Genomic DNA, 72089 nt, shown 5'->3' on the forward strand with positions numbered 1-72089 from the left:
GGATGTAGATAACAGGGATGTGTCTCACTCAGGCAGCATTACACACATGGACGTACGGTGTGATGATGATGATGATGTTGTACCCGCTGCGGGAGTTTGGTCTGTCACTGTGAAGCGGGCGTAACCCTTACACTACCTGATCGATACAACATCATACCTAATGTTTTAAAGCACGTTATTCCAAACAATTTAGGAATGTTAGGTGATTTATGCCCTTTATGGATTAAAACCAGACTCTGCATCATCTATGTAATTTTCCATGGGAGTTTTGCCATGGATCCCCCTCCGGCACGCCACAGTCCAGGTGTTAGTCCCCTTGAAACAACTTTCCCATCACTATTGTGGCCAGAAAGAGTCCCTGTGGGTTTTAAAATTCGCCTGCCCATTGAAGTCAATGGGGGTTCGCCCGGTTCGCGAACTTTTGCGGGAGTTCGCATACCCAAATGTTTAGGTTCGCGACATCACTATATATGAACCCCTTATCCGCCATTAACCCACATAGCAATAAACCTAATAATGTATATTAACCCCTAATCAGACTTTAACTCACATCGCAACAAACCTAATAAAACTAAAAAACAATAATACGCCAAACCCACACAACGCAATAATCCTAATAAATCTATTTACTCTTATTTCGCCAAACCCTCACAAGGCAAATAACTAATTAAATTACTAAGCCCCCTAACCTAACACCCCCTAAATTAACCCCAATTACCTAAGTTAAAAAATACTAGGTTACAATTAAAACAAAAAAGCTAACATTAGTTAAAAATTAAAAAAACTAAATTTACGTTAATCTAAGATTACAAAAAATAAAAGTTTAACATTACCTAAAATAATAAACCAAATTATCAAAAATAAAACAATTAAACCTAATCTCTATGAAAATAAAAAAGCCCCCCAAAATAACCCCCCCCTAATCTAATGCTAAACTACCAATAGTCCTTAAAAGGGCTTTTTGTAGGGCATTACCCTAAGTTAAACAGCTCTTTCCCTTAAAAAAATATTAAGTCCCCCCTCTAATAGTAAAACCTCCACCCACCAAACCTCCCAAAATAAAAAAACCTAACACTAAAAAATCCTAAACTACCCATTGCCCTTAAAGGGGTATTAGTATGGGCATCACCCTTAAAAGGGCATTCAGCTCTTTTAAGATTGCCCAGAAATCCCTAATCTAAAAAAACAACCCCCCAAAAATAAAAAAAAAGCCTAAGTCTAACCCCCCAAATAGCTACTCACCATTCCTGATGTTCGGCGGAAAAGGTCCTGTTCCAGGCAGTGAATTCTTCTTTCAAGCGGCAGACATCTTCTTCCAAGCAGGGACCTCTTCCATCTTCATCCAGGACCAAGCCGACGCGGAGCAGAGATGAGTGCGGAGCAGGACCGGCGACCGCGGAGCCATGGAGCGTGGAATAGTAAATTCAAGGTACACGTTGATTCTTCAAATTCAAATCAGCCAATAGGATGAGAGCTACTGAAATCCTATTGACTGATTTGAACAACCAATAGGATTTCAGTAGCACTTATACTATTGGCTGATTTGGGTTTTTTTGTTTTTTTTTAGGTTAGGGATTTCTGTAAAAGAGCTGAATGCCCTATTAAGGGCAATGCCCATACAGATGCCCCTTTAAGGGGAATGGGTAGTTTAGGATATTTAGTGTTAGTTTTTTTTATTTTGGGGGTTTGGTGGGTGGGGGGGTTTACTGTTAGAGGGGGGGGGGCTTAGTATTTTTTTAAGGAAAAGAGCTGTTTAACTTAGGGCAATGTCCTACAAAAGGCCCTTTTAAGGGCTATTGGTAGTTTAGCATTAGATTAGGGGGTGTTTTTATTTTGGGGGGCTTTCTTATTTTCATAGGGGTTAGGTTTAATTTTTTTATTTTCAATCATTTGGTTTATTATTTTATGTAATCTTAGACTTTTTTTATAATCTTAGATTAATTTAAAAAATGTATTTTTTATTTTTAAGTAATGTTAAGCTTCTTTATTTTAATTGTAACTTAGTATTTTTTAATTTAGGTAATTGGGGTTAATTTAGGGGGTGTTAGGTTAGGGGGCTTAGTAATTAAATTAGTTATTTGCATTGTGGGGGTTTGGCAGATTAGGGGTTAATAGATTTATTAGGATTATTGCGTTGTGTGGGTTTGGCAGATTAAGGGTTAATAGTTTTATTAGGTTTGTTGCGATGTGGGTTAATGGTGGATTAGGGGTTAATATACTTTATTAGGTTTATTGCGATGTGGGTGAATGGCGGATTAGGGGTTAATAGTTTAATTAGGCATACTGCGTTGTGGGGGGTTGTCGGTTTAGGGGTTAATACTTTTGTTATTAGTTACTTGCAATGTGGGTTTGATGGCGGATATAGGAGTTTTACATGTCAGGTTTATTTTTGGGAGGCGGGTTAGACTTTTACATTTTTTTTATTTTCGTAGGTGCCGTAAGTCAATGGCGACTCCAGAAATTTGTATTCATGCTAATTTCTCGACATCGATTGTTTATCTGATTTACGGCACTTTATGAACTGCCGGCAGGGTTTATTTAATACCCCGATGTGCGAGGTGAAATTACGTGCGGCGCAGGTTGCAGCAGTTGCACTGAGCCTGCACCGTATATGTAATCTCGCCACTGGTTTTCTATATAGGGATAGCATAAATGTTGGAAGGTAAGCAAAGACTACCTTGCTGTCTTCCAACTGCTAAAAGCCACCATTACTCTCTTACTAAAGAGGATTATATAGACACAGCATAGCCCCAATCCTTGCTTGCAGGGAAAAGTACCCATTAAAGGATTAAAAACTTGATTTTCTTCAGACACTATCTTTACACATCACCTACAATGTTACACAGGCAAAGAATGACTGGGGATAGTGGTTAAGTGGGAGGATACTTTAAGCTTTGCTGGGGAGTTCTTTGCCTCCACCTGGTGGACAGGAGTTGAATTCCCACTAGTATTGAATGGACTCGTGGACTCTCCATGCCTTTGAAAAGAAAAAGCCCTAATTTAAAAAAAAAAAACACCCCCCAAAAAAACAAAAAACTAATACTAACCCTATAAAATGTACTCACCATTCCTGAATTCCGGACATCCATCTTCTTCCAGACGGAGCAAAGTCTTCATCCAGGCGGCGAAGATCTTCTTCCAGTGTCATTCCTGCTCTGCTCCGCCTCCACGCTACTGGAATGAAGATGGAAGATGGTGCCACCCTGGAAGAAGATCTTCTCCGCCTGGATGAAGACTTTGCTCCACCTGGAAGAAGATGAATGTCTGGACTTCAGGAATGATGAGTACATTCAATGGGCTTAGTGTTACTTTTTTGTTTTGTTTTTTGGGTGTTTTTTTTTTTTAGATTATTGCTTTTTTATTTTTTAATGGGCAGCAAAAAAGCTGATTGCCCTTTTAAGGGCAATGCCCATACAAATGCCCCTTCAGGGGCAATGGGTAGATTAGATTTTTTTAGAGTTAGGTCTTTTTTTTTTTTTGTGCTTTTTAATGTAAAAGACCTTTTAAGGGCTATTGATAGTTTAGTTTTAGATTAGGAGGTGTTTTTATTTTGGGGTGTCTTTTTTGTTTTTATAGGGGGTATTAGATTAGGTTTAAATTTTTTATTTTGTATCATTTCATTTTTTTTTCTGTAATCTTAGATATTTTTTTTTGTAATATTAGATTTTTTATCTTAATTTAATCTTAGTTTTTTTATTTTATTTAAAGGGACACTGAACCCAAATTTTTTCTTTTGTCATTCTGATAGAGCATGCAATTTTAAGCAACTTTCTAATTTACTACTATTATCAAATTTTACTCATTCTCTTGGTATCTTTATTTGAAAAGCAAGAATGTAAGTTTAGATGCCGGGCCATTTTTGGTGAGCAACCTGGGTTGTTCTTACTGATTGGTGTATAAATTCACTCACCAATAAACAAGTGCTGTCCAGGGTCTGAACCAAAACTTGTCTGGCTCCTTAGCTTAGATGCCTTCTTTTTCAAATAAAGATAGCAAGTAAATTAGAAAGTTGCTTAAAATCGCATGCTCTATCTGATTCACAAAATAATTTTTTTTTGGGTTCAGTGTCCCTTTAAACTTAGTTTTTTTATGTAAAGATAGGATTTTTTCTTTTTGGTAATTTTTTATTAATTTTTAAAGGTAGACTTTTTTATTTTAGGTAATTGTAGTTAACTGGGGTTAATTTAGGGGGTGTTAGGTTAGGGGGCTTAGTGATTAGATTAATATTTTGCGTTGTGGGGGGATGAAGGTTTAGTAGTTAATAGGTAAATTAGGTTGTGGTGGTTTAGAGTATTAGGGGTTAATAGAGTTAATAGGTAAATTGCATTGTGGGAGGTTGGCGGATTACGGGTTAATAGTGTTGATAGGTAGATTGCGTTGTGGGGGTTTGGCGGATTAGGGGTTAATAGTGTTAATAGGTAGATAGTGTTGTGAGGGTTTGGCGTATTAGGGGTTAATAGTGTTAATAGGTAGATTGCTTTGTGAGCATTTGGCGGATTAGGAGTTAATAGTGTTAATAGGTCGATTGTGTTGTAGGGGTTGAGGCATTAGGGGTTAATAGTGTTAATAGGTAGATTGCTTTGCGGTGGTTGGCAGTTTAGGGGTTAATAGTGTTAATAGGTAGATTGCATTGTGGGGTTTGGAGGATTAGGGGTTAATAGTGTAATTAGATACTTTGTGATTTGGGGGTTGGCAGATCAGGGGTTAATAGAAGAAAAGAGAAATTGATGTCACTACTTAGTTTAGTTTATTCTCAATCGAGGGATATTGCCATTCGAGATTATTATTAGGCCTTAAATGTAAAATATATCTGGCTACTAGATGCTGTGTATCTGATGCAACATTTACAAAAACAACTAAGAAAAGTTGGAAAAAAGATACATTGTAGAACTCAAATCCCTCAAAAATACTGTGGTTGTGAACATCTCTACAATTTAAAATTAATCTTTATTAACAATAATTAAAAATGTGTGAACTTAAAAACAAATTGCTGGATATGAACTGGTCACTGGGGTAGAATCGCTTATATAAAGAGATGAAAAAATTAAACTCCATACAAGGCTGGGTTACGTCCTAAAATATTTAGTATCTAATCCTCCCACTGGATGGTTAAAGAGACACTGAACCCAAATTTTTTCTTTCATAATTCAGATAGAGCATGACATTTTAAGCAACTTTTTAATTTACTCCTATTATCAAATTTTCTTCATTCTCTTGGAATTTTTATTTGAAATGCAAGAATGTAAGTTTAGATGCCGGCCCATTTTTGGTGAACAACCTGGGTTGTTCTTGCTGATTGGTGGATACATTCATCCACCTATAAAAACGTGCTGTCCGGAGTCTGAACCAAAAAAACGTAGATGACTCCTTTTTCAATTAAAGATAGGAAGAAAATGAAGCAAAATCCATGATAGGAGTAAAATAGAAAGTTGCTTAAAATTGCATGCTCTATGCTAAAGAAAAAATTTGGGTTCAGTGTCCCTTTAATTTGTCACTATAATTGCTGTGTGGTATTGAAGTTGGACCGGATGTATATTGGCGGTAGTACTAATGTGCTTGGGTGCAAACATAGACCAACAGATGGAACATAAACCTGATAGGAGTAATTCAAAGAGCCAATCCTAGAATATATTAATATGGGAAGAAAATGTTCCCACAAATCTATTAGCCCCTGTGGTGGGCCAAAATTATAGGCTCAATGACATAAGCGCTAAAAGTAAATGTATAGTCAGAGTGTACTAATGCTCCAAATGTTATTAGTATAACTATTTAGGGGTTTCCAAAAAACAGGTTGTCAAATTCTATTGGTAAATATTATGTCACAGACAATTATGTAGCTAACATTACCTATGGCTAATAAAGCCCACAGTGGGGTTAGTTCTAGTAGATATCTAAGGTTACTACTGTAGCACTTCAGTGTGCGAATATGAAACAGCATCTAGGAACTTCAGACTAATAAAGGTAATGCGTGGAGATGTGCGTGCGGTACTTATATATGGATAGTGAGTTTTCCCACTAATCTTCTAGTTCCAAACATATATAGCATAGGATTACCTAGAGACTTCAAGTCCCAATTTGCTGTTATAATAAATATAACTGGTGTAGCATCTTAGTGCCTTATTAGCAATTAATTAGTGTTGGTATTAATGAACAAAATTATCTAAACACCAATCGAACAATGTCTGTTCAGAGATACATATAAGCAACAATGACTGTTACTATGTAATTATTGATTAAAGTAGACGATCGCTCGTAACTTTGGCTGTCCTCTTGACAGCTTGCTTAGCTATTACCATACATGTGGAGCGGATATATCGGAAGTGCAAACCCTTCCTCATATAAGTATACATATACTATATTATTAACAGCTCAGATTTACTGGTGCTATACCGTTACTATAGTGGCTCAATTATGTAATAATTCAGTTACCAGTTAATACTGTTATCCAGACATTTAAAAAAAAAGGGTCCCATAAGCCCTCTCCCCCTAACATGTTTCGCCGGCAACCCAGCTTTCTCAAAAGGATCAGGGGTTAATACATTTATTAGTTATTGTGTTGGGGGTGGCAGTTGAGACGTACATATTGCGCATGCGTTAGGTGTTTGTTAAGACTTCCAGGGAGTTACTGAGCTTATATACTCAGCACAAGGCTTGCTGCACCTGCCTATGAATGGTGAGGTGACAATGGAGTAAACTTTCTCCATTTTCGCTGCGTAAGCCCTTGCGCTGAATTTATGATACTGACTTGCGACGCCGGTTCTATGTTAGTTTATGGGAGTAAAAACAGCAGCTGACAGCTATAATATACACGCCGCATTTGTATGCAGCGCCCTTTATGAATCGCTACATCCGTCTAAAAATAGCCAAGGCCAGCTTTTGTGGGTGATGCCGCATATGTAATCTTGCCCATAGTTTTCATCGATAAATAAATAAAAAAATAAAAAAACGCCTAGATTTAGAGTCTGGCGTTAGCCGTCAAAAGCAGCGTTAAGGGGTCCCGTTGGTATTTAGAGTCAGGCAGGAAAGGGTCTAACGCTCACTTTCAAGCCGCGACTTTTCCATACCGCAGATCCCCTTACGCCAATTGCGTATCCTATCTTTTCAATGGGATCTTCCTAACACTGTTATTTAGAGTCTTGGCTGAAGTGAGCGGTAGAGCCTTTACCGACAAGACTCCTACCGCCAAAAAAAGTCAGTAGTTAAGAGCTTTAGGGGCTAACGCCGGTTTATAAAGCTCTTAACTACAGTGCTCTAAAGTACACTAACACCCATAAACTACCTATGTACCCCTAAACCGAGGTCCCCCCACATCGCCGCCACTATAATAAATATTTTTAAACCCTAATCTGCCGACCGCACATCGCCGCCACCTACATTATCCCTATGAACCCCTTATCTGCTGCCGCTACCTTACCTACACTTATTAACCCCTACTCTGCCGACCGGACCTCGCCGCTACTATAATAAATGTATTAACCCCTAAACCGCCGCACTCCCGCCTCGCAAACACTATAATAAATAGTATTAACCCCTAATCTGCCCTCCCTAACATCGCCGCCACCTAACTTCAAGTATTAACCCCTAATCTGCCGACCGGACCTCGCCGCTACTCTAATAAATTTATTAACCCCTAAAGCTAAGTCTAATCCTAACCCTAACACCCCCTAAATTAAATATAATTTGAATCTAACAAAATAAATTAAATCTTATTAACTAAAGTATTCATATTTAAAACTAAATACTTACCTGTAAAATAAACCCTAATATAGCTACAATATAAAGAATAATTATATTGTAGCTATTTTAGGATTTATATTTATTTTACAGGCAACTTTATATTTATTTTAACTAGGTACAATAGCTATTAAATAGTTATTAACTATTTAATAGCTACCTAGTTAAAATAATTACAAAATTACCTGTAAAATAAATCCTAACCTAAGTTACAATTAAACCTAACACTACACTATCAATAAATTAATTAAATAAATTACCTACAATTACATACAATTAAATAAACTAAACTAAATTACAAAAAACCCTCCACTAAATTACAAAAAATAAAAAAAAGATTACAAGAATATTAGGCTAATTACACCTACTCTAAGCCCCCTAATAAAATAAAAAAGCCCCCCAAAATAATAAAGGTCCCTACCCTATTCTAAATTAAAAAGTAACCAGCTCTTTTACCAGCCCTTAAAAGGGCTTTTTGTGGGGCATGCCCCAAAGTAATCAGCTCTTTTGCCTGTAAAAAAAATACAACCCCCCCAACATTAAAACCCACCACCCACATACCCCTACTCTAACCCAAACCCCCCTTAAATAAACCTAACACTACCCCCCTGAAGATCTCCCTACCTTGAGTCGTCTTCACCCAGCCGGGCCGAAGTCTTCATCCGATGGGGCAGAAGAGGACATCCAGACCGGCAGAAGTCTTCATCCTATCCGGGCAGAAGAGGACATCCGGACCGGCAGACATCTTCATCCAAGTGGCATCTTCTATCTTCATCCATCCGTAGCGGAGCGGAGCCATCTTCTTCCAGCCGACGCGGACCCATCCTCTTTAACCGACGCCTACTCGCCGAATGAAGGTTCCTTTAAATGACGTCATCTAAGATGGCGTCCCTCGAATTCTGATTGGCTGATAGGATTCTATCAGCCAATCGGAATTAAAGTGAAGGTAAAGTTTTGCGCAATTGAAAGCAGTAGTATGTTAATTAGTTGATATATACCAAGATCGCTAAGTTTTTAACACATATTTGTATACATATAAATATAAAATAAATACTTTTTCTCCACGTGTTTGGCCGCTTATAGCTCCTCCCTCCATCTAGTTCTTGGTTTCTTTCTGTATTACGTATAGAGCGTTCCCACCCGCTCTATACGTATTGTAAATGCGCATTCGCGATTATCTGAATGCTTGCGCATGCGCACATCACGCCGTAACCACTAATTGCGCCTGCGTGACTAAAAACTATTACGATCTAAAGTGCATGCGTCAATCCCCGTTGCAACATAGTATTGAATGAATATCTATTCATTCATTACTATCTTGTAAGCGAACTGTAAAGGCAAACTGTAAACACACTGCGTTCGGGCGAGTTGCTTGATTGACAGCGATTTGTGCATGCGCTAAGCTGGAACGAGCACGGCTTACAAGATACAGGAAGTGTAACTAACGCATGCGCACTAGTAATACTAATGAAGTGACGTCAAATGACGGCCGCCTAACAGCCAGACATATGATTGGGTACTAGAAAAACGTGACCTGGCTACGAAAAAAAAACAAAAAAAAAAAAACGGGCAGATTGCAGAACGAGTAGTTTCAAGATTAAAAACGTGGATAAATCGGTAAATATTGAGCTATAACAAAATTGATGAATTAAACTACCCTTATTTTTTGTGCTATTTACATTTGCAAACATTGTTACATGCTAACTTTACCTTCACTTTAAGGTAGGAAAAATATGATTGGCTGATTAAATCAGCCAATCAGATTCAAGTTCAATCCGATTGGCTGATCCAATCAGCCAATCAGATTGAGCTTGCATTCTATTGGCTGTTCCTATCAGCCAATAGAATGCAAGCTCAATCTGATTGGCTGATTGGATCAGCCAATCGGATTGAACTTGAATCTGATTGCCTGATTTAATTAGGCGTCGGTTGAAGAGGATGGATCTGCGTCGGCTGGAAGAAGATGGCTCCGCTCCGGATGGATGAAGATAGAAGATGCCGCTTGGATGAAGATGTCTGCCGGTCTGGATGTCCTCTTCTGCCCCATCGGATGAAGACTTCGGCCCGGCTGGGTGAAGACGACTCAAGGTAGGGAGATCTTCAGAGGGGTAGTGTTAGGTTTATTTAAGGGGGGTTTGGGTTAGAGTAGGGGTATGTGGGTGGTGGGTTTTAATGTTGGGGGGGTTTGCATTTTTTTTACAGGCAAAAGAGCTGATTACTTTGGGGCATGCCCCGCAAAAAGCCCTTTTAAGGGCTGGTAAAAGAGCTGGTTACTTTTTAATTTAGAATAGGGTAGGGACCTTTATTATTTTGGGGGGCTTTTTTAATTTTATTAGGGGGCTTAGAGTAGGTGTAATTAGCCTAATATTCTTGTAATCTTTTTTTATTTTTTTGTAATTTAGTGTTTGTTTGTTTTGTAATTTAGTTTAGTTTATTTAATTGTATGTAATTGTAGGTAATTTATTTAATTAATTTATTGATAGTGTAGTGTTAGGTTTAATTGTAACTTAGGTTAGGATTTATTTTACAGGTAATTTTGTAATTATTTTAACTAGGTAGCTATTAAATAGTTAATAACTATTTAATAGCTATTGTACCTAGTTAAAATAAATACAAAATTGCCTGTAAAATAAATATATAATCCTAAAATAGCTACAATATAATTATTTGTTATATTGTAGCTATATTAGGGTTTATTTTACAGGTAAGTATTTAGTTTTAAATAGGAATACTTTAGTTAATAAGATTTAATTTATTTTGTTAGATTTTAATTATTTTTAACTTAGGGGGGTGTTAGGGTTAGGGTTAGACTTAGCTTTAGGGGTTAATACATTTATTAGAGTAGCGGCGAGGTCCGGTCGGCAGATTAGGGGTTAATACTTGAAGTTAGGTGGCGGCGACGTTTGGGGGGGGCAGATTAGGGGTTAATACTATTTATTATAGGGTTTGCGAGGCGGGAGTGCGGCGGTTTAGGGGTTAATAACTTTATTAGAGTAGCGGTGAGGTCCGGTCAGCAGATTAGGGGTTAATAAGTGTAGGTAAGGTAGCGGCGATGTTGGGGGGGCAGATTAGATGTTAATAAATATAATATAGGTGTCAGCGATGTTAGGGGCAGCAGATTAGGGGTACATAGGTATAATGTAGGTTGCGGCGGTGTCCAGAGCGGCAGGTTAGGGGTTAATAGTATAATGCAGGTGTCAGCGATAGCGGGGGCGGAAGATTAATAAGAGGTTAATAAGTGTAAGGTTAGGGGTGTTTAGACTCAGGGTTTATGTTAGGGTGTTAGGTGCAGACTTAGAAAGTGTTTCCCCATTGGAAACAATGGGGCTGCGTTGGGAGCTTAACACTGCTTTTTTGCAGGGTTTTTTTCAGCCCAAACTGCCCCATTGTTTCCTATGGGGGAATCGTGCACGAGCACGTTTTGCCAGCTTACCGCTACCGTAAGCAACGCTGGTATTGAGGGTTGAAATTCGGCTCAACGCACCCTTTTTTGAGCCTAACGCAGCCCTTCAGACAACTCTAAATACCAGCGTTGTTTGGAAGCAGCGGTAGGAAAAAAAGCTGCGTTAGCTACGCAGGTCTTTACCGACAAAACTCTAAATCTAGCCGAAAGACTTTAATTCTGTTTAAATGGAGTGATAGCAAAATGATGCTAAAAATTAAAAATGGATCATTCAGATAACAACTTCCCAATTTACTTCTATTATTAAATTTGCTTTGTTCTGTTGGTATCCTTTGTTCAAGAGTAAAACTAGGTAGGCTGATGGGAGCTTATAGGAGCGTGAATGTTTTTTTAGCTTTGTATGGCAGCAGTATTTGAATTAATGTATAACATTGCAGTAAACAATACTGCAAACAATGCTGTTGGAAAACTAAATAAACATGCACACTCCTAAACTCACCTAGGATTACTTTTTAACAAAGGATACCAAGAGAACTTGAAAAAAATTGATACATGGGCCTCTATTTATCAACCTGTCAACTTACCTGCATTCAACGGCACCAATACGCTCGCCTAAGATCGCCGCCGCAGACCTGAATACGTTCTCCAAAATTATCAAAAAAGCTGTTAAAAAGCCGCGCACCAAGTACGGAGCGATGAGCAGCGGACTGTTGTTAACTAACAGTCATCGATCTTGCTGATCTTCTGCTTTTTTTCAGCTTTTTTGGTACCCTGTCACTAAACACCCACACTATACTATACTGTTTACCCCTATACCGCCGCTACCGGACCCCGCCGCACCTAAATAACGTTATTAAACCCTAAACTGCCGCTCCCGGAGCCCACCGCAACTCTAATAAATGTATTAACCCCTAAACCGCCGCTCCCGGAGCCAACCGCCACCTACATTATACATATTAACCCCTAATCTTCCGCCCCCTATACCGCCGCCACCTACATAAAGTTATTAATCCCTATCCTGCCGCTCCCGGACTCCGCCGCAAATAAATAAAGTGTTTAACCCCTAAACCGCCATTCCCAGAGCCCACCGCCACCTACATTATACATATTAACCCCTAATCTTCCAACCCGTATACTACCGCCACCTACATAAAGTTATTAACCCCTATCCTACTAAATTACAAATATCCCTTAAAAGGGCTTTTTGCGGGACATTGCCAATAGAATGCAAGCTCAATCCTATTGGCTGATTGGATCAGCCAATAGGATTGAACCTCAATCCTATTGGCTGATTGCATCAGCCAATAGGATTTTTCCTATCTTAATTCCGATTGGCTGATAGAATTCTATCAGCCAATCGGAATTCAAGGGACGCCATCCTGGATGACGTCATTTAAAGGACCATTCATTCAGTCGTCGGATGTCGTTGGAAGAGGATGCTCCGCATCGGATGTCTTGAAGATGGACCCGCTCCACGCCGGATGGATGAAGATAGAAGATACCACCTGGATGAAGACTTCTGCCCGTCTGGAGGACCTCTTCTGGCCGGCTTGGATGAAGACTTCTGCCTGTCTGGAGGACCACTTCACCCGGCTTCGTGAAGGACTTCGGCCCTTTTTTATTTTATTAGGGGGATTAGAGTAGGTGTAATTAGTTTTAAAATCTTGTAATTATTATATTATTTTCTGTAATTTAGTGGGGGGGGGGTTTGTACTTTAGATAATTTTATTTAATTTTATTTAATTTTATTTAATTGTATTTAATTGTATTTAGTTTAGGTAATTAATTTAATGATAGTGTAGTGTTAGGTGTAATTGTAACTTAGGTTAGGTTTTATTTTACAGGTAACTTTGTATTTATTTTAGCTAGGTAGTTATTAAATAGTTAATAACTATTTAATAACTATTCTACCTAGTTAAAATAAATACAAACTTGCCTGTAAAATAAAAATAAATCCTAAAATAGCTGCAATGTAACTTTTAGTTATATTGTAGCTATCTTAGGGTTTATTTTATAGGTAAGTATTTAGTTTTAAATAGGTATAATTTATTTAATGCTAGGAATATTTATTTAGATTAATTTAAATTATATTTAAGTTAGGGAGTGTTAGGGTTAGGGTTAGACTTAGGTTTAGGGGTTAATAAATTTAATATAGTGGCGGCGACGTTGGGGGCGGCAGATTAGGGGTTAATAAATATAATGTAGGTGGCGGCGGTGTAGCGGGGCAGATTAGGGCGGCGGTTTAGGGGATAAACACTTTATTTAGTTGCGGCGGGGTCCGGGAGCGGCGGTTTAGGGGTTAATAAGTTTATTAGAGTGGCGGTGTGCTCCAGGAGCGACGGTTTAGGGGTTAATAAGTATAATGTAGGTGGCGGCGGTGTAGGGGGGGCAGATTAGGGGTGTTTAGACTCGGGGTTCATGTTAGGGTGTTAGGTGTAGACGTTCCCATAGAAATCAATGGGATATCGGGCAGCAGCGAACTTGAGCTTTCGCTGCTTTCCGACTCCCATTGATTCCTATGACATCCGCCGCCTCTAGGGCGGCGGATTGAAAACCAGGTACGCTGGGCCGGAAAAGTGCAGAGCGTACCTGCTAGTTATTTGATAACTAGCAAAAGTAATCAGATTGTGCCGAACTTGCGTCCGACGGATCGTATGTTACGTCACTAAATTCTACTTTTGCCGGTCTGTAGGGTTTGATAACTAAGGCGAATCAAGCTTGCCACAAATACGCTGCAGAATTCCAGCGTATTTGCGGTTGACAGCTTGATAAATAGAGGCCTAGAACTTAATTGGAAAGTTGTGTAAAATATCATACTCTATCTTTTCCATTTCAGTTTAATTTGGGGTTTTCTGTCCCTTTTTAAGGAACTTACGTAAACACATGCATGAATGCACTCTCTCACACTTTCCTACATCTATACAAATTAAACAATGGCATCTATTTATCAAGCCGTCAACTTACTTGCATTCAACGGCACCAATACGCTCGCCTAAGATCGCCTAACATCGCTGCCTCAGACCTGAATAAATTCTCTAAAGTTACCAAAAAAGCTGTCAAAAAGCTGCGCACCAAGTACGGGGCGATGAGCAGCGGACTGTTATTAACTAACAGTCATCTATCTCGCTGCTATTCTGCTTTTTCCTAGCTTTATTGGTATACTGTCACTAAACACCCACACTATACTATACTGTTTACCCCCTATACCACCGCTCCCGGAGCCCACCGCAACTCTAATAAATGTATTAACCCCTAAACCACCACTCACGGACCCCGCTACAACTAAATAAAGTGTTTAACCTCTAAACCGCTAATCCCGGAGCCCACGCCACCTACATTATACTTATTAACCCCTAATCTGCCGCCACCTACACCGCCGCCACCTACATTATACTTATTAACCCCTAATCTGCGCCCCTACACCGCCGCAACCTACATTATACTTATTAACCCCTAATCTGCCGCCCCTTACACCGCTGCCACCTACATTATACTTATTAACCCCTAATCTGCCGCCCCCTACACTGCCGCCACCTACATTATACTTATTAACCCCTAATCTGCTGCCCCGACACCGCCTCCACCTACATAAAGTTATTAACCCCTAATCTGCCCCCCCTACACCACTGCCACCTACATTATACTCATTAACCCCTAATCTGCCCCCCTACACCGCCGCCACTATATTAAATTTATTAACTTATTAAATTTATTAACTGAGCTTGCATTCTATTGGCTGTTCCAATAATAACTTTATGTAGGTGGCAGCGGTGTCGGGGCGGCAGATTAGGGGTTAATAAGTATAATGTAGGTGGCGGCAGATTAGAGGTGTTTAGACTTGGGGTACATGTTAGGGTGTTAGGTGTAAACATTACCATAGGAAGCAATGGGATATCGGACAGCTGCGAACATAAGCATTCGCTGCTTTCAGACTCCCTTTGATTCCTATGGTATCCGCCACCTCTGGGGCGGCGGATTGAAAAGAATAGTGGCGAGTGTTAGTAATTTGTTAACTAGCAAAAGTAGTCAGATAGTGCTAAATTTGCATTCAGAACATCTGTAATGACGTAAGCATCGATCTGTGTCGGACTTTGCCCGGCGGATCGTATGTTACGTCACAAAATTATACTTTTGCCGGTCTGTAGGGTTTGATAACTAAGGGGAATCAGGCTCGCCACAAATATGCTGCAGAATTCCAGCTTATTTGCGGTTGACAGCTTGATAAGTAGATGCCAATGTGTATATTTCCATGCTTTCAAACCGATGATTTGCTGGTAGGGAAGAAAATCTGCAGACTAGAAAACTCAACACCTCATGAAAAATAAGCAAAAGTATCTATATTTGCATGGAAAACAAATAAATAATAGTATATATGCTTGTAAAGCACATGAAAGTTTTTAATTTGTCATTTATTCAATTTTTTTAGAAAAAAAAAATTAAGGTACGATAAAGAAAAAAGTATGTACTACTTTTAATGCCTGAGGCATGAGAACATCTCTTTTATGCTGACAGTTTTTTCTTGTCTTACAGAAGCATTCTATCAGAGCATGAACAGGCTTTTTCCCATAAGATCAATATTGTAAACTTAAAAAAAGCATTCTCATTAATGATACAGTTCTCAGGGCTAGAAACTCTGCAATGTATTTTAAGTTAAAGGGACATTAAATACTATGGGCTAGATTACAAGTGCAAGCAAAAATAATAGCTCTAATATGTTTTAAAATCTCTTGAGTGAATTCAATAACAATATTTTGCCAAAAACATAAGTAGCTCAAAACACTTTTATAAAAACCCAATGCAATTCTGCGGACAACAGCCTGTTTCTAAGGGCATTCAAAATCATATTTACGGCAGCATGTACGAAGCAGCAAGAGTTGCTCTGAGCCCCTGCAGGGCAGGTTTGCATATGCGAGCCTGCTTCCCGAAATGTAAAAAGCAGCGGTCATTAGACCACTGCTTGTTACACTCTACGCCACCTCTGAGGTGGAGGAGAGAAATCACCAAAAGTTTGCTTGTTCTCGGTGATTGATAGTCCCTTCATTCACACGAGGGGCGGGCATTACTCACTTCAATGAGTATGTGATGATACATACGGGCCAGCGCACGAACAGATCTGCTGCCCATATGTAGCGAAGGCAGGTGGGTGGACAGCTTCGCAAGTTGAGAAGAAGGCTGTTATTTGCAGAAACGCGTTGGGCTTTTATAAGTGATTTGAGCTACTTATGATTTCTAAATCTTTATTAAAGTGGATTTGAGCACTTTGATGTATGCTGAGCCTTACTGTTAAATAAAGGGCTAATTACCAGATACACATATCACATGCACAATAACGTGTTCTCCATATACGAAAATTTCAAATTCCAATGTTCTTTACATAGAATATGTTCTATTTATTCATAAATACATATATATATATAAGTCCCAGTTGAGCCCAGCATTCAACAACTACCAGGGTGCATTTCAATGTAGTAATAGAAAGTCCAAGTAGGAAAGCACTCACCGGATATGCACGCAAACAAGTGTTACTTACCAGTCTTAAGTAACTCCTAATACACCGTGTCTACAGCTCTGACTGTTTGTGAACAGTACTGGGGCGTCCAACCCATGCTATTGCACATGTGCGAGTGGAGTTACAGATGCCCACGCAGGCCAACGGAAAAAAGCAAAGTGACAATAAAAATATAATTGTAATATGCAAGCAGGGCTGAAGCATCGTTCAGTACTTCTAATCTATGGCATTATTTAGAAACATTCTACTGCTGCTAATATTGTTATCTAATCTACACGTTGGATTTTTTGATTATCACTATGTTTGATTTTCAACATCTTTATACTCTGAAATTTAAGTTTACAACTATATGTGCTCTCTACAACAATACTGAAAACACAATTACGCATTATACATATATCTACATCATGATCTATCTGTATATTAAGCGCCAATGGTTACCTTTTACAATCTTGACCCTAAACCTATAGCCTTACAAAAAAACATTGCAGTTCTAACTTGGTATTTAGACCTTTTGGGGCTAGTGTGTCTAGGTGGTAAATCCTTTACTTTCCCCCTATCTCCCCCTCTACTTAGGGGTGGGATGTGATCAATTATTATATATCTCAAGTCAGACACTGTATGTTTTTGTTTGACAAAATGTCTAGCCACCGGCTGCTCCGACTACCCAGGCTGTAAGGCTACTCTAATCGCAGACAGATGGTTAGCCATCCTGGTACGTAGGTTGTCTTAGGTCTTACCATTATAGAACAGTCCACAGGGACAATGAAGCATATATATAATATATTTTGATGTACAAGTGACCCTGTGTCTGATCTCATACTTTTTTGTTCTCCATGGGTGTACAAAAATTTGCTTAGGACCAGTCCTCCGCAGGTAGTACATTGCTGCAATGATAACATCCATTCCTGTTAGATCCAAGCTAGGTTCTGGATATGTAGCTTGGTCTGTAGTCTGGTCTCAACAGCATCTTCTATACACAATCATTGGTGCTTCTGATTTGCTTTGATGAAATATCAATCAGTATAAAAAATTATCAACCAGAGCAATTGTTTAACCAGCTTTTAAAACTAAAGAAATGGGGAGTAGACTTCAAATTGCTGTTACCTATCAGAATACTATAGGAAGATGTATATTCCTAAGGGGTTCCGCATCTGAAACATACCATCTATTGGACTCAACAATGCCATTTTTAAAAAAAAATGGTGTGGCATCCTAAATAAGTGCTCCCTTGACCTGGTACTACTTGTAATTGAAGAAGTAGGCCAGGTACTGTAACAGTTAGAGGGGGAGATTAAAACTTTTGAACAACTACGTTTGAACAATGTCGAGGAAGGTGATTGGCTCACAAAATTTAAACAACAGGTAGATGTAGATGAAAATGAACTAATTGCCATCAAAGAAAGAAAATGGGATGCAGTAGTCAATGACTATAAAGAGCAGTGAGTCTATAAATGGCAATCTAGTTACAATATGGAAAAACGCACCCCTTTTCAGACCAAGACACAACTGTGTGTTCAAACCCAGAAATTTGACCACGGTGGATAGCTCAGAACAACAGCTCAGATAACATGTCAACTAACACACAGGCCACAATTTCTACAGGTTACACCAGCATACCAAGTACTGTTATGCCCACACAATCAAAAAACAGGGGAGGAGGTGGAGAAGGCAGATATGGAGAGGGAGGGAACAGGAACAAGTGGAATACCTCCACAGGCCTGGAGGAGGAACTAGGTGACAGTATCATCATGAATCTAAGCGACCACAAACTTACACCAACTAAACAAAGTGTGCTAGAAAAGGAGTTCACTTTTGTACCGACCACAAGAGTGGATGAATTCTCTCTACAAGTGGATCAATATAAGTTCCAGAGATTTCTTTTGTAACCCAACTGATGAGATTGAGGGATTTAGACGCAAGGCTACTTTTGAACCCAAGAGTCACAAGCAAGGCACACATAAGTATATGAGAATGGTGGGCAAAGATTTCAAGGAATGTATTCATAATAAAACTACAGTATGCAGACAGAATCTAACTAAATTGTGGAGAATAGGGGGTTCTGCACAACAAGTATACACGTTTAGCACTCTGAAGTCATAAAGGTTGAGTAACCCTTAGGTGATACTACAAGTCACAGAAATAATGTGTCAATACTATGGTAAATAATGGGTAAGATAGATGAGAGAAAACTAAAATAAAAAATAACTTTTATTTATACAAAGGTTAAAAAATTCCTCACACAAACACAACACACAATTAAAACTATGAATAGAGGGGATAGACTCAGCGTGCCCTACTAATAATGGACGCTATGAATGTAGCGTAATACTTATCGTAGTCATATAATAATGGAAATAAATTAAATTAAGTATAATAGCTGGCCTATGGGTAGTGGCCAGAGTAAATTCTTGTTTTTTTCCAAAAGTATATATAGACTGCTTAGTAGTATTGTCTCTTTAGTGGTGAAAGAGTGTTGGTGGGTAGTGCATAAGCAATTGGGTTGCCAGACAATTAGATGGATAAGGCACTGTAGAGTGTAAAGACTAACAGTAACACAACAATAACTGCTCTGTAAGGAATCTTACATAGAGGGCGGTATGTCCAGTGAATATAGATATATTCCCAACATCCCCTTATTCTGAAACGTGCTGCACTTCTTTTACTAGTGATAATTTGTTATGCTTTACAATTTATATTTATACGTTACTATATATGCGGCAGTTATGTGACACATATAAGTTCACTGGTGACACCATTTATTCACTATAAATTATGATAGCCTTCCCTATTGATCACTTAGATCCAACACCCCCTTTTTTCCCCTCATAGAGAGGAAATCTGTTACGTGTCACTAGGTCAACACTATTTTTAGTGAATGATCAAATATTTTATACACAATTTATTTTTAAGCATTTCACATCAGCAGCTAATATGGATTTAGCCTACACTGTATATATATCACATTCATTAAGCACGTAGTATAATATACTTTCTACATATACTAGTCAAATATTAATACATATGGTCACATTACCAGTACACTCCAATACAACTTACACTTTCGTTTTGCTTTCATAACATATTCACAGTAGGTGTATACATATAGCAAAGTTATTAGTTTTGTTATTTTCCTCATCATCAGGAGTATATCCGATATATGTCACATTCTTAAATGTCCCTAATTACGATCTTCACTTGTCGATCTACTAATAACATAACTGTCAATTTCAACTTGTAATCGCTATACATTAATATCACTGTGGTAATTTTCTATTGCAACATTACGTTGTTTAGGACCCAGCATTACATCCAGTAGCACTCAGTGACGTCACTCAGGGGGCGGCACTTTAAGACACTCATGCTATTTAAACCCAGTCTCGCACGCCGCGCGCGCACCCTTTGACAAAGCCGATAAGCGGCGAAACATGTTAGGGCAATGGTGAGGAGTCCAGTGAGCGTGACCCTTGTAGTTACTCTTAGTGCATATTTGCACTGTTGGTTCAGTGGTTAACTTATCTTCAGAACTTGCCTTATGATCTGATTTTGGCACTAGCTTGTTACAAACATTATGTTGACAGACCCAGTCCTAGTGTTATCGATAAACTAACAGCCAGCTTTAAACCTGATAATACAACACAGACTCGGTTTGTAGGCTGTTGCCATCAATACACTTTGTATAGACCCGGTTACCAAACCGCTACTTAATTTCACATTGATGACAGCTAGCATGCTGTTCTCTGACCGATCACTATGATACCAGATTATTATTTGGGGGTACACTAATGGTACCTAACAACTAAACATTTAAACACAAACAATCAAGTGTGCTAGTGCAGCTTATTACTTTAACATCTATACTGATGCTATAGTGCAACCTTTTGACCAAACTAACTGTAACAATATATATTTTGTATCATAAGGCTTGCAACGGATTCTTTTATATTCATAATTCCTAGCATCAATATAGCTTATATTTAAGCTGGGCAACTATCACCAAGGTTTACTTTACACAAGTTCCATTAGGTCAACCCATACACATAAAGTGTGCGATAATTACCATTAGATATGCTACAATTCTCACGTGTTGCAATAAGAGTTTATTATTTGTGTATTTAATACCCTCCTTATATTTAGGGGCACATAACATTGATCTACTAACCAACGTTATTCAGGTGCTCAAAATCAAATATCTAATCACTTGCTATTCTAATTTAGTGAAACTACTTTTCACTAAGATCTGTGATCAGAGAACTGTTTTTCAACTAATGTTTAACAAAGAACAACTCCACAGTATCAACACAAGTAACAACCAGCATACCAATGAATACCATCTTGATTCAATTCTAAGTTATCAATACTGCGAAATAATTCACCCAGTGGGTACACTTTAGTTATACACAGCATGTATCTTATATTGCTATAGTATTAATACATCCAATTAAAGCTATACCCCACTAAAAAGACAATCATTGTTGATTTGTTTCTCTGCCGAACTCTTACCATAATAGCATTTGATAACACACTATAATCATCATACTATTGGTGAATGATCTTCATATGCATTAACTTAGTGCATTAACTAGCTTAGTACATAAAGAGACAGTCTAGTCAAAATTAAACTTTCATGATTCAGATAGGGCATGCAATTTTAAACAACTTTCCAATTTACTTCTATTATCTATTTTGCTCAATTCTTTAGATATTATTTGTTTTATTTGTTGAAGAAATAGCAATGCACATGTGTGAGCCAATCACACATGGCCTCTATGTGCAGCAACCAATCAGCAGCTACTGAGCATATCTAGATATGCTTTTCAGCAAGTGATATCAAGAGAATGAAGCAAATTAGATAATATAAGTAAATTAGAAAGTTGTTTAAAATGACATGCTCTTTCTAAATCACAAAAGAAAAAAATTGGGTTTCATGTCCCTTTAATAGTGCTTGATTCTGACTCTATTATATTCAAGCATAATTAAAGGGACACTGAACCCAATTTTTTTTTCATGGTTCAGATAGAGCATGTAATTGTAAGCAACTTTCTAATTTACTTTTATTATCAATTTTTCTTCATTCTCTTGCAATCTTTATTTGAAAAGAAGGCATCTCAGATAAGGAGCCAGCAAATTGTGGGTTCAGAACCATGGACAGCACTTGTTTAAAGGTGCTGTCCAATCAGCAAGGACAACCCAGGTTGTTCACCTAAAATGGGCCGGCATCTAAAATTACATTCTTGTTTTTCAAATAAACATAAACATACCAAGAAAATGAAGACAGTTTGATCATAGGAGTAAATTAGAAAGTTGCTTAAAATTGCATGCTCTATCTGAATCACAAAAGATTTTTTTTGGCTACAGTGTCCCTTTAAATACCAGCCAGTTCTTTTTATCTATATTCACTGGACATACTGCCCTCTATGTAAGATTCCTTACAGAGCAGTTATTGTTGTGTTACTGTTAGTCTTTACACTCTACAGTGCCTTATCCATCTAATTGTCTGGCAACCCAATTGCTTATGCACTACCCACCAACACTCTTTCACCACTAAAGAGACAATACTACTAAGCAGTCTATATATACTTTTGGAAAAAAACAAGAATTTACTCTGGCCACTACCCATAGGCCAGCTATTATACTTAATTTAATTTATTTCCATTATTATATGACTACGATAAGTATTACGCTACATTCATAGCGTCCATTATTAGTAGGGGGAACGCTGAGTCTATCCCCTCTATTCGTAGTTTTAATTGTGTGTTGTGTTTGTGTGAGGAATTTTTTAACCTTTGTAGAAATAAAAGTTATTTTTTATTTTAGTTTTCTCTCATCTATCTTACCCATTATTTACCATAGTATTGACACATTATTTCTGTGACTTGTAGTATCACCTAAGGGTTACTCAACCTTTATGACTTCAGAGTGCTAAACGTGTATACTTGTTGTGCAGAACCCCCTATTCTCCACAATTTTCTAACATTTCAGTCTCTAATATACACAGCACCTACCCCGGAACTTTGGTTATTAATACCCAAGTATCCTGTTACTGGACAGAAGTCTATATTTATTTAAATGGAATTTAATATGTGGAGTGTAGGTGGCGCTAGAAGTACACTAGGTATACCAAGCAATGGGTTAATAAACTGATTTTCTAAGTCTGTATTTTACTAATGTCCTTAAATGCATTGGGTGGTGATAAAAAAGATTCTAAAACTGAGTGGATATTAACTCAAATTTATTCAATAATGTGAACATAGAAATCAACAAGATCAATCATGCATGTGGCCCACACTAATCAATCACAACACCTTTCAAATCACAATTAGAATATCAACATTAAAAAATCACACTTTGTCATTAAAATGTAAAAATATAGCAGCAATAATCTTTAAATAAATAAATCCCAGTGAGGCAGTAGTAAGGCAATACAAATGCAATAAGAATGCAATAAAAATGCAATAAAAAAGAATGCAATAAAAAATGCCGTAAAAATTGTTGAGGCAATTGTATTTTTGTTCTATGTGCCTTATAAAGGTGCGAGTCTCGTGCTTTTTAAAAGGTATATTGATGATATTATCATCCTATGGAAAGGAAGTGAAGAAGATCTTAAGAATGTTTTTGGAATAATGAATAACAACGATAAAGGATTATCCTTTACCTATCAAATAAGTAAGGATACTATAACATTTCTAGACTTGGATATTAGGGTAGAAAATAATAAACTGATAACAAAGACCCACTTCAAACCAACCGATTCTAACAACTATATCCATGCATCCAGCTGCCACTTTTCTAAGTGGAAAAATAATATTCCAGTAGGACAATGCCTGAGAATCAGGAAAAATTGCACTGAAATAGATGACTTTGAGGACCAAATTAAATTATTAGAGAAGAAATTTGTAGATAGAGGCTACAAAGAGGAGACTATAAATAATGCTGTTACAAGAGCCAGAAAAACAGAAAGGGAGACACTACTTACATACAAAACTAAAGTTAATTCAAACAGAGACGAATATGACGTACCATTCATAACAGAATTTAGTGATGACCACAATAGGATAAGGAAAATATTAAAGAAACACTGGCATATTGTAAAAAGTGACCCTATAGTAGGGGACAAACTACCACCGTTCCCTAGAATGGTTTTTAAAAAAACAAAAAATCTGAAATCTATGCTAGCCCCAAGCGAGTTTAAAAAAGGAAAAATGTTTCAGAAAGGTAAAGAAAAGGACTTATGGGGCAAAGAATTAAATGGGTTTTTCCCTTGCATTTCATGTAAATCGTGTAAGCATAGTACAAAGAAGAAAAACATCAATATTCCAGGATTAAATATTCAATATAAAATTAAAGATGTCCTAAGATGTAGCAGTAGAGGTGTTATATATATGCTACAATGCTCATGTGGTTTGATTTATATAGGAGAAACATCAAGAATGCTACGTGATAGAATCCGTGAGCACCTCTGGCAAATTGAAAAAGGTATATTAGAGACGCACTTATATCAGCACTTTAGAGAGGTACATAAAAACAGCACAAAAGACCTAAAATTTTGGGGCTTATGTAAAATAAAAGGTAATTGGAGAGGGGGAAATCTGGACACTTTGCTCCTGAAAAAGGAGGCAGAGATGATTTATAATTTTAATACCCTGCACCCAAACGGCTTAAATTCCGAACTGGATTTAAATCCATTTTTATCATAAAATAGCACCCACTTTTAAATTCACATGTTTCTGTTAATTTTTCACCATCCCAAAAATGATTATTATTTTAATTATTATATATACAAAATTTTTTAAAAATTATCATATTCAAAAATATTATATTTATTTTCTGTAATTAATTAACACTTGACCTTTTAAAACTGCACTGTAAATCTAGGATTGTAGATATAATTATACTATATTTTAAAAAGATTACATTTTAAAAGATTATAACAAGATCATTGTACGCCTCGATAGCATAGCGGTAGAATTCTAGCTTAGCAACCAGAGTCCCCGAGTTCGATTCCCCATAGACTAGATCGGTATCTAGTAATAATTAAAATTTAGCTGGAGCTTAACTGTGAAAAATTAATCTAAGGACTTTAATTTTAATTTTTATTTAATGGTAGCGAATCAAATATTTGTTGTAGAATTATAGAATGAGGTTTATAAACACACATTTTAGCCACTCCCAGACAGTAATAAAGCTAGAAGCCCGAAAATAAGGATTCCACTATTTAGATACACTAAACTGTGCTACCTTAGCTAATAACATATATAGTCAAAAGAAAACAAAGAAATTCAGAAAAGCCTGTGTTATGAATATGTTGGTTCATATATAATTTGGGAGTATGGTCTAGTTGTATGAGCACTGAATGGTATGGAGGTAACGTCTTATCCCTTATCCATGGGGATCTTAGGTTCGATTCCCTAGGAGGGATATATATATATGTATTATTACCCTTTTGAATAATAAATTTTATATTAAATGCAATTTAAATTTATATGTATGGTCCTCTTATATATATTTTTTAATAAGGCAATACAGGGATTTTTTATTAAGGCAATACAGGAGTTCTTTACAAATTACCCAATTGAGAAAAGCGTAATTATAAGGAAGATATCCATAAACGATACGTTTGTCCGTGTGGACATGAGGATCCCACCTTTTAAAGTTTAACTTCCAGAGTGACCGGAGGAAGTGAAAAAACTAACAACAAATCAAATGCAGGTAGGGGAGATATAAGGCAGACCTGACTCTTACACTAGATCTTGAAAAAGCCCCACACCTTAGGGGTGAAACGCGTAGAAAGGTTTGGAAGGTATTCAAAGAGGACACACAGCGCTAACCAACTCTGCGTACAGAGTACTTAAAGAGCAGAGAATCGCTTCAGGCTGTAAGTCCGGATACGAAGGTAACTGAGGTAAGACTTGCGCAAGTGAAGACAGTTACGTGGTGGGACCCGGAGGTCCGTGACGTATCCATAACATCAAATCCACACAGAAGCCGATATACTCGGACAAGGAGAAGCAGGTGAGAGTGTCTGTACTGATATCAGGTCCCCCTGCTAAGTCACATCTAGACCGGGCCACGGCAGTCCGTTGAAGTTTACTTGAAATAAGACTCTACTGTAATAGTTGATCCAGTTTGGGAATCCTTTTTAAAAGAAAGACCTACCTTTAACTGCTGTTCAATACTTTGGGATCCTTACAAAGAAGTGTAAATAAGAATTACCTTTCAATAGGGCATAGTACGAAAGAGACTTGAATTACCAGAGTTTTGCCCTATACACTTAAGAGAAAGTTTATCCCAAATCTGACTATGATAAGGAACATATCTATGGACAAAACCGTCTCATAAGACCAAAACGAATAGGTACCTTTATAAGGCACATAGAACAAAAATACAATTGCCTCAACAATTTTTACGGCATTTTTTATTGCATTCTTTTTTATTGCATTTTTATTGCATTCTTATTGCATTTATATTGCCTTACTACTGCCTCACTGGGATTTATTTATTTAAAGATTATTGCTGCTATATTTTTACATTTTAATGACAAAGTGTGATTTTTTAATGTTGATATTCTAATTGTGATTTGAAAGGTGTTGTGATTGATTAGTGTGGGCCACATGCATGATTGATCTTGTTGATTTCTATGTTCACATTATTGAATAAATTTGAGTTAATATCCACTCAGTTTTAGAATCTTTTTTATCACCACCCAATGCATTTAAGGACATTAGTAAAATACAGACTTAGAAAATCAGTTTATTAACCCATTGCTTGGTATACCTAGTGTACTTCTAGCGCCACCTACACTCCACATATTAAATTCCATTTTGAATCCAGAACTACCTAGGAAGGAGGTAGTATAAGAGGTCGGCAACGTGGGTTGAGTCCAGCGCTCCACTTCACAGTTTTACACAATCACTCCATTTATATTTATTTAAATGTAGTGCCATTGGATTTTCTCCTTCTCTTAGAATCGAACTAAAGATGAACGAAAATCACTATGTGATCTGAGAGATAATCCACAGATAGTGATCAGAGAGGCAGACAAGGGTGGTGCCCTTGTCCTACAGAATTTTGTGGACTATAAGGGGCCCAATTATCAAGCTCCTTCAGGATGCTGGAAACAGTAGTTTTGATGCAGCGGTCTAAAGGCTCCATAACTTGTCCGCCTGCTCTGAGGCCATGGACATCAATTCTATATGATTGGGTTGATTGACAACACCTGCTAGGGGCTGATTGGCCACAAGTCTGTAGGGGGCGGCATTGCACAAGCAGTTCACCAGAAATGCAGCAGGCATGATCCGCTATATCAGATTATGTCCGCTCGCACCTTAATAAATAGGCCCCTAAGAATAAAATCTTGTCACAACTCTCAGATGTTATTACATACAAGAAATTAAGTGATCCTACTAAGGGTTTTAAGAAAGAGATTGACTTGCATGTACACCAACAAATCTCTACCTAATAGTTGACTTTCCAATTGTGCCTGTTCAATATACTCTACCGAATGTGCACAAGCATTGGACTAAACCCCCTGGCAGACCTATTGTGTCTGCCAGAGGGTCTATCCTCCAACCTCTGGCTACATTTGTTGACAGCCTTCTACAACCAATTGTAAGAAATTGTTCATCTTTCCTTCTGGACCCAATTCAGCTGATTTAACTTCTGAGAGACTGGCAAGATTGAGAGGCTAGTGACATCCTGGTGACCCTTGATATCGCAAGCTTGTATAGCATTATACCACTTGGTGAAGGAAAATGTGCCATCAAAGAACATCTGGAAAAATATCCTTATATTGGCAGTAAAAGAGCTAAATGCCCTTTTAAGGTCAATGCCCATAAAAATGCCCTTTTCAGGGCAATGAGGAGCTTAGGTTATTTTAGATAGGGTTTTAATTTGGGGGGGTTGGTTGTGGGGGTGATGGGTTTTACTGTTGGGGGGTGTTTGTATGTTTTTTGTACAGGTAAAAGAGCTGATTTCTTTGGGGCAATGCCCCACAAAAGGCCCTTTTAAGGCCCATTTGTAGTTTAATGTAGGCTTTTGTAATTAGATTTAATAGTATATTTAAATAATTTTTGTAGGGTTAGGTTTTTTTTAATATGTAATTTAATTTATTTAATTGCTAGTTTAATTTAATTGTAGTATAATAGTTATGGTAGGTTAATTAATAGTTTAAAAATAGTTTATTTTAATTCTACAGGTAAGTTTACATTTATTTGAAGATAGGGATGTTGTAATTTTTATTTAAAGTTAGCGGGTTGTTAGGTTTAGGGGTTAATAGCTTAATTTAGTTTATGGCGATGTGTGGGCTGGCAGTTTAGGGGTTAATAGGTTTAGCTAGTGGTAGTGATGTTGGAGGCCAGAGGTTTAGGGGTTAATAAGTTTATTTAGTGGCAACGGGGTCCGGGAGCAGCTGGATAGGGGTTAATGACTTTATTTAGGTTGCGACGGGGTCCGGGAGTGGCTGGATAGGGGTTAATAACTTTATTTAGTGGCGGTGGGGTCCAGGAGCGGCGGGATAGGGGTTAATAAATTTATTTAGTGGCGGCGGGGTTCGGGAGCGGCGGGATAGGGGTTAAACATTTTAGTATAGTGGCGGCATTTAGTGACTGGGTATAAATAAAATTGGTAAAAAGCCGAATAGATGCAAAATCGATGACTGTTATCTAACAACAGTCCGATGCTCATTGCCCTGTACTTGGTGCGTGGCTTTTTGGCGGCTTTTTTTATAAATATAGATATCGTATTTAGGTTCGTGGCCGTGATGTTAGGTGATGTTAGGCAAGCGTATTAGTGCCGTCAAACTCAACAAAGTTGACGGCTTGATAGATATCCCCCAATGTGTAGATTAGATAACCATATTAGCAGCAGTAAAATGTTTCTAAATAATGCTATAGCTTAGAAGTACTGAACGATGCTTCAGCCCTGCTTGTATATTCCAATTATGTTTTTAATCGTCACTATGCTTTTTTTCAGTTGGCCTGCATGCACAGTAGCGCGGGTTGGACGCCACCGCACTGTTAACGAACATGCAGAGCTGTAGACACAGGGTATTAGGAAGTATTTAAGGGTGGTAAGTAACACTTGTTTGCTTTGTGTATCTGAGGATGGGGAGACCCCGAAAACGTTCAAACAAATAAAATAATCGTTTTTTTGCAAATCCGGTGAGTGCTTTCAAACTTGGACTTATATATATATATATATATATACATATATATATACACACACATATATACATGATTATGTGTAGGTATAGATATATACAGATATACAGTATATAGGAATATCTATTTCCAAATACTTAGAACATATACCCCCATGTGCAGAACGTTGGGATGTGACATTTTTTTACAGTAAATACACAGTATAACACTTTATTAAATAAAAATATTGCAGAAATATGCTTTTTCATGTTTTCATCTACTTAACTGCAAAGGGCTCCAATGCATATAGGCATATGTATGTATGTGTTTATGAGTAGATATGTCTGTAGATACATATATACACATATAAATACATATGTACACACATATAAACATATATAAGCATACATATACAGTACATATTTAGACATGTGTATGTAAGTAATGACCCTTTGCAGCCTTTTTTCCCCTAACATGTGAGGCCTCATATCTTTGAGCCCTTATAACTTTTTTGTGCAATATTTTTTTAATAATTTTTATTAGATGGTGTTATCAGTGTAATGTATTTTTTGTGTTTCATGAGATTTTCTTTGTTCACAAAACAGTTGACCAGAGCTCTGAGGATGCGGTAATCATTCTAGCATAAATTGTCATTTCTCTCATGCATTCGCGTTTACTTTCAACTTGTAATACGAGTGGTAAACCCGGCACGTGCAAACACCCTCGATAAACCCTTTTTGCACTTGCATAACTGTTAACGTGCCACTCGTAATCTGTCCCTTTATATTCCAATCTCAAAGGGCCCCATTTAAGAAACTGGACGGGCAAGGTTTGCTTCCATGAACCTCAAAGCTGGCATATAGGTTAGGAAGCAATGGTCTGATGACCGCTGCTTCTTAATCTTTGGCTACAGACTGCACTAAAGCTTAAAAAATGGAGCCCAATGTGTTTAATGCCTTATTAAATGATAATACTTGTATTGTTTCTGCCTTTTTATGTGAAAACATTTGCAAAGAGAGAAAATGAACAAAAAATAATAACATTTTATATGGAAAAAAGTGTTTTGTTTTTATTGATTGTACTCATTGAACTAGGATTTATGCATTAAACAGACATTCTAGTTGAATTTGAAATGCACATGAGCACCACTTTAAATGTATACAGCACCTTCATGCCTCTAACTTACACTTACTGAAATTGTGCTTGTGCAGATGACAATTTGTTCTGCTTTCAGGTAGCAGTTGAAACATCCAAAAATGATGACAGAGAGGCACGGAAACTGCTGGCCTGGTCAATGTGAATCATTAAATAAAGGAGTTTAAGATGTATAGCTTGAGGAAGAGATTGAATATAATGTGATTGAAATATTGAAATAAATTAAACAATTTAACAAAGCTCAAAAGGCAACAATATTTCAAAGGAGGAAAAATGCATTAACAAAATGTTGTACACGGAAGCCAGATTATGAATGACTTAAAAAGTAATGCTTGAAAGTTATGCTTTCTTGGAATTCTTGCATATGAATAAACTAATTTACATTAAAGGGACACTGAACCCCCAATATTTTTTTTTTTTTTCGTGATTCAGATAGAGCATGCAATTTTAAGCAACTTTCTCATTTACTCCTATTATCATTTTTTCTTTATTCTCTTGCTATCTTTATTTGAAAAAGAAAGCATCTAAGGTTTTTTTTTTTGTTCAGGACTCTGGACAGCACTTTTTTATTGGTGGGTGAATTTATCCTCCAATCAGCAAGGACAACCCAGGTTGTTCACCAAAAATGGGCCCGCATCTAAACTTACATTCTTACATTTCAAATAAAGATACCAAGAGAATGAAGAAAATTGAAAATAGGAGTAAATTAGAAAGTTGCTTAAAATTGCATGCTCTATCTGAATCCCGAAAAAAAAAAAATGGGTTCAGTGTCCCTTTAATTTAATGTACAAAATAAAAATACCTTTAAAATAGTGATGTATTTAGAAATTGGGTGCTCAAATTACATTACTCAACATAGCCCATAGAATTATGACTATTTCACCTATATTGCCAGCATTTTATTACTGGGCATTTCTGCAACACAACTGTCTGATTTCCTTCCCTTATCTAAATTGCTTTGTTCTCTTAATATTATTTGTTAAAAAGCACACCTTTGTAGGCTCAGGAGCAGCAATGCACTTAAGGGAGGTAGTTGCTGAATAGTGAGTGCACATTTCGCTCGATGAGCTCAGCTAGCTTCCAGTGCATTGCAGCTTCTTTAACAAATGATAACAAGAGAATGAACCAAATTTGTTTTTGTTTTTGTCGAATTGTATACTCTATCTGTACCATGAAAGAAAAGTTTTGAGTTTCATGTCCCTTTAAAGTGAAGGTAAACTTTTTCGTTTTTGAAAGCAGTATTATGTTACCCATGTACTACATAGTAAGATCGCTAATTTTTCATAACATATTAGTATATATACACATGTATAACCAACTGTTTTTATCAACGTTCTCGGCCGGTCTTAGCTCCTCCCTACATGTATTTCCTGGTTTCTGACTATCACGTATAGAGCGGTCCCACCCGCTCTATACGTACTTGAAAAGCGCGTTCACGATTGAAGGACAAATTGCACATGCGCACATCTCGCCGTACATTCCGATTGCACCACGGTAAAAAAAACAACTTACTATTGCAGCGCTCAAGTGAAGTGTAGCAAAACAGGTTGTAGCCACCGATACTGTTGCAAATTGCTTCGAAATAAAGTGCGTTATGAAGATTTATACTTAGGATGAATTGCGCATGCGCTAATCATGAACGAGCACGGCTTGGAAGGGAGAGGAATATATAGCCAACGCATGCGCAGAACGTCCAGAAATGTAGTGACGTCAAATGACGGCCGCCTAACGGCCAGACCTTTGATTGGCTACTTGAAGAACGTGACCGGACTGATAAAAAAAAAAAAAAAAAAACGGGCTGTTTATATAACGAGTCGAATTGGATAGAAAAACGGCGATAACTAGGTAAATATTTTAAAATACAAAAAATGATGACTTAAAGTACCCTTAATTTGCTTTGGATTTGCATTTAAAATTATCGCACCTTGCAAAGTTTACCTTCACTTTAATATGTAAAGCTGTGTGAGGTACAATAAATGATATCTCGCACATCAAACGAGAACCAGAAGTAATAGGGAAAAACAATAATTACATCCACAATACCATTCTCTTTCCTTTTGATAAAGTAGTCTCATTGAATAAAATGAACAGTGTTTAAAGGGGCTGGCCTTGGCTGTTCTGACATTTCACCTACACCTGGGTCTGGCGCCTACACCTCCATATTCGTGAAGTATTTTATCTCATGGTCATGTCTCACAGCTCCTGACAAGGCAGCCTTGCTTTTATTTTTATTATTATTTTTAGTAATGTTAGTTTTATTTTGTTTTTTTTTCTGTAAAGTTAGTTTTTTTTGTAAATTTTTTTTTGTATTTATTTTTAAGGTAGTTAGTATACTTTAAATTTTATTTAAGTGTATTTTAATTGGGGTTAAGATAGGGGGTGTTAGATTAGGAGGCTTAGTTATTAGTTTAATGCTTTGCGTTGTGTGGGGATGGAGCATTAGGGGTTAGTTGTTAAATTAGATACTTTGCGTTGTGGGGATGGCAGTTTAGGGGTTAATACATTTTATTAATGTTTGCGACGTGAGGGAGTGGTGGTTTAGGGGTTTTGAATGGCGTTTTGATGTGTCGGTTTATTTTTTTTGTTTCGGTTTACATTTTTACGTGTGAATTCAACATTTATAATAAACTATTCTTTATGTTTTAGTTACGCATGCAATATACTGGCGTAAGTTACTGACAATGCCAGAAATGTGCAGTTGCGTACATTTCTAAACCTCACCAGTTTTTCCAACTTATGCCAGTATATCAATCATATAGCGGTGCGTGTTATGTGATTTACCCGATGTGCAAGGTGAACTTTCATACAACGTGGGTTTCAGCAGTTGCACTAAAAAATACACCACATAAGTAATCTCGCCCCTAGATTACAAGTGGCACGCTAACTTTACCACAGCTCAATATTGCAATATTGTGTCCGTGCCAATTTGCAAGCTTATTACAAATTTAAAGTAAACTCATACCATTGAGTGCAATCTAAATTTGTGATTGTCAGGTTAGCATGACTGAAGACTTTACGAAGAGGGTTAGGGCTAAAAATAAATGTGCACCAAGCACAAAATAAATACATTCAAATAAAATGTTACAGTTGTATATGCACTATATAATAAAACATATTCACATAAATATTAATTTAAAAAATATAAAATGGTGTTTAAATGGAAAGGGATATATATATGTTCCTATGTCTATCATATATCATATATATATATATATATATATATATATATATAGATAGATAGATAGATAGATAGATAGATAGATATAGATAGATAGATAGATAGATATATATAGATAGATAGATAGATAGATAGATAGATAGATGATAGATAGATATATTATTTATATATATATATATATATATATATATTTATATATTTTTTACAAAAAATAATTATATATATATATATATATATATATATAGAGAGAGAGAGAGAGAGAGAGAGAGAGAGAGAGAGAGTGTTAAGCTATTTTTCAGCAGCGCTATTCGTTAAAGTCTATAGGGCCAATTTAACAATTGGCCGCTAGCAGGGGGTGCCAATCAACCCGTTAAGGACCAGTTAAGGAGCAGCTGCTTCCGGCGAGCGTGAAGGCTCGCGCGGAAACAGGGGCATCAGGGGCCATTCGGCCCTTGATAAATTGGCCCCTAAAAATTAAAGAAGTCCTGAAATTAGCGAGTATCTGCTTTCACTGTCACGCAAACCATTAATTTTAGTTCAGAACTCATTAGCACTGTGAGATCTCTCACAAGATTCTAGGTAAGCAAATATTTCTATGCTCATCTATGGGCTGTTCTCTGCATTTAAAGGGACATGAAACCCAAAAAATGTATTTCATGATTTGGGTAGAACATACAATTTTAAACAACTTTCAAGTTTACTTTTATTATAAAATTATTTAATTTTGTTATATCATTTGTTGATGGAGCAGCAAAGCACTAGTACTTTCTAACTGAACACATGGGTGAGCTAATGACAATCTGTATATATAAGCAGCCACCAATCAGCAGCTAGAACCTAGGTTCCTTTCTGCTCTGAGCTTACCTAGATAAACCTTTCAGCAAAGGATAACAAGAGAAGGAAGCAAATTAAATAATAGAAGTAAATTGGAAAGTTGCTGTATTGTCCTGTCTAAATCATGAATGTCTAATTATGACTTTACTATCCCTTTACGTTTCACTAAACAATTTACCAATCAAATTGATCAGATCTGTTTAATAGTCAAAACATTTCTCATTGCTACATATAGAAAATGTAGTTCAGTCATGTATAATTTTTTTATAGAAAAAAAACTGTCTATTGGTAACATTTACCTCCTTTAAAGTTAAAATCACCATCTAATAGCTGGAGTTTGTGATTACAACTAATGTGGCAATAATACATGCAAAGCTTGTGATCACTTAGGTACAGAATGTATTTCCACAGCTACAGGGGAAAGCTTTCCTATTGAGTCTTGCATCACTTGTTCTTCCACACTTGTTATCTATTTTATCAACTATTTAGGGCTAGATTACAAGTGGAGTGCTATTTATTGCTGCTGCTCGAGTGCAAACTTAGATAGACAGAAGTTTTTTTGCATGCGTCGGGTGACGAACGTTTTAAGAGTTGAAAGTAAAACGTTTGCACGGCGAGTGAAACCAAATGAGCGCTAACCAAATATAAATATTGTGACCGCGTTAACTTCTTTTTCTCATAGAAGTCAATGGAGAGCGCAGAAAACACCTATTGCTCGCACGCTAACTCAACAGGAGTTATGAATAGTTCACATTCCAATGTTTTTCACATACAGAACAATGTATTTTTTATATATATCTATATAAACCCATACCTGTATATCTATTCCTATAGATATATTGGTATTGATATATTTCATACATTTACATCACCACATAAATATAGAAATATATATTTAATATAATAATAATAATAAAAAATATTTATTCTATGTGAAGAACATAGGAATGTGAAATATGCGTAACGTGCATCAGGTCTAACGCAAAGTCGGCTTAGCAAATATGAAGAATTGTTACCTTCAATACGCGTTCTTAAAATGTTAATTGTAAAATATTCAAAAAAATATTAAATATAATAAATAAAAATGATTATACATACTGTAAACAAATCTAAAGAATCCATAGATGAACCTTGGCCCAACAGAGGTTTTGTAGCTAAATTTTGCATGTTGCTTAGCCAGCTTAAAGGGATAAATAAGTTAAAATTAAACTTGCATGGTTCAGATAGAACATGTAGTTTTAAGACACTTTTAAATTCACTTCCATTTTCCATTTTGAATTATATATATATCTATATTAGGGTTGCACCGATACCATTTTTTTATGACCGAGTACAAGTACCGATACTAGTTTTCAAATACTCGCCGATACCAATTACCGATACTTTTTTTTAATGTCATGTGACATTTTACCAAGCACAATACAGTTATAATAATAATTATTTAATATTCCTTCTTTATAATTATAGAGGACTGTAATTCAAAAGATATTATGAAATAATAAAACAGTTTTATTTGTCACAAAGTTCACTGAACATGTTAATAAATAAAAAATATTACAATAAAATATTACATTTAAAGGGGTGATGCAATTGGGTTGTAGGGCTGTTATATAACATCAATCTGACATTTGTATGGAGGTTCGACTCTAAGTTGAACAGTCTTTCACTTTCCACACTACTGCATGGGGCAGAAAGATATTATTGGGCCATTTTAGTCAGAGCTGGAAATCTGTTTAACTGCCCAGTACTTCAGGGGTTTGTCTGAACGAGATACAGTGATCTCTCCTACAATAATACAAATAACAGCAATTTGTATTGGCAGAACAGTAGTAAACAATTTTTAGTTTAGTCTCCACTCCAGTTTAAAATGAAATGGGAACATGCAGTTTGAAAAAAAAATGCCACAAGATAGCATATGGATAGGAAGTGGAGGTATCGGTTTAAGTATCGGTGCATTTGCACGAGTACAAGTAATCATGCAAATACTTGGTATCGGTACCGATACTGATACTAGTATCGGTATCGGTGCAACCCTAATTTATATATATAAACACACATACATGCACATATTTAGCCATGTGTTTAGCCCTTTGCTGCCATTTTTCTGTCAAAAACCTTATACCAAGGGGTATATTTATCATAGTGTGAGCGTACATGATACAATGTAGCGTATCATGTCTGCTGCACAGGGCATACGCTGTCGGCATTTATCATTGCACCAGCAGTTCGGCCACTAGCAGGGGGTGTCAATCAACCCGATCGTATTCGATCGGGTTGATTTCTGTCAGTGGCCGAAGTTATAGACCGCTGCTTCATAAGTTCTGTTCCGGCGAGCCTGAAGCTCCATACGGAGCTTGATAAATCGGCCCCCATATATATTTGAGCACTTATAACTTTTTAAACACATTGTATAACTGTATATTTAAGTGTATTTATGGTGTGTTTAATGCAATTTTATTTTTACCCAACCTTTTACATGTCCTCTCAATTCACGCTAACCTGACAAGTGTAAATTGTGATTGTGTTCAAGCAAGCATATTAAATTTCAACTAGTAATACGCCCACTATTACTGTTGCACAGAAAAAGCAAACAAAAACACGATATCGCTCACGTGCAACAGTTGGCGTGCCACTCGTAATCTAGCCCATAATTTGTATTGATACATATGCCTTACAAGCAAAGGGATCTATTTATGTACTAGGGAACTTCTGATTACTATTAAAAGAGGTGGTAAAGCTCACTTTCTGCATATCTTATTATTCAGTAAAATAATCAAATGATATATTCAAGACCAAAAAACACAACCCCAAAGCTTCAGTAAAATAGGCATAAACTTCCTCAGATAATGGCTAACATGCCTGCCCCAGAATAGAACCTACACTCAGCACTTAATTAACAACACTTCCAAACCGGACAAAGCCGTATCTCACATTCCCACTGGCACTCTTCTCAAGTATAACAGCTATAGAGATTTAGAGAGAGAACCGCTTATAACCTTCCTGCTTCCAGCCCCTCAAGCTTCAAGCTCCGGATTCTGCTGCACGGATAATCCAAACAGCCACACAGGATACCATAAGAGTTGGCAAATAGTGTTATTTATTCACTCAGTCTTCAGCCGGTCACTTGATATGCAGATTAATCTTCAGCTGGTGCTGCCGGATCTATACCCTGGGCGGATGAACTTTAGAGCCATTGAATATTCAAAGAAGAAAGCAAGTTCCTCCACTCACAAGAAAGCACAAAAACAAGGAGTCTTCTTCTAAATGAGTAAACAAAGTAAATATTTATTAAAACATCACAAACAGAGACATGAAACCGGACTAACGCATTTCGGCTGTATAACACGCAATACTCATAGACTCTAAAGGTATAGTGCTCTAAGGCTGCTTAAATAGCCTAGCCTCTACTGATGCTTCTGCAGAATTTTAAGATTTTTGCTTTTTAATAATCCAGACAAAATTTATATTATGTAAATTGCCTAGATAATTAAACAATTGTTATTGCCCATATGACATCTTACACATATAAGCTTTTAAACAACATATGACTGTTAATGCAAATAAAATAAAATTGGAACTCAAATATTATACAAGACCTAGACAAATAAACTTTAGATAGCAGGTCTCCTTATTGCATCATCATTGATATACAAATTGTAAATCAGAATAAACAAATAGCATTTTATTGCATTTTTTTTAACACCTCTTGCAAGCCTTTTTAGAGGATCTCAAATAAAAGATATATAATATTATATACAAAGCTTCAATATTTAGGAATAGAAATGGCTAATTTGCCAAGCAGAGCAGGAGGCTTATTGAATTTTTAAACTTTAGATATGTCTAACAAAGGGTTATATTCACGAATCACAATATTATCTAAATAATTACTGAGGATGAATGTACCTAAACATAAAACTTTGGGGTTGATCTCAATCTATCATTTGATAATGGTCAGCATGTTAATGGAAGCCCTGCCCCTTGCAATGATACAATCATAATTAGCCATTTTCCTGTTGCCAATTCCTCATGTGAGAAAACATAATTTATGTAACTTACCTGATAAATTAATGTCTTTCATATTGCAAGAGTCCATGAGCTAGTGACGTATGGGATATACAATCCTACCTACCAGTAGGGGCAAAGTTTCCCAAACCTCAAAATGCCTATAAATACACCCCTCACCACACCCACAATTCAGTTTAACGAATAGCCAAGTAGTTGGGTGAAAAAATAAGGAGTAAAAAAGCATACAAAAGAGGAACTGGAAATAAAATTGTGCTTTTTATACAAAAATCATAACCACCATAGAAAAAGGGTGCACCTCATGGACTCTTGCCAATATGAAAGAAATTATTTATCAGATAAGTTCTTACATAAATTATGTTTTCTTTCATGTAATTGGCAAGAGTCCATGAGCTATTGACGCATGGGATAGAAATATCCAAGATGTGGGAGACCACAGAAGAGTCACTAGAAAGGGAGGGATAAAATTAAAACAGCTATTTCCGCTGAAAAAAATAAATCCACAAAAAAATAAGTCTTTCCTAAAAATTTCACATACATTTCAAGAAAAAAAACTTAAATCATAAGCAGAAGAATCAAACTAAAACAGCTGCCTGAAGAACTTTTCTACCAAAGACTGTTTCAGAAGAAGCAAATACATCAACATGGTAAAATTTTGTAAATGTATGCAAAAAAGACAAAGTTGCTGCTTTGCAAATCTGATCAACCGAAACTTAATTCTTAAAAGCCCAAGAAGTGGCGACTGATCTAGTAGAATGAGCTGTAATTCTCTGAGGCAGAGACTGTCCCGTCTCTACATAAGTCTTGTGAATCAAAAGCTGTAACCAAGATGCCAAAGAAATGGCAGAGGCTTTCTGACCTTTCCTAGGACAAGAAAAAACAACAAATAGACTAGAAGTCTTCCTGAAATCTTTAGTAGCTTCAACATAATATTTCAAATCTCTTACAACATCCAAAGAATGGATACTTTCAAGAGTATTCTTGGGATTAGGACACAAGGAAGGAACAACAATTTCCCTACTAATGTTGTTAGAATTCATAACCTTAGGAAGAAATTTAAATGGAGTCCGCAAAACAGCCTAATCCTGATGGAAAATCAGAAAAGGAGACTCACAAGAGAGAGCAGACAATTCAGAAACTCTTCTAGCTGAAGAGATAGCCAAAAGGAACAACACTTTCCAAGAAAGTAGTTTAAAATCCAAAGAATGCATAGGCTCAAAAGGGGAGGAGCCTGCAAAGCCTTCAAAACCAAATTAAGACTCCAAGGAGGAGATATTGATTTAATAACAGGCTTTGGGGCATATTTATCAAGCTCCGTATGGAGCTTGATGCCCCGTGTTTCTGGCAAGCCTGCAGGCTCGCCAGAAACAGCAGTTATGAAGCAGCGGTCACAAAGACCGCTGCTCCATAACCTGTCCGCCTGCTCTGAGCAGGTGGACAGACATCGCCGGAAATCAATCCGATCAAGTACGATCGGGTTGATTGACACCCCCTGCTGGCGGCCCGTTGGCCGTGAGTCTGCAGGGGCCGGCATTGCACCAGCAGCTCTTTTGAGCTGCTGGTGCAATGCTGAATACGGCGAGCATATTGCTCGCCGTATTCAGCGAGGTCTGGCGGGCCTGATCCGCACTGTTGGATCAGGTCTGCGAGACCTTGATAACTATGGGCCTTTATATGAACCAAAGACTAAACAAAACAGTGAATATGAGGAAGTTTAGGAATTTTTATGTGAAATAAAACAGAAAGAGCAGAGATTTGTCCCTTCAAAGTACTTGCAGACAAACCTTTATCCAAACCATACTGAAGAAACTGTAAAATTCTAGGAATTCTAAAAGAATGCCAAAATAATTTCTGAGAAAAACACCATGAAATATAGGTTTTCCAAACCCGATAATAAATCTTTCTTGAAACAGACTTACGAGCCTGTAGCATAGTATTAATCACTGAGTCAGAGAAACCTCTATGACTAAGCACTAAGTGTTCAATTTCCATACCTTCAAATTTAGCAATTTGAGATCCCGATGGAAAAATGGCCCTTGAGACAGAAGGTCTGGCCTTAAAGGAAGTGGCCAACATTGGCAACTGGACATCCGGACAAGGTCCGCATACCAAAACCTGTGAGGCCATGCTGGTGCTATCAGAAACACATGCAATTGTTCCAATATGATCTTGGAGATCACCCTTGGAAGGAGAACTAGAGGTGGAAAAGTGTAAGCAGGTTGGTAAAACCAAGGAACTGCTAACACATTCACCATCCCTGGACCAGCAAAGGTAACTGGGAAGCTTCTTGTTTAGATGGGAAGCCATCAGATATATTTTGGGAGACCCCACATCTGTACAATCTGACAAAATACATCTGGATGGAGAGACCCCCTCCCTTGGATGTAAAGACTGACTACTGAGATAATCCGCTTCCCAATTGTCTACACCTGGAATATATATTGCAGAAATTAGACAGGAGTTGGATTCAGCCCAAGAAAGTATCTGAGATACTTCTTTCATCGCTAAAGGACTGCGAGTCCCCCCTTGATGATTGACATATGCCACAGTTGTGATATTGTCTGTCTGAAAACGAATGAATAATTATCTCTTTAACAGTGGCCAAGCCTGAAGAGCCCTGAAAATAGCATGGAGTTCTAAAATATTGATTGGTAACCTCGCCTCTTGAGAATTCCAAACTCCTTGTGCTGTCAGAGACCCCCAGACAACTCCCCAACATGTGAGACTTGCATCTGTTGAAATCACAGTCCAGGCAGGACAAACAAAAGAGGCCCCTTGAATAATCCGATGATGGACTAACCACCAGGATAGAGAGAGTTGAATGTTGGGATTTAAGTATATTAACTGTGATATCTGAGTATTATCCCTTCACCATTGATTCAGCATGCAAAGCTGCAGAGGTGTCATATGAAAACAAGCAAAGAGGATTGTGTCTGATGCTGTAGTCATGAGACCTAAAACTTCCATGCACATAGCCACTGAAGGGAATGATTGAGACTTAAGGTTTCGACAGGCAGAAACCAATTTCATTTGTCTCTTGTCTGTTAAAGACAAAGTCATGGACACTGAATCTATCTGGAAACCTAAAAAGGTGACCCTTGTCTGAGGAATCAAGGAACTCTTTGGTAATTGATCCTCCAACCATGTCTTTGAAGAAACAACACAAGTTGATTCATGTGAGATTCTGCTAAATGAAAAGATTGAGCCAGTACCAAGATATCGTGCAAATAAGGAAATACTCCAATACCCTGCTCTCTGATTACAGATAGAAGGGCACCAAGAACCTTTGAAAAGATTCTTGGAGCTGTTGCTAGGCCAAATGGAAGAGCAACAAACTGGTAATGCTTGTCTAGAAAAGAGAATCTCAGAAACAAATAGTGGTCTGGATGAATCGGAATATGAAGATAAGCATCCTGTAAGTCTATTGAGGTCATGTAATGACCTTGCTGAACAAAAGGCAGAATAGTCCTTATAGTCACCATCTTGATAGTTGGGACTCTTACAAAAGGATTCAAAAAGTTCAGAGCCAGAACTGGTCTGAAAGAATTTTCCTTCTTCGGGACAATGAATAGATTTGAATAAAAACCCAGACCCTGTTCCAGAATTGGAACTGGTACAATCACTTCTGAACGCTCTAGAACTGAAACACATTTCAGAAAAGCCTGAGCTTTCACAGGATTTGTTGGAATGTGAGAGAGAAAAAATCTTCTCACAGGAGGTCTTATTCTGAAACCTATTCAATACCACTGGGAGACAATATTCTGAATCCAATGATTCTGAATGGAACCTGCCCACACATCTTGAAATAATTTCAATCTGCCCCCCACCAGTAGAACTGGATCAAGGGCCACACCTTCATGCATTCTTGGGGGCTGGCTTTGGTTTCTTGAAAGGCTTGGATTTATTCCAACTTGAGGAAAGCTTCCAATTGGAGCCACAGTCTTTAGGGGAAGGAGTGGTTTTCTGTTCTCTATTCTATCGAAAGGAACAAAACCAATTAGAAACTCTAGATTTTCCTTTGGACTTTTTATCTTGAGACAAAAAAACACCCTTCCCTAGTAATAGTGGAAATAATTGAATCCAACTGGGAACCAAACAAATTATTACCCTGGAATGAAAGAGATAGTAACCTAGATTTAGATACCATGTCAGCATTCCATAATTTGAGCCATAAAGCTCTTCTAGCTAAAATAGCTAAAGATATAGATTTAATACTTATCTTGATGTTATAAAAAATAGCATCACAGATAAAATAATTAGCATTTTGAAGCAAACAAACAATGCTATGCAAATCAGTCTTTTTCCCGTTGTGCTAAGCTATCCAACCAAAAAGTTGATGCAGCCGCAATATCAGCCATAGAAATGGCAGGTGAGAGCATATAGCCAGAATGCAAATTAGCTTTCCGTAGATAAGATTCAATCTTCCTATCTAAAGGATCCTTAAAAGAGGTACTATCTTCCATAGGAATAGTAGTACGTTTAGCAAGAGTAGAAATAGCCCCATTAACCTTAGGAACTTTTTCCTAAAACTCTAATCTAGCCACTGGCAAAGGATACAACTTTTTAAACCTTGAAGAAGGAAAAGAAGAAGTACCAGGCTTAGACCATTCCTTAGCAATCACATCAGAAATGGCATCAGGAACAGGGAAAACCTCAGGAGTAGTCACAGGAAGTTTATAGACAGAATTTAAATGTTTACTGGATTTATTATCAAGAGTACCAGACTCCTCAATATCCAAAGTTATTAACACTTCTTTTAACAAAGAACAAATATACTCAATCTTAAAAAGATAAGATGATTTATCAGTGTCAATGTCTGAAGTAGGATCCTCTGAACCAGAGAGATCCTCATCAGAGGAGGATATATCAGAATGTTGCCGGTCATTAAAAATGTTGTCAATATTATGAGAAGTTTTAAAAGACCTTTTACGTTTATTTGAAAGTGGTATAGAGGCCATAGCCTTCTGTATCGCATTAGCAATATAATTTTTCATATCAACAGGTATATCATGTATTTTAGATGTTGAAACCTTTTCTGCATTCAAAAGCTTATCATGACAACTGTTACATACTACAGCTGGAGATATAATCTCCACTATCTTACAACAGATACACTTAGCTTTGGTAGAACTGTGTTCATGCAGCATGGTTCCTACAGCAGCTTCTGAGACAGGATCAGATTGAGACATCTTGTAAAATGTAAAAAAAAAAAAAATAACATTAAACAGAAATATCTTATTTTCACATATAGCAGTTTTTGGAATGGGGAAAATGCAAGTGCTACATTTGGCAAAAAAACAAATAGCATAGCCCTCTGAGCATAAAGAAGGCAAGAAGCATATAGGAAGTGAGGTAAAATAAAACTAAATTGTTTGGTGCCAAGTATGATGCACAGTGCAAAACGAAGTTGAGAAATTTTTTGACGCCAACAAACATCCGGAAATGACGCAACTCGCGTCATAACACAATTTCTCTTGTTAAGTGTATCCAGTCCACGGATCATCCATTACTTGTGGGATATTCTCCTTCCCAACAGGAAGTTGCAAGAGGATCACCCACAGCAGAGCTGCTATATAGCTCCTCCCCTAACTGCCATATCCAATCATTCTCTTGCAACTCTCAACAAAGATTGACGTAGTAAGAGGAGAGTGGTGTATTATAGTTAGTTTCTTAACTTCAATCAAAAGTTTGTTATTTTTAAATGGTACCGGAGTGTACTGTTTTATCAAAGGCAGCATTAGAAGAAGAATCTGCCTGTGATTTCTATGATCTTAGCAGAAGTAACTAAGATCCATTGCCGTTCTCACATATTCTGAGGAGTGAGGTAACTTCAGAGGGGGAATGGCGTGCAGGTTTTCCTGCAATAAGGTATGTGCAGTTAACATATTTCTAGGGATGGAATTTGCTAGAAAAATGCTGCTGATACCGGATTAATGTAAGTTAAGCCTAAATGCAGTGATTTAATAGCGACTGGTATCAGGCTTATTAACAGAGATACATACTCTTATAAAAGTGTAATATAAAACGTTTGCTGGCATGTTAATTGTTTTTATATATGCTTTGGTGATAAAACTTATTGGGGCCTAGTTTTTTCCACATGGCTGGCTTTATTTTTGACTAGAAACAGTTTCCTGAGGCTTTCCACTGTTATAGTATAAAAGTTACAGTTGGTGCAGTTAAAATTACAAACTGTGACATTCAACTTCCCTCAGCAGTCCCCTGCATGCTATAGGACATCTCTGAAGGGCTCAAAAGGCTTCAAAAGTAGGAGCTGTGGCAGTTGTTATGACTGTTTAAAAAACATATTTTTCGTTTTGTTAATCTGTTTTTTGTATTAAGGGGTTAATCATCCATTTGCAAGTGGGTGCAATGCTCTGCTAACTTGTTACATACACTGTAAAAATTTCGTTAGTGTAACTGCCTTTTTTCACTGTTATTTCAAATTTTGCCAAAATTTGTTTCTCTTAAAGGCACAGTAACGTTTTTTATATTGCTTGTTAACTTTGTTTAAAGTGTTATCCAAGCTTGCTAGTCTCATTGCTAGTCTGTACAAACATGTCTGACACAGAGGAAACTACTTGTTCATTATGTTTAAAAGCCATGGTGGAGCCCCATAGGAGAATGTGTACTTAATGTATTGATTTCACCTTAAACAGTAAAGATCAGTCTTTATCTATAAAAGAATTGTCACCAGAGGGGTCTGTCAAGGGGGAAGTTATGCCGACTAACTCTCCCCACGTGTCGGACTCTTCGCCTCCCGCTCGAGGGACGCACGCTAATATGGTGCCAAGTACATCAGGGATGCCCATAGCGATTACTTTGCAGGACATGGCTGCAATCATGAATAAAACCCTGTCACAGGTATTAGCCAGATTGCCTGAATTGAGAGGCAAGCGCGATAGCTCTGGGGTTAGACGAGATACAGAGCACGTAGATGCTGTAAGAGCCATGTCTGATACTGCGTCACAATATGCAGAACCTGAGGACGGAGAGCTTCAGTCTGTGGGTGACGTCTCTGAATCGGGGAGACCTGATTCAGAGATTTCTCATTTTAAATTTAAGCTTGAGAACCTCCGTGTGTTACTTGGGGAGGTATTAGCTGCTCTGAATGACTGTGACACAATTGCAGTGCCAGAGAAATTGTGTAGGCTGGATAAATACTATGCAGTGCCAGTGAGTACTGATGTTTTTCCAATACCTAAAAGGCTTACAGAAATTATTAGTAAGGAGTGGGATAGACCCGGTGTGCCCTTTTCCCCACCTTCTACATTTAGAAAAATGTTTCCAATAGATGCCACTACACGGGACTTATGGCAGACAGTCCCTAAGGTGGAGGGAGCAGTTTCTACTTTAGCAAAGTGTACCACTATCCCGGTTGAGGACAGTTGTGCTTTTTCAGATCCAATGGATAAAAAATTAGAGGGTTACCTTAAGAAAATGTTTATTCAACAAGGTTTTATTTTACAGCCCCTTGCATGCATTGCGCCTGTCACTGCTGCGGCGGCGTTCTGGTTTGAGGCCCTGGAAGAGGCCATCCATACAGCTCCATTGACTGAAATTATTGACAAGCTTAGAACACTTAAGCTAGCTAACTCATTTGTTTCTGATGCCATTGTTCATTTGACTAAACTAACGGCTAAGAATTCCGGATTCGCCATCCAGGCGCGTAGGGCGCTATGGCTTAAATCCTGGTCAGCTGATGTGACTTAACATTCCTTTCAAGGGGCAGACCTTATTCGGGCCTGGTTTGAAAGAAATTATTGCTGACATTACTGGAGGTAAGGGTCATACCCTTCCTCAGGACAGGGCCAAATCAAGGGCCAAACAGTCTAATTTTCGTGCCTTTCGAAATTTCAAGGCAGGTGCAGGATCAGCTCCCTCTACTTCAAAACAAGAGGGAACTTTTCCTCAATCTAAGCAGGCCTGGAAACCTACCCAGTCCTGGAACAAGGGCAAGCAGGCCAGAAAGCCTGCTGCTGCCTGCAAGACAGCATGGAGGAGCGGCCCCTTATCCGACAACGGATCTAGTAGGGGGCAGACTCTCTCTCTTCACCCAGGCATGGGCAAGAGATGTTCAGGATCCCTGGGCGTTGGAGATCATATCTCAGGGATATCTTCTGGACTTCAAAGCTTCTCCCCCACAAGGGAGATTTCACCTTTCAAGATTATCTGCAAACCAGATAAAGAAAGAGGCATTCCTAAGCTGCGTGCAAGACCTCCTTGTAATGGGAGTGATCCATCCAGTTCCGCGGACGGAACAAGGACAGGGGTTTTATTCAAATCTGTTTGTGGTTCCCAAAAAAGAGGGAACCTTCAGACCAATTTTGGATCTAAAGATCCTAAACAAATTCCTCAGAGTTCCATCATTCAAGATGGAAACTATTCGAACCATTTTACCCATGATCCAAGAGGGTCAGTACATGAGCACAGTGGACTTAAAGGATGCCTACCTTCACATTCCGATCCACAAGAATCATCATCGGTTCCTGAGGTTTGCCTTTCTAGACAGGCATTACAAGTTTGTAGCTCTTCCATTCGGGTTGGCTACAGCCCCAAGAATTTTTACAAGGGTTCTGGGCTCACTTCTGGCGGTTCTAAGACCGCAAGGCATAGCGGTGGCTCCTTACTTAGATGACATCCTGATACAGGCGTCAAGCTTTCAAATTGCCAAGTCTCATACAGAGATAGTTCTGGCATTTCTGAGGTCGCATGGGTGGAAAGTGAACGAAGAATAGAGTTCTCTATCTCCTCTCACAAGGGTTTCCTTCCTAGGGACTCTGATAGATTCTATAGAAATGAAAATTTACCTGACGGAGTCCAGGTTATCAAAACTTCTAAATGCTTGCCGTGTTCTTCACTCCATTCCGCGCCCCACGGTGGCTCAGTGCATGGAAGTAATGGTAGCAGCGATGGACATAGTGCCATTTGCACGCCTGCATCTCAGACCGCTGCAATTATGCATTCTCAGTCAGTGGAATGGGGATTACCCAGATTTGTCCCCTCTACTAAATCTGGATCAGGAAACCAGAGATTCTCTTCTCTGGTGGTTATCTCGGGTCCATCTGTCCAAAGGTATGACCTTTCGCAGGCCAGATTGGACCATTGTAACAACAGACGCCAGCCTTCTAGGTTGGGGTGCAGTCTGGAACTCCCTGAAGGCTCAGGGTTCATGGACTCAGGAGGAGAAACTCCTCCCAATAAATATTCTGGAGTTAAGAGCAATATTCAATGCTCTTCTAGCTTGGCCTCAGCAACACTGAGGTTCATCAGATTTCAGTCGGACAACATCACGACTGTGGCTTACATCATCCATCAAGGGGGGACCAGGAGTTCCCTAGCGATGTTAGAAGTCTCCAAGATAATTCGCTGGGCAGAGACTCACTCTTGCCACCTATCAGCGATCCATATCCCAGGGGTAGAGAACTGGGAGGCGGATTTTCTAAGTCATCAAACTTTTCATCCGGGGGAGTGGGAACTCCATCCGGAGGTGTTTGCTCAATTGGTTCTCCGTTGGGGCAAACCAGAACTGGATCTCATGGCGTCTCGCCAGAACGCCAAGCTTCCTTGTTACGGATCCAGGTCCAGGGACCCAGAAGCGGCATTGATAGATGCTCTAGCAGCGCCTTGGTTCTTCAACCTGGCCTATGTGTTTCCACCGTTTCCTCTGCTCCCTCGTCTGATTGCCAAAATCAAACAGGAGAGAGCATCGGTGATATTGATAGCGCCTGCGTGGCCACGCAGGACCTGGTATGCAGACCTAGTGGACATGTCATCCTTTCCACCATGGACTCTGCCTCTGAGACAAAACCTTCTAATACAAGGTCCTTTCAATCATCCGAATCTACTTTCTCTGAGACTGACTGCATGGAGATTGAACGCTTGATCCTATCAAAGCGTGGCTTCTCCGAGTCAGTAATTGATACCTTAATACAGGCACGAAAGCCTGTCACCAGGAAAATTTACCACAAGATTTGGCGTAAATATCTTCATTGGTGTGAATCCAAGAATTACTCATGGAGTAGGGTTAGGATTCCTAGGATATTGTCCTCCCTCCAAGAGGGTTTGGACAAAGGACTATCAGCTAGTTCTTTAAAGGGACAGATTTCTGCTCTGTCTATTCTTTTACACAAGCGTCTGGCAGAAGTTCCAGACGTTCAGGCATTTTGTCAGGCTTTAGTTAGAATTAAGCCTGTGTTTAAACCTGTTGATCCCCCATGGAGCTTAAACTTGGTTCTTAAAGTTCTTCAAGGGGTTCCGTTTGAACCCCTTCATTCTATTGATATCAAACTTCTATCATGGAAAGTTCTTTTTCTGATGGCTATTTCCTCGGCTCGAAGAGTCTCTGAGTTATCTGCCTTACATTGGGATTCTCCTTATCTGATCTTTCATTCAGATAAAGTAGCTCTGCGTACAAAACCTGGGTTTTTACCTAAGGTGGTTTCTAACAAGAATATCAATCAAGAGATTGTTGTTCCATCATTATGCCCTAATCCTTCTTCAAAGAAGGAACGTCTTTTGCATAATCTAGACGTAGTCCGTGCATTGAAGTGTTACTTGCAGGCTACTAAAGATTTTCGCCAAACATCTCACCTGTTTGTTATTTACTCTGGACAGAGGAGAGGTCAAAAGGCCTCGGCAACCTCTCTTTCTTTTTGGCTTTGGAGTATAATCCGTTTAGCATATGAGACTGCTGGACAGCAGCCCCCTGAAAGAATTACAGCTCATTCTACTAGAGCTGTGGCTTCCACCTGGGCCTTTAAAAATGAGGCCTCTGTTGAACAGATTTGCAAGGCTGCGACTTGGTCTTCGCTTCATACCTTTTCAAAATTTTACAAATTTGATACTTTTGCTTCTTCGGAGGCTGTTTTTGGGAGAAAGGTTCTACAGGCAGTGGTTCCTTCCATTTAAGTTCCTGCCTTGTCCCTCCCTTCATCCGTGTACTAAAGCTTTGGTATTGGTATCCCACAAGTAATGGATGATCCGTGGACTGGATACACTTAACAAGAGAAAACATAATTTATGCTTACCTGATAAATTTATTTCTCTTGTAGTGTATCCAGTCCACGGCCCGCCCTGTCCTTTTAAGGCAGGTCTAAATTTTAATTAAACTTCAGTCACCACTGCACCCTATGGTTTCTCCTTTCTCTGCTTGTTTCGGTCGAATGACTGGATATGGCAGTTAGGGGAGGAGCTATATAGCAGCTCTGCTGTGGGTGATCCTCTTGCAACTTCCTGTTGGGAAGGAGAATATCCCACAAGTAATGGATGATCTGTGGACTGGATACACTACAAGAGAAATAAATTTATCAGGTAAGCATAAATTATGTTTTTGCCCCAAACAACCTAGCATCAACTAAGACGCAGGAAATGACGAACTTGCGTCATGACCAACACACATTCGAGCCCAAAAAATCTTGCGCCAAGAATGACACAATAAATAACAGCATTTTGCGGACTTGTGAGTCTATTTTACCCACAAATTTTCCAAAAAAAAAACAAGTCAAATTGAAAAAAGACTATACCCCAGGTAAGACAGACTTCCTAAACATGATTCCCATAACGAAACTGTTGGACTGCAAAGGGAAATACACATAGACCTGACTCATGGCAAAAATAAGTAAAATACATATATTTAAAACTTTAGATTAATACATAAAGCGCCAAACCATTGCTGAGAGTGTCTTAAAATAATGATATATACTTACCGAAAGACACCCATCCACATTTAGCAAGTAGCCAAACCAGTAATGAAAGCTATCAGCAGAGGTAATGGTATATAAGAGTATACTGTATGGTTGATCTAAAAAGGGAGGTAGGAGATGAATCCCTACGACCGATAACAGAGAACCCTTGAAAAGATTTCCTGCAAGGAAAACCATAAAATCAAAAAGGCGATACTCTCTTCACATCCCTCTGAAAAACACTTTACTCTGAGAGGAATTGGGCTTCAGAATGCTTAGAAGTGCTTATCACAGAAGAAATCATAAAAATCAAGCACAAACTTACTTCACCACCTCCATAGGAGGCAAAGTTTGTAAAACTGAATTGTGGGTGTGGTGAGGGGTGTATTTATAGGCATTTTGAGGTTTGGGAAACTTTGACCCTCCTGGTAGGTAGGATTGTATATCCCATACATCACTAGCTCATGGACTCTTGCCAATTACATGAAAGAAATAACTATTATTAACAAGTTTGGATTCTAGGTTCTATTATTAGTTAGGTTTGTGCACAAAGTTCTCTAGTTTTCCATATATATCCCTATTTTGTAGACACATCATTGTCCACTGTTTTCTCATTATCACACAACAGGTCAATATTTTACACACATTGTCGACACTGTATACTTGAAGCCAGCTTACTCCATCTATGCTATGTTTGGATTCATTGTTGTTACAAGCTGTATTTATCACGCATTTTAATACAGATTATGGCTTCTTAACACACTTCTAGATCGCTCTTGTTTAGTAGCGCATCTTAGTTGTTTGTTTCACGGTCTCCTATAGGAGACGCTCAACAGTCATTGACACACCGTAAGGAAGGGAGAAGCCTCTTGCTGATGTGTTTCTTTTATAGTGCGGTCGTGCTCTGTCATGATGGCGGATATGGGAAGTGGGGATGGGGCGGCCCCACTGAATATTGGAGCAACACATGGCAGGCCAAGTTGAGGCTTTATACACATGGGGCTTAGGGGGGTAGTTATCAATGTGTCAACTTTCCTGCCTTCGCCGGCCCAATACGCCCGCCTAAGCTCGCCTCACATTGCCGCCGCGGACCTGAAAAATTTCGCCTAAGTTATCAAATAAAGCTGTCAAAAAGCCGCGGGGCGATGAGCAGCGGACTGTGAGAGTTATCACTCATCCGAATTCGCTGCTCTTCGGCTTTTTCCCAGCTTTATTGCTAGCCTGTCACTAAGCACTCACACTAACTACACTGTTCTACCCCCTATACCGGTGCCCCCAGAGCCCCCCGCAACTAAATAAAGTTACTAACCCCTAAACCGCCCCTCCTAGACCCTCCCGCAACTCTGATAAATGTATTAACCCCTAAACCGCCGCTCCTAGACCCTGCCGCAACTCTGATAAATGTATTAACCCCTAAACCGCCGCTCCCAGACACCGCTGCCACCTACATTATACCTATTAACCACTATCCTGCCCCCCCTACACCGTCGCCACCTATAATAAATTTATTAACCCCTATCCTGCCCCCCACTACACCGCCGCCACTGTAATAAATTTATTAACCCCTAAACCTAAGTCTAACACTAACCCTAACACCCCCCTAACTTAAATATTAATTAAATAAACCTAAATAATATTTCTATTATGCTTTTGCTGGTTTAATGTGTGTTTTTTATTTTTGTTTATAGTACATTCTATAGAGAGCGCCCCCTAAAGGAGATTTGTATATGTACAGCTATTCCTTTTTTTCTTACATTTTCCTGGTTTATCTGAAGCACTTTAGTCATTATCACTCTAATGAAAAAATGTTCTATAGTTAGCATGTGCCAGTCCTGTTTGGTTGACCAAAATCAAAATTTTTGATACTTAGGGACACATTTACAGGGCAAATTCCACAACAAAAAATAACTTAATGAACCCCAGATAACACTTTTCAACTTATAACTGAGTACCCCAAAAATGTTAAAACATTGTTTTGCAAATTGGCCAAACACTTTGATATCACCTCCACCATATTAGAGGAAGCAGCATTACCAAACAGATACAACTGCTACCTGCTCAATCAGTTAAATGGACATGAAACCTAAAAAAAAAATATTTCATGATTCAGATAGAACATACAATTTTAAACAACTTTTCAATGTACTTCTATTATCTAATTTGCTTTATTCTCTTGGTATTCTTTGTGAAAGGAGCAGCAATGCACTACTGGGAGTTAGCTGAAAGACAATGATGAGAGGCATATAGATGTAGACACTAATCAGCTTCTGAGCCTACCTAGGTATACTTTTCAACAAATGATACAAAAATAAGGAAACAAGTCATATAATAGATAAACATTGGAATGTTATTTAAAAATATATGCTCTATCTGAATCATGAAATAAAAAAATAGGTTTCATGTCCCTTTAAAGTTAAAAATGAATAGCAAGCACTTATATACTTATAGAAAATAGCAAAATCAATAACCCAACAAATACATTCAATATACCAATAATGCCTCTGTTCAATTCCTCTAAAAAAGACAGACAGACATATCTCAATGACTTTGAGCACAACAGGTTAATTGCACATGTAACCTATTTATATCACTATACACACTTAAATGGCAACAGCCCCTTCAATCTGTGATGTTATCACTAAACCTCAAACATTTTGTTTATTTTTAATCTTGTCCATTTGGATTTTGAAATTGAAAGATTATAGAGGCAAGATAAGGATTTTGTGTATTTATTGGTGGTAAGAATTAAGATTATTAAAGGAAAAAAGTAATTTCAGATTGTGATAACTGAAACCCCCCAGTAATTTTATCACCAATGGTCCAAAAATGATCTGCCGAAAACAATACAAGGTTGTGTGACCATTCCCACATTCCCCTTATTACAATTAAAATGTTTATTATATTTATATTTCAATAGTTTTTGCCATGTTGTTTATTTAAATTTAAATTGGTCATATGTATTTAGCTCTCGATACATATTATACTGAAATTAAAGAATTGCATATTTTACATGTTATTTCTTTTCTTCCCAGTTATTTTTATCTAGTTATTAAATGGTTAAAGAGTTAGGTTCTTGTGATAACAAATTATTGTTCATGATGTAACTATTTACAGTTTGCATGTAGTAATAGATTATTATTTATTACTAGTCCTAAAGCCTGTGTACACGGGCAATTTTTTGCAGTACAGCGATTCCACCCCTTGCTCTCTCTCTATCCCCCCTCTCTTTTGCTCTCTCCCCCTCTCTTTTGCTCTCGCTCTCCCCCTCTCTTCTGCTCTCTCTCTCCCCCTCTCTATTTTGCTCTCTCTCTCCCCCCTCTCTTTTGCTCTCTCTCTCCCCCTCTCTTTTCCTCCCTCTCTTTTGCGTTCTCTCTCCCCCTCTCTTTTGCGCTCTCCCCCTCTCTTTTGTACTCTCTCTCCCCCTCTCTTTTGCGATCTCCCCCCTCTCTTTTGCGCTCTCTCTCTCTATCCCCCTCTCTTTTGTGCTCTCCCCCTCTCTTTTGCTGTCTATCTCCCCCTCTCTTTTGTACTCTCTCTCCCCCTCTCTTTTGCGATCTCCCCCCTCTCTTTTGACCTCTCTCTCTATCCCACTCTCTTTTGCGCTCTCCCCCTCTCTTTTATACTCTCTCTCCCCCTCTCTTTTGCGATCTCCCCCCTATCTTTTGCGCTCTCTCTCTATCCCCCTCTCTTTTGCGCTCTCCCCCTCTCTTTTGTTCTCTCTATCCCCCATCTTTTGCTCTCTCTCTCCCCCTTTCTTTTGCTCTCTCCCCCTCTCTTTTGCTGTCTCTCTCCCTCTCTTTTGCTCTCTCTATCCCCCTTCTTTTGCTCTCTCTGTCCCCCCTTTCTTTTGCTCTGTCCCTCCTCTCTTTTGCTCTCTCTCTATCCCTCCTCTTTTGATTTCTCTCTCTCTGCCCCCTCTCTTTTGCTCTCTCTCTCTCCCACCTCTCATTTGCTCTTTCTCTCTCTCCCCTCTTTTGCTCTCTCTATCCCCCCTCTTTTGCTCTCTCTATCCCCTTTCTTTTGCTCTCTTCCCCCCTCTCTTTTGCTGTCTCTCTCCCCCTCTCTTTTGCTCTTTCTCTCCCCCCTCTCTTTTGCTCTCTCCCCAATCTTTTGCTCTCTCTCTCTCCCTTCTCTTTCCCCCCTTTCTTTTGCACTCTCTCTCCCCTCTCTTTTGCGCTCTCCCCCTTCTCTTTTGCTCTTTCTCTCCCCCTCTCCCACTCCCCCGGGTGAAAGGTCTGTCTGCTCAGAAAATCCGCTTCCCAATTGTCTACTCCTGGAATGTGGATTGCAGATAGACAGCAGTTGTGGGTCTCTGCCCACTGAATACTTTTGGCTACCTCTGTCATGGCCAAGAAACTCAGAGTTCCTCCCTGATGGTGGATGTAAGCCACTGAAGTTACATGCTCGTGCACGATTTCCCCATGGACATCAATGGGGTGAGCTGGCTAAAAAAAAGGCTAACACCTGCAATAAAGGAGCCTAAAGCTCCGTAACGCAGCCCCATTGATTCCTATAAAGAAAGAAAATTTATGTTTACACCTAACACCCTAACATAAACCCTGAGTCTAAACACCGCTAATCTGCTGCCCCTGACATTGCCGACACCTACATTATACTTATTAACCCCTAATCTGCCGCCCCAGATACCGCCTACACATACATTACACTTATTAACCCCTAATATGCCAAACCCAATGTTGCCACCACCTACATTACAGTTATTAACCCCTTATCTGCCGCCCCCGACATCGCCGCCACCTACCTACACTTATTAACCCCTAATCTGCCACCCCCAACGTCACCGCCACTATACTAAACTTATTAACCCCTAAATCTAACCCTAAATCGAACCCTAACCCTACTGTAACACTAACACCACTAACTTTAACATAATTAAATAAATCTAAATAAAAATTACAATTAATACCTAAATAATTCCTATTTAAAACTGAATACTTACCTGCAAAATAAACCCTACGCTAGCTACAATATAACTAATAGTTACATTGTAGCTATCTTAGGTTTTATTTTTATTTCCCATCTAAGTTTGTATTTATTTTAACTAGGTAGACTAGTTAGTAAATAGTTATTAACAATTTAATAACTATCTAGTTAAAATAAATTCAAATTTACCTGTAAAATAATACCTAACCTGTCTTACACTAACACCTAACATTACACTACAATTAAATCAATTACATTAATTAAATTAGTTAAATACAATTAACTAAATAAAAAAAAAAACACTAAACTACACAAAATAAAAAAGAAATGATCAGATATTTAAACTAATTACACCTAATCTAATAGCCCTATCAAAATAAAAAAGCCCCCCCAAAATAAAAAAAAACCTAGCCTAAACTAAACTGCCAATAGCCCTCAAAAGGGCATTTTGCGGGGCATTGCCCCAAAGAAATTAGCTCTTTTGCCTGTAAAAAAAATACAAACAACCCCCCAACAGTAAAACCCATCACCCACACAACCAACCCCCCAAATAAAATCCTATAAAAAAAACCTAAGCTCCCCATTGCCCTGAAAAAGGGCACTTGGATGGGCATTGCCTTTAAAAGGGCATTTAGCTCTTTTTCAGCCCAAACCCTAAGCTAAAAATAAAACCCACCCAATAAACGCTTAAAAAAACCTAACACTAACCCCCGAAGATCCACTTACAGTTCTTGAAGACCGGACATCCATCCTCAACGAATCCAGGAGAAGTCTTCATCCAAGCGGCAAGAAGTCCTCAACGAAGCCGGGAGAAGTCTTCATCCATGCGGCAAGAAGTGGTCCTCCAGGCGGGCAGAAGTCTTCATCTAGGCTCCATCTTCAAGACATCTGGCGCGGAGCATCCTCTTCTTTCGACGACTACTGAAGAATGAAGGTTCCTTTAAGGGATGTCATCCAAGATGGCGTCCCTTGAATTCCGATTGGCTGATAGAATTCTATCAGCCAATTGGAATTAAAGTTGAAAAAATCCTATTGGCTGATGCAATCAGCCAATAGGATTGAGCTGCAATCCTATTGGCTGATCCAGTCAGCCAATAAAATTTAGCTTGCATTCTATTGGGGGGTTTATTTGTGTGGGTGGTGGGTTTTACTGTTGGGGGGTTGTTTGTATTTTTTTTTTTTTTTTTTTTACAGGTAAAAGAGCTGATTTCTTTGGGACAATGCCCCGCAAAAGGCCCTTTTAAGGGCTATTGGCAGTTTAGTTTAGGCTATGTTTTTTTATTTTTGGGTTTTTTTTTTTTATAGGGCTATCAGATTAGGTGTAATTAGTTTAAATATTTGATAATTTATTTTTTATTTTGTGTAATTTAGTGGGGTTTTTTTGTAATTTAGTTAATTGTATATAATTAATGTAATTGATTTAATTGTAGTGTAAGTTTAGGTGTTAGTGTAAGACAGGTTAGGTTTTATTTTACAGGTAAGTTTGTATTTATTTTAACTAGGTAGTTAGTAAATAGTTAATAACTATTTACTAACTAGTCTACCTAGTAAAAATAAATACAAACTTACCTGTGAAATAAAAATAAAACCTAAGATAGATACAATGTAACTATTAGTTATATTGTAGCTAGCTTAGGTTTTATTTTATAGGTATTTAGTTTTAAATAGGAATTATTTAGGTATTAACTGTAATTTTTATTTAGATTTATTTTAATTATGTTAAAGTTAGTGGGTGTTATGGTTAGGGTTAGACTTAGGGTTAGGTTTAGGGGTTAATAACTTTAGTATAGTGGCAGCGATTTTGGGGGCAGCAAATTAGGGGTTAGTAACAGTAATGTATGTTGCGGCGATGTTAGGGACAGCAGATTAGGGGTTAATAATATTTAACTAGTGTTTGTGATGTAGGAGTACAGCGGTTTAGGGGTTAATATGTTTATTATAGTGGCAGCGATATCAGGAGCGGCAGATTAGGGGTTAATAATTTTATTTTAGTGTTTGCGATGCGGGAGGGCCTCGGTTTAGGGGTTCATAGGTAGTTTATGGGTGTTAGTGTACTTTGTAGCACTTTAGTTATGAGTTTTATGTTACAGCTTTGTAACATAAAACCCATAACTACTGACTTTCAGTTTACGGTACGGATCTTGTAGTTATAGGCTGTACCGCTCACTTTTTGGCCTCCTAGGCAAACTCGTTATACCGGCGCTGTGGAAGTCCCATTGATAAAGGACTTTTTGAAAGCTGCGGTAGTTACTTTGCGTGACGGCCAAAAAAGTGTACGGTACAGATGTACCTACAAGACTCGTAATACCAGTGGTAGTGAAAAAGCATTGTTATGAGACTTTTCCACTCATAACGCAAAACTCGTATTCTAGCCGGATTTAAAGCTCTCTGCTCAGGCGAGATGGTGTAAGAAGTTTCGCTATTATAGCAAAGTACCTAAAACAATTTTAGAAATGCAAATTTTATCTTGAGAATTGTTTATATCACTATGCAGAGTTCTGGATGTTAAAGGGACAGTAAACCTAAAAAATAATGTTATATAATTCTGCACATAGTGCAGAATTATATAACATTATTTAGGTGCTATAGCTATAAAACCCTTTTTTCACTTTTAATATTTAAAAAACATGCCGCTTTTACAGACCCGCTCTCTGCTCTCTGCTGAGCGGGTCTGTTTTTTTTAGTCAGCGCATCGGGCCAGCTGTATAGTCACAGCCCGGCCCGACCGCGCCATAAGACTAAGTGCAGCTTGCTCCTGCTCTGTCTGACAGCAGAAGCGAGCTTCACTTAATGCTATGGCGCGGTCGGGCCGGGCTGTGACTATACAGCTGGCCCGATGCGCTGACTAAAAAAAACAGACCCGCTCAGCAGAGAGCGGGTCTGTAAAAGCGGTATGTTTTTTAAATATTAAAAGTGAAAAAAGGGTTTTATAGCTATAGCACCTAAATAATGTTATATAATTCTGCACTATGTGCAGAATTATATAACATTATTTTTTAGGTTTACTGTCCCTTTAAAGAGAGACACCTAATTTACAATATAAGGTCTCAAAATAATCCTAAACATTTTAAATACTTTCTCTTCTCTTACATGTTGGCGAGTTTTTGATAATTGGGCTCATAATCTCTTGACAACTAGTAGTGCGGCCCTTTAAAATACAAGTGCAGAAAAGTTTTATAAGTACCTAGTTTTCAAAGCCAGATTTTAAAACAAACCTGAAATGTGCTCTTATATGTGTATTGTACATAGTGAAGAAAATATAGTACATTTTTTATAACATTTTCTAATCCTACATTGTTCTACATCAGATAGGGAATTTAGCTGAATTGTTATAAGGTTATATTTTACTACAGATGCATTGCTCAGAAAGAAATGATGAGACAAGCTGTTTTTATACCTGTATGGTTTTTTTTTTTCTGAATCAGCCTTTTTTTAAAGCCATTCCTCCATAACTCACATATCACATTTACTCTTCTCAGCACATAACATATTGTACTTTTTTTTACAATGCTTACAAAGTGTACTAGATTTGTGCTGAACGCGGCACTTGCCTGCTACCTTCCTATGCACCTGATATAAATTCTTTGCCAGATACTGGTGAGAGGGAGAAGGTTAGACCAGTACGGGGCGAGTGCAGCTGAAAATAATTTTGCATCATTCATGTACTTAACTTGGAAAATATATATTTTTAAACTACAACACTACCAATTTTATTGTGAAGAATCCTTTCCAGAAAATGTTTTTAATGCAAAAACTGCAAAACTTAATACATATCCAATCATCAGCAACAATATATTTTGGTTAGAGAAATTGTAATTAATTTTAAATGAAACATTAGAACAATTCATTATTACATGAAATTGGTAGGATTGTATTTTCAGACAAGCCTGGATTGGGCATCGGCATTAAGAGCAAATGCCTTGTGGCCTGGGGCCAATTTCCTTAGCCCTGCCCTGCACAAGCAATGTTGCACAATAAGAAGTTATTGAGTTTGAGTTATTGCAAAAATGTACCAGATTAAAATGAGAACCTTGCGCAGTGAAGAGGGTAAGTAGTGCAGAAATGGCAGCAAAGTGAAAATATATTTGTATATGCCTAAATACATATATATTTTTGTGTTAAGGTGTGTATATACACAAATGAAGACATAAATATATATGTATATAAGCGTATACATATGTATTTACTGGGAACACACAGCTCCCATACACAGCAATGTAAAATCACTTTTAAGTGCTGTTTTTTTTTTTTTTTAACACAGCAAAAAAGAGAGAATTGGATGGAGCACCAACATTAAAAAGTAAATATTTTATTAGTAATCCTTTAAAACATGGAAGAATTAAAAAGGTAACAGGTTGGTATTGTCCTGACAGGAGTCAGCTCATACAGCTGACATGTTTCGGCTAGTTGCCGTTATCAAAGCAGCTTTGATAACGGCAACTAGCCGAAACATGTCAGCTGTATGAGCTGACTCCTGTCAGGACAATACCAACCTGTTACCTTTTTAATTTTTCCATGTTTTAAAGGATTACTAATAAAATATTTACTTTTTAACGTTGGTGCTCCATCCAATTCTCTTTTTTTTGCTGATTCACATTGACCAACGGATGTAGTGCACAGCACTACGGAGTTTTCTCCTACGAGGTCCCTGGAAGCCCTCACTCGACATACTGCACATTGGATTGGTCCACACAGCTGTCACTCAAACCACAAGCCTTTACTGGAAGTTGGAGTGCGAGGAACACGCACACGCCAACCACGCCCCCTCCCTCGAGACAAGTCTGAGGAGGGTCAACAGAGGTATGCCAGACGGAGGAGACCGTTGCACCGAGGAGAGAATCGGGGACTGCCGTCAGAAGTATAGGCGTCCTGACCGAGTGAGGTTACCGTTGTCCCTAGGACCGGACGAAGAGAGGTGAGGGGGAAGTTGTGGTCATATGTGCTGTCTGGGATCTCCAGGTTTACGTATGGGGACATTTATCAGCCGGCTCTGACACATAGATAACCTGTATTGTTGAACAGCACGGAACAGCTGTATACTGGACTATAGTCACACACATGTTCTATACTTTTGCGAGGGTTTACTTTTTTTGTATTTCTTACACAAGTTTTTTTTAACACCCCACTCCCGCCAACTTAATCCCCAAAATACTGCCTTAGTACAGTTATTTTATTAAAAAATAAAGATGCTGCTACCTTTATTATTTTAAAGAATATACTACACTGCATTTTGGGGTGCATTTGGGGCACATTTATAAAATTAACCAGAGATCTTAATTTTATAAGCGTTAATTGCTACCGCGATAATTTAGTGATTGACTAATAATCTAGCCAGGGATAGGCAAGGTGTCCGTACACGGACACTGGTGTCCGTGACTAGCCCTTGTAGTGTCCGCCACAACCTTAGTATATCTTTTCTTTCTGATTAAATAATAGGAATAAAAAAAAAATATGTAGTGTGAATAAAGTTAGTGGCTTGTCAAGAGACTGCTAGCAATATTGGGTGATCTGTATAATAACACCCAGCTCTATACAAAGACACAGTAGTGACACTGGCACATGCGTATAGCCAGACAAGGGCTGGCTATAGGGTCAGTGGTATCTGCATCAGTATAATAACACCCCTTGCTATATAATGACACAGTAGTGACACTGGCACATGGGTATAGCCAGAGGAGGGCTGGTTATAGGACCAGTGGTATCTGCATCAGTATAATAACACCCAGCACTATACAAAGACACAGTAGTGACACTGGCACATGGGTATAGCCAGAGGAGGGCTGGTTATAGGATCAGTGGTATCTGCATCAGTATAATAACACCAAGCACTATATAATGACACAGTAGTGACACTGGCTCATGGGTATAGCCAGAGGAGGGCTGGTTATAGGATCAGTGGTATCTGCATCAGTATAATAACACCCAGCGCTATATAATGACACAGTAGTGACACTGGCACATGGGTATAACCAGACAAGGGCTGGTTATAGAATCAGTGGTATCTGCATCAGTATAATAACACCCAGCACTATACAAAGACACAGTAGTGACACTGGCACATGGGTATAGCCAGAGGAGGGCTGGTTATAGGATCAGTGGTATCTGCATCAGTATAATAACACCCAGCTCTATATAATGACACAGTAGTGACGCTGGCACATGGGTATAGCCAGAGGAGGGCTGGTTATAGGATCAGTGGTATCTGCATCAGTATAATAACACCCAGCACTATACAAAGACACAGTAGTGACACTGGCACATGGGTATAGCCAGAGGAGGGCTGGTTATAGGATCAGTGGTATCTGCATCAGTATAACACCATATCACTATATAATGACACAGTAGTGACGCTGGCACATGGGTATAGCCAGAGGAGGGCTGGTTATGGGATCAGTGGTATCTGCATCAGTATAATAACACCCAGCACTATACAAAGACACAGTAGTGACACTGGCTCATGGGTATAGCCAGAGGAGGGCTGGTTATAGGATCAGTGGTATCTGCATCAGTATAATAACACCAAGCACTATACAAAGACACAGTAGTGACACTGGCTCATGGGTATAGCCAGAGGAGGGCTGGTTATAGGGTCAGTGGTATCTGCATCAGTATAATAACACCAAGCACTATACAAAGACACAGTAGTGACACTGGCTCATGGGTATAGCCAGACAAGGGCTGGTTATAGGATCAGTGGTATCTGCATCAGTATAATAACACACAGCACTATATAATGACACAGTAGTGACACTGGCACATGCGTATAGCCAGACAAGGGCTGGATATAGAATCAGTGGTATCTGCATCAGTATAATAACACCCAGTGCTATATAATGACACAGTAGTGACACTGGCTCATGGGTATAGCCAGAGGAGGGCTGGTTATAGAATCAGTGGTATCTGCATCAGTATAATAACACCCAGTGCTATATAATGACACAGTAGTGACACTGGCTCATGGGTATAGCCAGAGGAGGGCTGGTTATAGAATCAGTGGTATCAGCATCAGTATTATAACACACAGCGCTATATAATGACACAGTAGTGACACTGGCTCATGGGTATAGCCAGAGGAGGGCTGGTTATAGAATCAGTGGTATCAGCATCAGTATTATAACACACAGCGCTATATAATGACACAGTAGTGACACTGGCTCATGGGTATAGCCAGAGGAGGGCTGGTTATAGGATCAGTGGTATCTGCATCAGTATAACACCATATCACTATATAATGACACAGTAGTGACGCTGGCACATGGGTATAGCCAGAGGAGGGCTGGTTATGGGATCAGTGGTATCTGCATCAGTATAATAACACCCAGCACTATACAAAGACACAGTAGTGACACTGGCTCATGGGTATAGCCAGAGGAGGGCTGGTTATAGGATCAGTGGTATCTGCATCAGTATAATAACACCAAGCACTATACAAAGACACAGTAGTGACACTGGCTCATGGGTATAGCCAGAGGAGGGCTGGTTATAGGGTCAGTGGTATCTGCATCAGTATAATAACACCAAGCACTATACAAAGACACAGTAGTGACACTGGCTCATGGGTATAGCCAGACAAGGGCTGGTTATAGGATCAGTGGTATCAGCATCAGTATTATAACACCAAGCACTATACAAAGACACAGTAGTGACACTGGCTCATGGGTATAGCCAGAGGAGGGCTGGTTATAGGATCAGTGGTATCTGCATCAGTATAATAACACCCAGCGCTATATAATGACACAGTAGTGACACTGGCTCATGGGTATAGCCAGACAAGGGCTGGTTATAGGATCAGTGGTATCAGCATCAGTATTATAACACACAGCGCTATATAATGACACAGTAGTGACACTGGCACATGCCTATAGCCAGACAAGGGCTGGTTATAGAATCAGTGGTATCTGCATCAGTATAATAACACACAGTGCTATATAATGACACAGTAGTGACATTGGCACATGGGTATAGCCAGAGAAGGGCTGGTTATAGAATCAGTGGTATCTGCATCAGTATAATAACACCAAGCACTATATAATGACACAGTAGTGACACTGGCACATGGGTATAGCCAGGAGTAGAGCTGGTTATAGAATCAGTGGTATCTGCATCAGTATAATAACACCCAGCACTATATAATGACACAGTAGTGACACTGGCTCATGGGTATAGCCAGAGGAGGGCTGGTTATAGGATCAGTGGTATCTGCATCAGTATAATAACACCCAGCACTATATAATGACACAGTAGTGACACTGGCTCATGGGTATAGCCAGAGGAGGGCTGGTTATAGGATCAGTGGTATCTGCATCAGTATAATAACACCCAGCACTATATAATGACACAGTAGTGACACTGGCTCATGGGTATAGCCAGAGGAGGGCTGGTTATAGGATCAGTGGTATCTGCATCAGTATAATAACACCCAGCGCTATATAATGACACAGTAGTGACACTGGCTCATGGGTATAGCCAGAGGAGGGCTGGTTATAGGATCAGTGGTATCTGCATCAGTATAATAACACCCAGCGCTATATAATGACACAGTAGTGACACTGGCTCATGGGTATAGCCAGAGGAGGGCTGGTTATAGGATCAGTGGTATCTGCATCAGTATAATAACACCCAGCGCTATATAATGACACAGTAGTGACACTGGCTCATGGGTATAGCCAGAGGAGGGCTGGTTATAGGATCAGTGGTATCTGCATCAGTATAATAACACCCAGCACTATATAATGACACAGTAGTGACATTGGCACATGGGTATAGCCAGACAAGGGCTGGTTATAGGGTCAGTGGTATCTGCATCAGTATAATAACACACAGTGCTATATAATGACACAGTAGTGACACTGGCACATGGGTATAGCCAGAGGAGGGCTGGTTATAGGATCAGTGGTATCTGCATCAGTATAATAACACCCAGCGCTATATAATGACACAGTAGTGACACTGGCTCATGGGTATAGCCAGAGGAGGGCTGGTTATAGGATCAGTGGTATCTGCATCAGTATAATAACACCCAGCGCTATATAATGACACAGTAGTGACACTGGCTCATGGGTATAGCCAGAGGAGGGCTGGTTATAGGATCAGTGGTATCTGCATCAGTATAATAACACCCAGCGCTATATAATGACACAGTAGTGACACTGGCTCATGGGTATAGCCAGAGGAGGGCTGGTTATAGGATCAGTGGTATCTGCATCAGTATAATAACACCCAGCACTATATAATGACACAGTAGTGACATTGGCACATGGGTATAGCCAGACAAGGGCTGGTTATAGGGTCAGTGGTATCTGCATCAGTATAATAACACACAGTGCTATATAATGACACAGTAGTGACACTGGCACATGGGTATAGCCAGAGGAGGGCTGGTTATAGGATCAGTGGTATCTGCATCAGTATAATAACACCCAGCGCTATATAATGACACAGTAGTGACACTGGCTCATGGGTATAGCCAGAGGAGGGCTGGTTATAGGATCAGTGGTATCTGCATCAGTATAATAACACCCAGCACTATATAATGACACAGTAGTGACACTGGCTCATGGGTATAGCCAGAGGAGGGCTGGTTATAGGATCAGTGGTATCTGCATCAGTATAATAACACCCAGCACTATATAATGACACAGTAGTGACACTGGCTCATGGGTATAGCCAGAGGAGGGCTGGTTATAGGATCAGTGGTATCTGCATCAGTATAATAACACCCAGCACTATATAATGACACAGTAGTGACACTAGCTCATGGGTATAGCCAGAGGAGGGCTGGTTATAGGATCAGTGGTATCTGCATCAGTATAATAACACCCAGCGCTATATAATGACACAGTAGTGACACTGGCACATGGGTATAGGATCAGTGGTATCTGCATCAGTATAATAACACCCAGCACTATATAATAACACAGTAGTGACACTGGCTCATGGGTATAGCCAGAGGAGGAGGGCTGGTTATAGGATCAGTGGTATCTGCATCAGTATAATAACACACAGCACTATATAATGACACAGTAGTGACACTGGCTCATGGGTATAGCCAGAGGAAGACTGGTTATAGAATCAGTGGTATCTGCATCAGTATAATAACACCCAGCGCTATATAATGACACAGTAGTGACACTGGCACATGGGTATAGCCAGAGGAGGGCTGGTTATAGGATCAGTGGTATCAGCATCAGTATAATAACACCCAGCACTATATAATGACACAGTAGTGACATTGGCACATGGGTATAGCCAGAGGAGGGCTGGTTATAGGATCAGTGGTATCTGCATCAGTATAATAACACCCAGCACTATATAATGACACAGTAGTGACACTGGCACATGGGTATAGCCAGAGGAGGGCTGGTTATAGAATCAGTGGTATCTGCATCTGTATAATAACCCCAGCACTATATAATGACACAGTAGTGACACTGGCACATGGGTATAGCCAGAGGAGGGCTGGTTATAGAATCAGTGGTATCTGCATCTGTATAATAACCCCAGCACTATACAAAGACACAGTAGTGACACTGGCACATGGGTATAGCCAGAGGAGGGCTGGTGATAGAATCAGTGGTACCTGCATCAGTATAATAACACCCAGCACTATACAAAGACACAGTAGTGACACTGGCACATGGGTATAGCCAGAGGAGGGCTGGTGATAGAATCAGTGGTATCTGCATCAGTATAATAACACCCAGCACTATATAATGACACAGTAGTGACACTGACACATGGGTATAGCTAGAGGAGGACTAGTTATAGGATCAGTGGTATCTGCATCAGTATAATAACACCCAGCGCTATATAACACAGTAGTGACACTGGCACATGCGTATAGCCAGAGGAGGGCTGGTTATAGGATCAGTGGTATCTGCATCAGTATAATAACACCCAGCACTATATAATGACACAGTAGTGACACTGGCACATGCGTATAGCCAGAGGAGGGCTGGTTATAGAATCAGTGGTATCTGCATCAGTATAATAACACCCAGCACTATATAATGACACAGTAGTGACACTGACACATGGGTATAGCCAGAGGAGGGCTGGTTATAGAATCAGTGGTATCTGCATCAGTATAATAACACCCAGCACTATATAATGACACAGTAGTGACACTGACACATGGGTATAGCTAGAGGAGGACTAGTTATAGGATCAGTGGTATCTGCATCAGTATAATAACACCCAGCGCTATATAATGACACAGTAGTGACACTGACACATGGGTATAGTCAGAGAAGGGCTGGTTATAGGATCAGTGGTATCTGCATCAGTATAATAACACCAAGCACTATAAAATAATGTTTTTAATTTCAAATGTACCTTGGTGTCCTTCACCAAGGTCTTTACTTTGGAAAATGTCTGCCACAGCCTTTGTCTGTGCCTATCCCTGAATCTAGCCCTTAGTATATCAATACAGAAGTCCCTGGTGCAGTGTTATTCTCGTAGACTCGAATAGCCCACAAATTTGTACAGATGCTGTGGTGCATGTGTAAGTGTGCGTGCATATAAATGTGTGTATGTGGTGTATGTGTAGTGGCATGCATATGAGTGTGTGTATGTGTGTTGTGCATGTAAATGAATGCGTGTATGTGTGTTGTGCATGTATATGAGTGTGTATATGTGGTGTATGTGTAGTGTGTGCGTGTATTTAGAGTGTTTGTGCATATGAGTTTGTGTATGTGTGTTTTGCGTGTATATGAGTGTGTATATGTGGTGTATGTGTAGTGTGCATGCATATGAGTGTGTGTATGTGTGATGTGCATGCATATGAGTGTGTGTATGTGGTGTATGTTCAGTGTGCGTGCATATGAGTGTGTGTATGTGTGATGTGCATGCATATGAGTGTGTGTATGTGGTGTATGTTCAGTGTGCGTGCATATGAGTGTGTGTATGTGGTGTATGTGTAGTGTGCATGCATATGAGTGTGTGTATGTGGTGTATGTGCAGTGTGTGCGTGCATATGAGTGTGTATGTGGTGTATGTGTAGTGTGCATGCCTATAAGTGTGTTTATGTGTGATGTGCATGCATATGAGCATATGCATATGGTGTATGTGCAGTGTGCGTGCATATGAGTGTTTGTATGTGTAGTGTGCATGCATATATATATATATATATATATATATATATATATATGTGTAGTGTGCGTGCATAAGTTTGTGTATGTGTGTTGTGCGTGTATATGAATGTGTGTATATGTGTTGTGCGTGTATATGAGTGTGTATGTGGTGTATGTTTTGTGTGTGTGCATATGAGTGTGTGTATGTATGATGTATATGTATGGTGTGCATGCATGTCAGTGTATATATGGGTGGTGTGTGTGCATATGAGCGTGTTCATGTGGTGCATATGAGTGTGAGTATGTATGATGTTGGTGCATATGAGTGTGTGTATGTGTGTTGTGCGTGTATATGAGTGTGTATGTGGTGTATGTTTTGTGTGTGTGCATATGAGTGTGTGTATGTGGTGTATGTGTAGTGTGCATGCCTATAAGTGTGTTTATGTGTGATGTGCATGCATATGAGCATATGCATATGGTGTATGTGCAGTGTGCGTGCATATGAGTGTGTGTATGTGTGTTGTGCGTGTATATGAGTGTGTATGTGGTGTATGTTTTGTGTGTGTGCATATGAGTGTGTGTATGTGTGTTGTGCGTGTATATGAGTGTGTATGTGGTGTATGTTTTGTGTGTGTGCATATGAGTGTGTATGTGGTGTATGTGTAGTGTGCATGCCTATAAGTGTGTTTATGTGTGATGTGCATGCATATGAGCATATGCATGTGGTGTATGTGCAGTGTGCGTGCATATGAGTGTGTGTATGTGTAGTGTGCATGCATATATATATATATATATGTGTAGTGTGCGTGCATAAGTTTGTGTATGTGTGTTGTGCGTGTATATGAATGTGTGTATGTGTGTTGTGCTTGTATATGAGTGTGTATGTGGGGTATGTTTTGTGTGTGTGCATATAAGTGTGTGTATGTATGATGTATATGTATGGTGTGCATGCATGTCAGTGTATACAGGGAGTGCAGAATTATTAGGCAAATGAATATTTTGACCACATCATCCTCTTTATGCATGTTGTCTTACTCCAAGCTGTATAGGCTCGAAAGCCTACTACCAATTAAGCATATTAGGTGATGTGCATCTCTGTAATGAGAAGGGGTGTGGTCTAATGACATCAACACCCTATATCAGGTGTGCATAATTATTAGGCAACTTCCTTTCCTTTGGCAAAATGGGTCAAAAGAAGGACTTGACAGGCTCAGAAAAGTAAAAAATAGTGAGATATCTTGCAGAGGGATGCAGCACTCTTAAAATTGCAAAGCTTCTGAAGCGTGATCATCGAACAATCAAGTGTTTCATTCAAAATAGTCAACAGGGTCGCAAGAAGCGTGTGGAAAAATCAAGGCGCAAAATAACTGCCCATGAACTGAGAAAAGTCAAGCGTGCAGCTGCCAAGATGCCACTTGCCACCAGTTTGGCCATATTTCAGAGCTGCAACATCACTGGAGTGCCCAAAAGCACAAGGTGTGCAATACTCAGAGACATGGCCAAGGTAAGAAAGGCTGAAAGACGACCACCACTGAACAAGACACACAAGCTGAAACGTCAAGACTGGGCCAAGAAATATCTCAAGACTGATTTTTCTAAGGTTTTATGGACTGATGAAATGAGAGTGAGTCTTGATGGGCCAGATGGATGGGCCCGTGGCTGGATTGGTAAAGGGCAGAGAGCTCCAGTCCGACTCAGACGCCAGCAAGTTGGAGGTGGAGTACTGGTTTGGGCTGGTATCATCAAAGATGAGCTTGTGGGGCCTTTTCGGGTTGAGGATGGAGTCAAGCTCAACTCCCAGTCCTACTGCCAGTTTCTGGAAGACACCTTCTTCAAGCAGTGGTACAGGAAGAAGTCTGCATCCTTCAAAAAAAACATGATTTTCATGCAGGACAATGCTCCATCACACGCGTCCAAGTACTCCACAGCGTGGCTGGCAAGAAAGGGTATAAAAGAAGAAAATCTAATGACATGGCCTCCTTGTTCACCTGATCTGAACCCATTGAGAACCTATGGTCCATCATCAAATGTGAGATTTACAAGGAGGGAAAACAGTACACCTCTCTGAACAGTGTCTGGGAGGCTGTGGTTGCTGCTGCACGCAATGTTGATGGTGAACAGATCAAAACACTGACAGAATCCATGGATGGCAGGCTTTTGAGTGTCCTTGCAAAGAAAGGTGGCTATATTGGTCACTGATTTGTTTTTGTTTTGTTTTTGAATGTCAGAAATGTATATTTGTGAATGTTGAGATGTTATATTGGTTTCACTGGTAAAAATAAATAATTGAAATGGGTATATATTTGTTTTTTGTTAAGTTGCCTAATAATTATGCACAGTAATAGTCACCTGCACACACAGATATCCCCCTAAAATAGCTATAACTAAAAACAAACTAAAAACTACTTCCAAAACTATTCAGCTTTGATATTAATGAGTTTTTTGGGTTCATTGAGAACATGGTTGTTGTTCAATAATAAAATTAATCCTCAAAAATACAACTTGCCTAATAATTCTGCACTCCCTGTATATGGGTGGTGTGTGTGCATATGAGTGTGTTCATGTGGTGCATATGAGTGTGAGTATGTATGATGTTGGTGCATATGAGTGTGTGTATGTGTAGTGTGCGTGCATATGAGTGTGTGTATATGTGTAGTATGCATGCATATATGTGTGTGTGTATGTGGTGTATGTGTAGTGTGCTTGCATATGAGTGTGTGTATATGGTGTATGTGTAGTTTGCATGCATATGAGTTTGTGTATGTGTAGTGTGCGTGCATGAGTTTGTGTATGTGTGTTGTACGTTTATATGAATAAAAATATAGCGCTGCGGAATCTGTTGGCGCTCTACAAATAACCGATAATAATAATGAATGTGTGTTGTGTGTGTATATCAGTGTGTGTGTGGTGTATGTTTAGTGTGTGTGCATATGAGTGTGCGTATGTGTGGTGTGGGTGCATATGAGTGTGGACATGTGGTGTATGTGTAGTGTGCCTGCATATCAGTGTGTGTATGTATGGTGTTGGTGCATATGAGTGTGTGTATTTTTGGTGTGCATGAATATGAGTATGTATATGTGGTATATGTGTAGTGTGCATGCATATGAGTGTATGTATGTGTAGTGTGCATGCATATGAGTGTATATATATGTGGTGTGCATACATATAATTGTGTGTATGTGTAGTGTACGTGCATATGAATGTGTGTATGTATGGTGTGTGTATATGAGTGTGAATATGTGTGGTGTGTGTGCATATGAGTGTGGGTATGTGTTGTATGTGTAGCGTGCATGCATATGAGAGTGAATATGTATGGTGTGCCTGCAAATGAGTGTGGGTATGTGTGGTGTGCGCGAATATGAGTGTGTGTATTTGTGTATGTGCAGTGTGCATGCATATGAGTGTGTGTATATATATATATATATATATATATATATATATAGTGTGCATACATATAATTGTGTGTATGTGTACTGTATGTGTATATGAGTGTGTCTATGTGTGATGTATATATGTATGAGTGTGAATATGTGTGGTGTGTGGGCATATGAGCGTGGGTATGTGGAGTTTGTGTAGTGTGGATGCATATGAGGGTGTGTGTGCAGATGAGTGTGTGTATGTGTGGTGTGCATGAATATGAGTGTGTGTATGTGTGGTGTGCATGAATATGAGTCTATGTATGTGGTGTATGTGCAGTGTGCATGCATACGAGTGTGTGTATGTGTGAAGTGCACATAGAAATATTTCTATTTTAGCGGAATATATCCTAGGGTTATCCAATCAAGCTGCAGACTGGGGTTCTAATTATTTGAAGGACTCCAGCGACTGGAAATTGGACAGGAACATTTTTCTAAAAATGTCATCCCTCATGGTTCTTTACCATCTAGACCTTTTGCCTGTTGTTCCAATTTTCAAATCAAACCCTTTTTCAGTTGGAGACCAGATCCAGATGCCTCTGCCGTTGATGCTTTCCTTCATATTTGGCCTCCGTCCGGAGCATATGCCTTCCATCCCATATCAATAATTGCCCGAACCCTTGCTTATCTCCGCAGGAACCCAATAGCTCTTCTCCTGATCACTCCCCTTTGGCCGTCTCAACCCTGGTACCCTTCTCTTCTGGAACTCTCCTTCCTTCCTCCCCTCCTCCTTCCTCCTCTCCCTCGTCTCCTACTAGATCCCCTAGGCAATCCTCACCCTCTGTTTGAATTGGGCTCCCTAACTCTAGTAGCTTGGATGCTTTCAGGGGATCTTGGTCTCTCTATGGACTTTCGGACCAAGCTCAATCTTTATTACAAGACTCTTGGGCTGCAGGATCCAAACAATGCTATATCTCAGCTTGGTCCAAGTGGTCTAGCAGGTGTGTCCAAAGGGACTTGGATCCCTTTTCAGCCCTTTTCAGCCCCTTTGAATCTCATTTAGAATATTTCTCTTTTCTTTTTGACTCAGTCCTTGCCTACAGATCTATGAATATAACTCGCTCTGCTATTTCTGCCGGTCATTTCCTTATTAATAATACACCAATTGGCAAAATCCATCAGGTTTGTAGACTTCGCAAAGCTATTCACATTCAAAAACCTCCAACTTCTAAATACTCGTTCTTCTGGGATGTAGCTTTAGTTCTTTCCTTTCTTAGAGAATGGCCTTCTAATTAATTTCTTTCTTTTAAACAAATGAAAGCTAAGCTTGCTCCTCTTCTTTGCCTTCTCTCTTTTCTCAGGGTTTCTGATATCCATGCCATCGATATTAACTCTCAAATGTTTTCTCCTTTTGGCGTCACCTTTATTTTTTCCAAAAGAACTAAGTGTCTTTCTCAAGCTATTTCCTATCCCTATTTCTCTGATCAACCAAATTATGTGTTGTCCTTTGTTTAAAAGAATATTTGTCTCATACTCAATTCTTACGCAATTCCTCCTTTTCTCAACTTCTTATTTCCATTGTTTCTCCTTTTAAACCTGTCACCTCTACTTCTATTGCCAGTTTGGTCAAATGGATTATGCTCCTTGCTGGCGTGGAAGATTCTTTTTCAGCTCATTCCATTTGTGGAGCCTCTCCCTCTAAAGCTTTTTTAAAATCATCTTCCCTCCAAGATATTTTACATGCATCAGATTGGTCTTCGGATTCTACTTTTAGACAGTTTTATTTTAAACCTATTAACGCTGCTTCTTCTTTAATTTCATGATTAATTTTGCTTTAAACTAGCTAAATATGAGTCTCTGGTCTCGTAATAATATTCTGGTTATCCTAGCTTTAGTGTAGCTGTAATCTAGATTTTATTAAAGACACAGACACATATTTTCCCACCCTGGTATTTATTTCGCAACCCAGTATTTTGTATTTTAATTGATTTGTATATTAATTTATTTTTTATTTCCAGCATCAACCTCTCATAACGTCTCCTTCAAATGATTTGGATATCCCTT

The sequence above is a fragment of the Bombina bombina genome, chromosome 4 (genome assembly GCF_027579735.1).
Source record: "Bombina bombina isolate aBomBom1 chromosome 4, aBomBom1.pri, whole genome shotgun sequence".
Lineage (NCBI taxonomy): Eukaryota > Metazoa > Chordata > Amphibia > Anura > Bombinatoridae > Bombina > Bombina bombina.